The 67,133-nt window shown below is 43.3% G+C and overlaps 1 protein-coding gene and 2 pseudogenes across 2 annotated transcripts; 2 read left to right on the plus strand and 1 right to left on the minus strand.

Moving 5' to 3' along the window:
- Positions 1 to 11,145: 11,145 nt before the first annotated feature.
- LOC115834059 lies at positions 11,146 to 17,148 on the minus strand (annotated as a pseudogene).
- Positions 17,149 to 27,178: 10,030 nt separating this feature from the next.
- On the plus strand, positions 27,179 to 30,073 carry LOC115834061 (protein FRG2-like-2). Of its 2 annotated transcripts, none has more exons than XM_030808845.1 (4): positions 27,179 to 27,403; positions 27,666 to 27,740; positions 27,970 to 28,047; positions 28,371 to 30,073. In XM_030808845.1, the coding sequence occupies exons 1-4, from the start codon at positions 27,226 to 27,228 to the stop codon at positions 28,883 to 28,885; spliced, it is 846 nt and encodes a 281-aa protein (XP_030664705.1). In that variant the 5' UTR covers positions 27,179 to 27,225; the 3' UTR covers positions 28,886 to 30,073. The 2 variants fall into 2 exon arrangements, with proteins under 2 accessions (XP_030664705.1, XP_030664704.1); XM_030808844.1 differs by having other exon boundaries at positions 27,182 to 27,403; positions 27,663 to 27,740; positions 28,371 to 30,071.
- A 1,687-nt stretch (positions 30,074 to 31,760) lies between these two features.
- On the plus strand, positions 31,761 to 33,016 carry LOC115834060 (annotated as a pseudogene).
- Positions 33,017 to 67,133: the final 34,117 nt, after the last annotated feature.

Raw genomic sequence — 67,133 nt, forward strand, 5'->3', positions numbered from 1 at the left:
TTTGCTGTGTGTCTCTTGTTTAAATTATTTTAAACTAAGGAGATAAGAACCAAGGTATTACATCAGCCATCAACATTTCTGGTACCATGACCTGGGGCGAGGTTTGTCTGCTTCATTAATTTGAGTTTCCCTTTACTTACAGTGAATACTATGGCAGTTCCAGACTACCTGGTTAACTAGCGCTTCTTGTTCCAGCGCTGTTTCAGTAAAGTTCTGGGGGAAACGTTTTTAAGTCACCTGTATTCTGTAGAGGGAGAATATATGTCCGCTCTCCTTTTGGCTGCTACTTCTGTGGTATTGATAAATACACTAACCACATGGGTTGCCCTCAACATTTCATATTTGGGCTACTTTGCCGCTTAGTTTCACATCTTTCTGGCCACAGTTCAGACTCAGCTTATCGTTTGCTGTCCCTTCAGCAATACTCGATCGCCACCTAGTGGCTATTGTAATGAATTTTCTGGTCAGGTTTTCTGTTTACAAAATTTTTGTTTTGTTTTGAGCGGCACATTAAGAGAACCCTGTCCCTTCAGGCTTTATGCATTTCCCAGCTCCTTGAATTGTTCTTCAACAGGCTTCTTTGCTGAAAAAAGATGCACAGTCATGTAGATGACCGGTCGTAGGATTGCATCTGAGCATTCCAGGCGTTGTAATTGGACATCACAAATGGCAAACCAGTGAATTAGGGCAAGGCTTGTCAGCCGGACATCTGCTCCCCATCCAGCAGTGGGGGTCATCTCGGTATGGCTGGAGATGTCCACCGCTGGGGAGAGCTAGGATGGTGTATGGCAAATGTCTATGACTCCTAGAGCTCAGTTAATGGGGTTTTGAGGGGATGCGCTGGACACTTGGTGGTTCCACTTGGCCCGTGGGGATGCCCACAGCCTCCTGGACTTCAGTAAATGTTCTGACATTTCAGGATTCTGGCACCGTGGGAGCTGCATCCTCTACTGTCACTGAAACACCCCTGGGATGTTTATCTAAAAATTAGAGCAGCTTTTGGCTAAATGAACTTAGAAAAAAGAAAACCTTATCTTCTTTTTGACACTATTTAGCCTCCCTACAGATTAGCTGAGAAAACATGGCTGGAGAATGAGACTGTGAACTTTAACTCCACCCTACAGCTAGATCTTTTCTGGGAAATCAGGGAAAATGGTCTGAAGTATCCTATGTGCAAGTCTTTCTGGCCTGACAACAAAACCCAGCTCTATGCAGCACCTGTGGGCTACAGCCTGGTAAGCCAGAAAGCCCCTCAGAACCATTAGATGATCATCTCTTATTAAGGGAAGGGACCCCAGACCCCACAACCCAACATCAGCTCCAGACAGGGCCCCTCAGGGCCCCACAATTCTTTTAGAATCCCCACACTATCAGAGTCCTCTGTAGAATCTAAGTTTGTTTCACCTCCTCCTTATGCTCCTTTCTATCGGCCTTTGCCAGGTACAATAGAGACCAGCCCAGCTGCAGTTACTCACAGTGGGACTTCACACCATCCAGGGCCAGGGACATTGCTCCAATTCAGAAAGTCCCAAATGGAGAGAGGACCATCAGAGTGCTTTTTCTACTCTCAACAAATGACCTAATCCAATATAAACAACAACTCTGATGGCCCTCAGGCAACTTCAGTGCATTTACTGAAGGATTCCAGGCTCTAACTTTGACCACCATTCAACTGTACCATCCATAAATGGACTGAATGACTGCTGCCAACTTAGCTGCATAAAATTTTGCTTATTGGCAAAAAATAGAAAATACAACATTTGTTGCTTTCACTATGTTAATGCAAAATACTTTTGCAGCACAAATGTCACCATAAGGTGGAGCCTTGGGAATCCAGTAGAAACTATCTCAGAAAACCTCAATGGGTCTGCGACAAGCAGCAGAGGCCTCAACAGACTTCAACAACGTCGGGACTCCATGGCCACTGCAGTCCGACAAAACCAAAGAGCCTGGGATCTTCTCCCAGCCAGGCAAAGAGGAGCATGTTTATATCTAAAAGAAGAATGATGTTTTTAATCCAAGAAAATATTAATAATATCATCACCCAGGCAGACAAAATTGAATCTCTAGGAAATTCCATGGGAACATGAAAGCAATGTCTATTACCTGTCTTACTCTCTTTAATAGTAACAGTCATTACTATACTCTCAGATTTTACTTTTGCTCCAATTTTGTTTAAAATGTTAACTGATTTCTTGCTGTCTTGCTTACAGCAACTCCATGTTTGCATGATGGCTTTGCAAGGCTTTCAAACTTTGGCTGCCAATATCTTGCCCACTGGTTCCATGAATGACATGGTTTATACCCGGTTAGATCACACAAGCAGAAACTTTAGGGCCCAGGCTAGGCAGAATAACGCCCACTCAGCAGGAAACAGCTGCAGAAAAAATGACCTAGCCCCTCAAACTCCAATATGATTATGACCCTAACATCTCTTAGGGGGAAATTAAGGCAGAATAGATAGTCAAGAAAATGACCATGATCTCGGGATATAGAAACGTGGGGAAAAGAAAGAGAGATCAGGCTGTTACTGTGTCTATGTAGAAAGAGGTAGACATAAGAGACTCCATTTTGCTCTGTATTAAGAAAAATTCTTCTGCTTTGAGATGCTGTTAATCTGTAACCCTAGCCCCAACCCTGCGCTCACAGAGACTTGTGCTGTGTTGACTCAGGGTTTAATGGATTTAGGGCTATGCAGAATTTGCTTTGTTACAAAAGTGCTTGAAGGCAGTATGCTTGTTAAAATTCATCACCACTCTCTAATCTCAAGTACCCAGGGACACAATACACTGTGGAAGACCACAGGGACTTCTGCCGAGGAAAACCAGGTATTGTCCAAGGTTTCTCCCCATGTGATAGTCTGAGATATGGCCTCCTGGGAACGGAAAGACCTGACCGTCCCCCAGCCCGACACCCGTAAAGGGTCTGTGCTGAGGAGGATGAGTAAAAGAGGAAGACCTCTTTGCAGTTGAGATAAGAGGAAGGCATCTGTCTCCTGCTCATCCCTGAGCAATGGAATGTCTCGGTGTAAAACCCAATTGTATGTTCTATATACTGAGATAGGAGAAAACCGCCTTAGGGCTGGAGTTGAGACATGCTGCTGGCAATACTGTTTTTTAGTGCACCGAGATGTTTGTATATGTGCACATCAAGGCACAGCACCTTTTCTAACTTTGTTTATGACACAGAGACATTTGTTCACGTGTTTTCCTGCTGATCCTCTCCCCACTATTACCCTATTGTCCTGCCACATCCCCCTCTCCAAGATGGTAGAGATAATGATCAATAAATACTGAGGGAACTCAGAGACCAGTGCCGGCGTGGTCCTCCGTATGTTGAGCTCCGGTCCCCTGGGCCCACTTTTCTTTCTCTATACTTTGTCTCTGTGTCTCTTTCTTTTCTCAGTCTCTCATTCCACCTGACGAGAAACACCCACAGGTGTGGAGGGCCAGGCCACCCCCCCTTCATTGAAACTGTGGTGACTGTACAGCCAACACAATAAGCCTTAGCATTCGCATTGTAATTAGGCTCATTCAAGCAAAGCTATCTTCATTAAGGACTTTCTGTTCTAGAGAGCATGTGCGTTTTGATTTTACCTGTCCTCAAACTTAACTTTTGCTTATTTTAGTAGCAAAATATACACCCCCCAGCTGGGCACGGTGGCTCACACCTGTACTCCCAGCACTTTGGGGACTGAGAAGAATGGATCACTTGAAACCAGAAGCTCAAGACTAGACTGGCCAAGATAGTGAAACCCCGTCTTGACTAAAAATACAAAAATTAGCCAGGTGTGGTGGTGCATGCCTGTATTCCCAGCTACTCAGGAGGCCGAAGCACGAGAATGAATTGAACTCGGGAGGCAGAGGTTGCAGTGAGCAGAGATTGCACTGCTGCACTCCAGCCTGGGCAACAGAGCGAAACTCTGCCTCAAGCAAACATACAAAAATACACTCCTGGCTAGAGATCTAAGATGCTAATGAGACATGCAAAATATGAATAAGCATGTGCAGCTACTGCACATGTGCACCCAGAAGACCATTCAGAACAGTCTTACTAGCAGCTCCTCTTGCCCCCTCCTTATTAATAATAATGTAAAACTCCCATAAGGGGGTTTCTCCAGCGACAATCCACGCTGTCTCACTCTTATGAGCAGCCCGCCCTGGAATATCTCTCTCACCGTGTACTGTATCCTGCACTTAACTTTCAATTTTTTTTTTCTTTTCCAATAAATTATGCTGTACTTCTTTTCTGTGTGTCTCTTGTGTAAATTATTATAAACTAAGAAGACAAGGATGGAGGTATCACATCAGCTCTCAACACAGCAATAAATCAGCCTCCCTCCTGTGGGCGTAGTCAATGCACAAAAGGAGTCACATCACCTAAGTGCCGGACCCAGAGATATGTCACAATTTATCCTATGCACAAAGTTAAAGTAATAGAGGAGAGTCATATTAAATAGTTTCTGGGCCCAGGGATACGTCACAATGGCTCCCGTGAGCAGAGATCAGGCAGAATAATCACATAACTGGTGTGCTGGACACAGCGATAAGCCACGCTTTCATCTGCGGGCATGACCCAGGCAAGAAAGAAGAGTCACTGCATTTAGGTGCTTGCTGCAGAGGTACGTAACAATCTCTCTTATGGGCAAAGCCCAGGTAAGAGAGGAGAGTCACATTTCCAAGGTATTAACATAGAAATACGTCACAAAAACTTTTTAGGCGGGGCCCATGCTGGATCTTCTTATCTTCCAGATGTTAGTCCAGGGATATGTCAGAATACCCAAAATACACAGGGCTTAATCAAAAAAGGACAGCCACATCACCTAGATGCTGGGTCTAGACATATGTCACATCTCTTTTATGGGGAAATCTCAGGTAAAAAAGCAGGTCACATCAAATAGTTGTTAGGCCCAGAAATATGCCACATTGCCTCCTGCTTGAAGTGTCTAGGCCAAAGACTCACATCACCTTGGTGCTAGGCCCGTGTTCATATATAAACATTCAACCAGAGTTGAAATGGTGGCTCATTTCTAAACCCAGCTTATAGGCAAGGGAAGACTCTCCTGTCCTGACCTAGTTAATTGTAATGATGTTGACTCTCATACCCGGGCTTAAGGCCACAGGCATGATCATGGGTCCCTACCAGCAGGAAGGTCTCAAAGTTGATTGCAACTCTCATTCATACTGTATAGCGCCATTGGGTAGTACACAGAGAGTGCTAACTGGGCCGAGCACACAGGTGAGGTTGTGGCACTCATGCACACCCAGCCAGCAGTAAATATTGTCATCCTCTCACATGAACACAGGTCACTGTTGAGGTTCTGAATCTCATACCTGTAGTCAGTCAAAGGTGGGAAAAACTGACTTATATATAGATACTCATGGGTTGGTGACTCTCAGACCAAGATGCAGCACAACTGTGAAGCTGTGACTTCACTAAAGTGACACAGCCTGCAGAGGAATTGAGGATCTCACGCACAAATCCAGTCTGGTGTTGAGATGGTTACTCGTGGGCTTAGACCTAACATACAAGGGGTGTTGAATGTCACGCCTACAACTGAGACAGTTGTGGGATTGTTGATCTCATTCCCGGACCATCCTGCAGGTTTCATGGTGAAATTTCCCAGTGCCTAGAACCTGAGTGACTTGACGCTGTTGCATGGACCCAGCCCATAGATGGGATATTAACATATTGCTGGATCCAGCACCTTGAGAGTGTAACTATATTCTCCTTCCTTGGCACTGCCCAGGTGAGCATTTTGACATATCGCTAGACCTTGCACCCAGGTGATGTGAGTCTCCTCTTCTGCCTTGGCGCTGCCCACAGGAAACATTTTTCTACATAGCTTGGCCTGGCACCCAGGTTATGTGACTTTCTGGCTTGTGCCCATATGGGACACTGTGGTACATTGCTGGGTCCACTACCCAGGCGATGTAACTCGTCTGCCTGGGCCCTGCCTACAAGCGGCATTGTGACAGATCTCTGTGCTCATTGGCCAGGTAATGTGATTCTCTTTTCCTGTCTGGTCCCTTTACACAGAAGGGATTGTGACATGTTGCTGGGCTTAGCACAAAGTTGATGTGAATCTTCTGCCTGGATCAAGTTCACAGAAGGCGTTGTGACATACCTCTGGGTCCATTATCTATTTGATGTGACTCTCCTCTCTTACCTGAGCATTGCCCATAAGAGAGATTGTGACATACCTTTGGGCCAAGCACCGGGATGATGTGACTCTTCTCCCTGCCTCGGTCGTGCCCACAGAGGGAAGTGTGACTTATAACTGGGCACAGCACACGGGTGAAATGATTATTCTGCCTGGTCCCGACCTACAGGAGTCATTGTCAAATACCTCTGGGCCCATCATCTAGACTATGTGACTCTCTACTTCTTCCTAGGGCCTGCTCACAGTAAGGATTGTGACATATTACTTTGCCCAGTACCTACATGATGTGACTTTTCTCTCATGTCTGCTAGGCCTGGCCCCTAGGTTCTGTAACTTCTCCTTTTTCAAAATCCTACTCACCAAGGGCATTGAAACATCCCTCTGGGCACTTCATTTAGGTAATATTACCCTGTTGCCTGGAGCCTCCCCTCAGGGGGTATTGTGACACATTGCTGGACCCAGTACCTGTGTGATATACTTTCCTTTCTTGCCTGGGCCCTGTATACATTGTGTATTGTAATACATGGCTGGGTTCAATGACTAGGTGATGCAATTCTTATGCATAGGCCCTACCCACAGGGACACTGTGACATTTCTTTAGCTCTGACTCTCCCCTTCAGCCTTAGCCCTGCCAAAAACGGAGGTAGTGACATATAACTGGACCTAGCAACCAGCTAATATGACTCTTCTTTTGCCTGCACCCAGCATATTTTGGGTATTGTGACATATAATTTGTCTGAACACCCGCAGGATGAAAGTCTCCTGCTTGAGTCCAGCCATCAGTCAAAATTGTCATTCTCCCACACGAACACAGCCCATAATTGAGGTTCTGAATCTCACACCCAGAGGCAGTCAAAAGTTGGAAAGTTGGCTCTCATAAGTGAATGTTGTCCACAAGTGGGTTTGTGACTCCCTGATCAAGATCCAAAACACTTGTGAGGCTGTGACTCCATTAAGATAACTCAGTTTTCAAAAGGCATTAAGGATCTCATGGAAAAATCCATTCCACCATTGAGATTGTGACTTATATACATAGACGCAACATACAGGAGGCGTTGACTCTCATACCCAGAACCGGCACTTATGTGGGATTGCTAATCTCACCCAGGGATCTTCCTGAAGGTGTGATTCTGACGTACACCTCTATGTGGGATTGTTAATCTCACCCAGGGACCTTCCTGAAGGTGTGATTCTGACGTACACCTGTATGTGGATTGTTAATCTCACCCAGGGACCTTCCTGCAGGTGTGATTCTGACGTACACCTCTATGTGGGATTGTTAATCTCACCCAGGGACCTTCCTGCAGGTGTGATTCTGACGTACATCTCTATGTACGTTGCAGTGAGCTGAGATAGCACCACTGCACTCCAGCCTGGGTGATAGAGTGAGACCCTCTCTCTCAAAAAAAAGAGGCAATGACCTTGCTTCCTGCCTCTGCCTGAAGTTATGGATCCCTGACCTCTGCTGGCACCTAGCAGTCAAAGTGGATGGGGTCAGGGATCAACTCTCAGCCGAGCACAGGGCCCTTCCCCTCTCCCTACCCCACACAGGTGAAGCTGCTGGTCATGGCTAACCCAGAGCTGCTCTGTGTCCCACAGTTCCCTGATGAACCAGTAATATTTATGGGGTGCAGTGTGATGTTTCACTGCATCATACTACATGGTACAGTGTCATGCAGTGAAACATAACATTGTACTCTGTAAACATATATAACTATCATGTGTTAATTACATGATGTTTCACGGCATCATACTACACGGTACAGTGACATGCAGTGAAACATCACAATGTACTCCACAAACAGGTATAATTATGTTAATTATATGATGTTTCACTGCATCACGTTGTACCATATACACTGTACAGTGATCGAACCAGAGTAATTAGCATATTTAACACTTTAAACATTTATTTCCTTGTGCTAATAAAGTTCAAAATCCTCGCTTCAAGCTATTATGGAATAAACTGTACATTATTATTAGCTATAGTCATCGTGCTGCGTAATAGAACGCCAGGATGTATTCTTCCTAACTGTAACTTTGTACCCAGTGACAAAGCTCTCCCCACTGCCTCATCCTTCTGCCATCACTAACCTCTGGTAACCACCATCCTACCAACTACTTCTATGAGATGGACTTCTTCCGATTTCACATGAGTGAGAGCACGTGGTCTTTTTCTTTCTGTGCCTGGCTTATTCCACTTAACATAATGTCCTCTAGCTCATCCACGTTGACACAAATGACGGAACTTCATTCTGTTTTATGAGTGAACATTATTCCTGTGTGTGTGTGCATGTGTGTGTGTGTGTGTGTGTGTGTATGACATTTTCTTTATTCATTCTGTAGATGGGCACTTATACACTGTTGGTAGGAACGTAAATTAGTGCAATCATTTCCCATTTCTATAGGGAGAACAGTATGGAGGTTTTTCAATAAATTATAAATAGAACTACCACATGATCCAGCAATCTCATTGCTGGGTTTATATCAAGAGGAAACAAAATAAGCATGTCAAAAAAGGTAACTGCACTCTCGTGTTTATTAAGCAGTATTCACAATAACCCAAACCACTATTTCTTCTAAGTATTTCTTAATTTACCATTTTTTCATATATTACACCCTAAACTTTTAAAGGATTCATGTCTGGTTTCCAATTTCTGAAACTTAGGAGTCACTGATTCTTTGACTGTTGCCTTCCTATTTAGAGAGTCCGGTAAAACAATTAAATGCTTTTCATTTCTTCTCAATCTAATCTTCATATATAAATATATTTATATTTTCTATTAATTTGCCTTCCATAATATATATGACTACATTAATTGTGATCAGCATTTCACTTTACTAATCCTCTGTTTTGCTCAGCCTATTTTAATATGTAATTTGTATGTTGTACATTAAATTGTTTTACAACACTTTCAATACTTTTCATTTGCCTCTTTTCCAAAGATAGCTTGACAAGCTCGTAGTTTCTTTCCACATTATTTTGCTTTCTTGTTTTTCCATTATATTGAGTTAAACATTTAAATATAAATTCAATATCTGAGATTTATGTGCCATATAATTTATTCTGATGCTTCACCCCAGTAGCTCATCTCCTTGTGTATAACAGAATTTACAATTTAATCCTCACTTATGGGAGACACCACATTCCAATGCCTGCAGGCAGTTTCTCCTTGTTTATTCCATTTGCCTTGTCAGAAGGGAACAACCCACATGGACCTGACATTCTTGTGATCAGACGCATCTGACTGGAGCCCTGGCCTCTTAGGTTGATTACTTCTCTGGATCATTACCTTTATTTACTTCCAGTCCTGGGAAGTTTTCTTAATTTCCTTTCAATTATATTAGGCATTATGTGAATTCTTGTAACTTCTTGGTGATTTTAATGGTCTGCATTAAGTGTTTAAAGTATATTATTTTTCTGAAAAGGAGAAATATCAATAATTACATATATGAATGAAATATTTTACATAGATTTTTTTTTTTTTTGAGACGGAGTCTCGCTCTCTCACCCAGGCTGGAGTGCAGTGGCGCGATCTCGGCTCACTGCAAGCTCCGCCTCCCGGGTTCACGCCATTCTCCTGCCTCAGCCTCTCCGAGTAGCTGGGACTACAGGCGCCCACCACCACGCCCGGCTAATTTTTTGTATTTTTTTTAGTAGAGATGGGGTTTCACCGTGGTCTCGATCTCCTGACCTCGTGATCCACCCGCCTCAGCCTCCCAAAGTGCTGGGATTACAAGCGTGAGCCACCGCGCACGGCCTACATAGATTTTCTATGGCATCTATCACCATGAGAAATTCCAAGTTTTTTCCTTTGAAACACCCCTCTCATCAATAGATCATATTGTAATAATTTGTAGAATGTGATTACTTTTATGCCATTAGAAAATTAATTATACATTATGTACATATTTTTGAAATACTCCTTTGCAATAAATAGTATACGGCCAGAAGTATTGTTTCCTCTAACATAAAACTAATATGAGTAAAATTATTTACCTGAATTCAGATCTTTTGGCTTCAATGGCCATTCTGTCTCATTAGCACTTCCCTGATCCATAGAAGACATCATTTGTATTTTTTGTTTAATTCATAATTTATTGAAATGAGTAATTTAACGTTATAATGTTTTATGGAAATTTAGGACATTTTCAATAAATATTTTGAGCTTGAGGCCCTGGCTACATATTCCTTTTGTACTCGAAATCAGATTTTTCTGGCACAACTTCATTGCCTGCAATGGTATTTATAAAAAGTATGAATGCCAGCACATGGACTCTTTCAATACTGTACTCATTTGTTGATGTATAAACATTTCATTAGCTATGAAACAAACCAAATACAAATGCTGAATGTATAGTATATATCAACAAATTCAGATTCTTCGCTGAAGAAAACAATAAAAGTTGAATTTTCTGTGACATGTCACCTGTTCATTAGTTCTTTAATATGATTTAGGCTATTCCAAATATAAGAAAATGTATGCATTACTATTCATGTTGTCTCAACATTTTTTATCTAGGTCCTGGAGGGCATAAACAAGAATGTATATTGTCAGATTTATTTTTATAGACTTTAGATGTTTCTTTTGCTGTATTTTCTGTGCATACTAGTATGAATATATGGAGACAAGGACAAATGTACGTTTAAGTGGTTATATGAATTTTGCTCATATGGTTAATTATTTATACGGATGTTGTCAATGACAAGATAAAATAGTAAAGTTTGATAAACGTATCTGTGCCCTGTGAACTTTAGTTCACTTACTGCATAACTTAATTCAGTCACTAATAATTAGTTTAAAAATGTGTTTAAAAGCTGCAAACCACATTTTATTACACATTTCTGAATCAGGAAGGGGTAAATTGTGACACAGCTTTCTTGTGCCACTGACTTTTTTGGGGAGAAACGTTCTGCAATAAAATAAGAGTTTGCAAACTCTATTTATAAAAAAGCTTGAGTTTTCTTCTGTGATTAACCTTCACTCCTCAGTCCCTTTTACCCAAGGAATGGTTCCTAGGTCATCTTTTTGAAGTTTAGTTTCTGAAAAGTTTCCAGCAAACCTCTCCTGTGCTTTGTCCCAGTTGTTGTTGTTGTTGAAAGTTTTCAGGAAACCTCTCCTGTGCTGTGTCCCAGTTGTTGTTGTTGTTGTTGTTCTTGTTTTGGAGAAGGTGAGTCTCTTTAATCGAGGATGGTTTGTCTGTCTCCAATCCTGCATGTGTTTGCCAAAACTGAAGCTGTATTGGAGTTTTTATTCTCCCACCATCCTTCCCCAGGCTTTCTCCTGTTTTCAACACATCTTTTTCTACATCTTCTGACCTTTGTCGCTCTCAGTAATTTCAGAATGAACAGATGCAGAAGCATCATCTCTTTGGAAATTTCCTTCACTTCCAATCTGCTCCCTATGTTTTCCAGCTCTATCTTTATATTTTTGATTCTCCAGTATCTTATCATCTTTGTAGTCTGTATTCTGTAAACCGTATTTTACTCATATATTTTTAAAATCCTTTTCTTCTTTCCAACTCGTTTCCTTCTTAGTTAATGATGGACCAACAAATGATTCATCTTTCTTATCAAGGAAAAGGTGAGCTCTAACCTGCCCTGGTTGACATCCAACACAGCTATTACTACCAGGGTGAATGTAATAAGATAACACAGTGTCTCCAACTTTCACTTTATCTCCATGCTCAGGTTCATAAGAGTCACATTTAGTTTTCAGCTGAACAATCCATTTTCCATTAACAATTGTTCCATTTTGACGGCCTGATCCAAAAGGACATAACTTTGTAAGTCATGGTCAAAATAAATCTCTGCATGAAACTTACACCAACTTCAGGGATTCTAAGAGTATGCTCCCTATCATTTTCCCTTCCATTTGTAGCAGGTTTTACAGCAGTAATGATGACGAGTGATCCTGTCTGTAACACGGGTGATCTAATGACAGTTACTCTCACATATGAGGGCCACACTTTTTCCTCATCTTCCTCCTCAGTATCTTTTGCAGTTGCATTGCCTTTACTGGTAACGCCTTCATCATAACTAGCCTCGGTCTGAGAGTCTGTAATTTCACCTTCTTCTGGTTCACTATGAGTCTCTGTGATTTTCTCATCCTTAAAGTTGAATTGAGACGTTTTCATTTAGAGGAGATTCCATTGTATTTCCACTAACTGGAACAGTGAATTTTGGGGGATTATTTTTGTGATGAATGCCTATTTTGGCTTTTTTTTCACATTTGTGAAATTTTCTTTCCCATTGCAGCTTGTATGTTCAACACTGAAGGCTTTTTGATCCTCTGAATTCAAATCCTTTTCCTCAGTTTTTTTTTTTTTGTAGAAGAATCTGGATCCTTTCTTTTCTCAATTTTTTATTTTTGTCTTGTGCTTTAAGTCTGATAAGGTTGCGAATCTACTCGAGAATGAAACCGATAGCGACCACTTTCCACATCACAGTAGTAATAAATTAAATCATAATATATTTGATTCTCAGAATCTTAATAGAAACCAGTGCTGTGGTTAAAATACCGTCCAGCAGTTTCATCATGACTAAATCCAGTCTGTGATAAAGCCGCTTCTGCTGCAGCTCTCAAACTTCCAGCTAATGACGAACCTTCTAAGGACGTATCTTGTGCTGCTAATGCAGATGCTGGCTCCTGTGAATTTGAGGCAAATGACCCTCTTGTCTACATTCAACATTTGCTGTTTTATCAGTACCAGGGTGAGCATTATTTTCTATTTATAACTGGTCGTTAGAATTCAAAGCAGGAGTTTCAATATCCTGATCTTGCTGATTTGACAGTTCAGTCACTCACTTTATTTGGAATACTAACATCATTAGAGTAGGTCTGATAATAATAATCTGAGATTGACCAAGGAGCATGGTTCTCTGTGAGTATTTCTACATCAGACTTTTATTATCTCCATTTCTCTCACAGCGGAGTACGTTACTGAGATCTTCCAGCTGCGTGCGGAGCTCCTGGGGGTTGCTCATATCGCTCTGAGCAGCCGTCCTATGCGAGGCCATAGCTTCTCCCGTTCCCGCACCTGCCGCCTGCAGCTCGGCGTTCCGGTTCTAGCTTCTCCGCCCTCCTTCTCCGCTGGACCAACTCGGGCTCGGGGAGGGGAGGAGCGGCCACAGCGAAGGCGCTGGCGGCGGGTACGGGCCCGAGGCCATGAGTTCGGGCGCCAGAAGGCTGCGGCCTCGGAGGGGCTGCGCGGGGCCGAAGCGGGGCCGGCGGAGCCACAGCCACGGGGGCGCGCGGGCAGCCACAGGCAGCCTCCCCGGCCTGGACGCCCCGAAACGCGGAGCCTAACGCGGCTGCAGCAAGAGCAAGGGGACGGCGATGGCCCTGCTGGATCTGCGCGGCCTGGAATCCTGGGAACGATTGTACCTTCCCCAGTCACGGGGGCGGCGGGAGGAGCGTCGAAGTCCAGGGGCCAGAAGCGCTCTGGCCGTTCCCTGAGTTGAGCTGGAAACAGTGGCCAAGCGTGTTTTAAATCGAGTTTCCGTGTGGCTTGATATGACCTGCTGGTCACTCTTATTTTTTTTCTGCATTCGTTGAGCTATGATTGACAAATTGGAAAGTGTATATTTTTAGGGTGTACAATAGTGTTTTGAGATGTCAGTAGTCTTTAAATTATCTCAGTTAAGCTAGTTAGCATATCTATCCCCTCACATAGTTAATGCGTTTCTGTGTGTGTGTTGAGAGCACCTGAGATCTACTCTCGCAGCAAATGTCAAGTACACAGTATTGTGAACTATAGTCACTATTCTGTACATTAGGTCCCCAGCAGTTACTCACCTTATAACTGAAGGTGCGCCCCTTCCATGGCTATCTCCCCACTTTCCCCTCTTCCCAGCCCATGGGAACCACGGTTCTACTGTTTCCATGGCTTTTTATTTTTTATTTTAATTTACTTTTTTAGATTTTACATACAAACGAGATCATGCAGTAGTTGCCCTTCTGTATTCGGTTTATTTCACTTAGCATAATGTCTGCAAGATTTATCAATATTGTTGTAGATGAAAGAGTTTCATTTGTATCAAAGCTGAAACTATGTATCTCTCAGTTTATTTATCTGTATCAGAGAAGTGCAGATGCCCTTGATGATCCTGATTTTATGTCCTTTGTCTATATACTCCCAATTGGGATTAGTGGTAGTTCTAGTTTAAAAATTTTAAGGAACCTCCATATTGTTTTTCATAATAGCTGCACCAATTGACATCCTCAGCAACAGTGTACAAGTGTTCTCTTTTTCTACACCCTAGCACTTTTTATCTTTTGACTTTTTGATAACAGGCATCCAAACACCATGGATAAGGTGATATCTCATCGTGATTTTGATTTTAATTACTCTGATAATTAGTGACGTTGAGCATTTTTTTATTTTATTTATTTATTTATTTATTTATTTTTTTAACAGTTTTCTCAAAAATCATTTTATTCATTGTGCAATATTACATCCTAGGATATTCTATAATTTAAGAAAGTAAGTGCAAATTGTAGAATATTTAAACTGCTTCATTTTTTTAAATTTGTGTAGCTTTTATGTTTATTTCTATACACCTGCTGGCCATTTGTATATCTTTGGAAAATTTGCTATTTATATATTTTGCCCAATTATTAATCAAGAAATTGCTTTTAATTCTGCTGTGGGTTCTTTTTTGTATTGATTAGTATGACATGTATTTTGGATGGTAACATATTATCCTACATATGGTTTACAAATATTTTCTCTCATTTCCTATAATGCCTTTATATTTTGTTGTTTCCTTTATTGGGCAGAAAATTTTTACTTTGACATAGTTCCACCTGTTCATTTTTGCTTTTTTTGACGTGTTCTTGGTGTCATATCCAAAACATCATTGCCATGACCAGTGTCAAGGAGGTTTTTCCCCATTTTTTTTTTAGAGGATTCATGATTTCAGTTCTTATGTTTACGTCTTTATTTCATTTCAAATTCATTTTGTGATGATATGAGAGAAAGGTTCACTTTTTTCTGTGCATAGCTAGTTTTTCCTACACCACTCCTTGATGTGTTTATCCTTTCTCCTTTCTGCGGGATCGGTTGACTCTACTTTTGTGAGTTTATTTCTGGGTCCTCTTCTGTTCTATTGGTTTTTATGTAGGTACAATACTATACTATATTGATGACTACAGCTTTGTAATATAGTTTGAAATCAGGAAGTGTGAGGCTTTCAGCTTTTTTGTTCTTCTCAGTATTTGGCTATTTGAGGTCTTTTGTTGTTCCATACTAATTTTAAAATTGTTGTTCTACATTTTTAATAAAATGGCATTAAAATTTTGATAGAAATTTAACTCTATAGATCACTTTGCATAGTATGGATATTTTAACAATATTAATTCTTAGACTCCATGAACACATAATATATTTCCCATTTTGTATTCTTCATTTTTGTTCCTCAACATTTTATAGTTTTCAGTATGCAGATCTTTCATATTCTTTGTTAACTCATTCCTAAGTATTTCATTCTATTTGATAATATTGTAAATGGAACTATCTTTATTCCTGTTTCAGATATTTTGTTACTGTAAAAAAATGCAACTGATGTTCATAGGTTAATATTGTATCCTGAAAACTTACTGACTTGGTTAGTTATAACAGGTTTTTTTTTTTTCTGGTAAAATGGTGGGTATTCTGAATTCTGGTTAAACTTTAAATTGATAGTTACTATTATCATTTCAAAATTATTTAAAATATGACCAGATGGATTCCTGCTTTCATGAATTCAATGGAATTCAAATCTTCCCATTTAAAATAATTTTGTCTGGTTGACCTAGGCCCCGGGGATTGGGGGCACCCCGTGGGAGCCAGGAAATTCTCTTGGGGTGGGAGGGAGAAGGCGTCAGAGAGGGGGCTGAGCTGGGGAAGCAGAGAGGGGCTCCGGGGACAGCCGGGAGGAGAGAGGGTCATGTCGGAGACCCAGTGGGGAGAGAGAATGGGACAGAAAAGGAGGAAGGGTGAGAGTGGACAACAGGACGGCTTTCCGGCGCGGCAGGGAAATTTGCTGAAACTGCGGCCCCCAGGGAACAGCGCGGGCAGGGGGAGAGGGAGTGGAGAGGACCCAGCAGAACCCAAGGTCAGTGTGGAGAAAGGGACATTTCCCGGTTCCTTTGCCTCTGCCCAGGATTCTGCACGCAGGCCCCCCCAGGGGCAGGGCAGGGGAGGAGGTGGCTCCCGGTGGGCTCGGAGAACTAAGGGGCGCACACCCGCTTCGCAGGGCCGGGGTGACAAGGGAAGCCTGAGAGGGCTGCGGATCTCGCTGGCCCCGTGGGTGGGCGCGGGGGGGCGCCGGCGGGGCCGAGCTCAGGGGGCCAGCGCCGGGGCCTGCAGGTGGCCCTGGAGGAATCTGCAAGCACCAGCCCGTGCAGCGGGCCTTCCGGGAGACCAGTGTGGACAGCGCCCTGGACACGCCCTTCTCAGCTGGAACATTTGTGCGGCTGGAATTTAAGCTCCGGCAGACAGAGAAGCGGCCGGGGAAGGACTGGAAGAAACCCAAGTGCAAAGTCCAGCCCGAGGGGAGGAAGCAGAAATGGCTGACCTGCGTCAAACTGGGCTGTGAGGATAAGGTTCTGGGCAGGATGGTTCGCTGCCTCCAGAGATGCAGACTCAGCCTGAGGAGCACCAGGAGACCCGGTGCAGCTGGGCGGAGCGGCCGGTGAGGACCCCACAGCTGCTGCTTCCCTGCACAGTTCTCCTTCTCCAAGGCCCGGCCCCCAGCGGAGCCCAGCACTGAATCTCAGGGCTCCCCCTGGAGCCCTGGCGGGGTAACCAGTGGAAGACCCACCTCCCAGGGAGAGGACCCCACTGTATCCCCAGATAATAAAACTATTCTCTCGTCCCCCCAAAAAATAAATAATTTTGTCTGGTCTTTGAAAATGTGTATCCTCTGTCTGCTGGTCAAAATGCCGCCCATTTATCCATATGCCTAATAAGTCAAACTTTTTAAGGAAGTTATTTAACATTCTTTTTTATTATGAAACAAAACAGTAAATTTGTTAATGGTTTTAATATCATCTAATATGATTGAAAATATGTCAATTTGTCATTGCCAATGAATCTTTGTGTTATTTATTTTACTCTATTACATATTCTGTCCATAAAGGTCTAAGTGGCTTAGAATCTTGCCTAACATATTGTATATGCTAAGTACTAACTACTCTAATTCATCAAATTATCTTTCTATACCATTCTTAAAATACAATATTATTTTTTATTTATTTTTATTAAAATTTTTTTGCCCAATCTAATTATTTATGAAAATTATGGGGTCTATTCAGTTTGTCCTCTTGATAGAAGCCAAAGTTTTTTTTCTCTTTCTTTTTTTTTTTTTTTGAGACCGAGTCTCCCTCTGTTCCCCAGGCTGGAGTGCAGTGACACAATCTCGGCTCACCACAACCTCCGCTTCCCTGGTTCAAGTGATTCTCTTGCCTCAGCCTCCCGGGAGGCTGGGACTACAGGTGTGCTCCACCATGCCCGGCTAATTTTTGTATTTTTAGTAGATACAGGGTTTCACTATATTGGCCAGGCTGGTCTTGAACTCCTGACCACGTGATCTGCCCGCCTCAGCCTCCCAAAATGCTGGGATTATAGGCTTGAGCCACTGCACCAGGCCTTTTTTTTTTAAATCTCTTTATTAATACGTTAGAGAGTACAAATGCAGCTCCCTTTCAGAAGCATGTTGCATAGTGAAGAATTATGGGCTTTTGGTGTGACAATCATCTGAATGTTCTTTATTCTCCCATTAGCTATTTTCTCATTCCTAAATGCTCTCCAACCTCCCATCTTTCTGAGTCTCCAGTGTCTATTTTTCTAGTCTCTATATCCAAGTGTGTGCATAATTGGGTTCCCACTTACGAGTGACAAAATACAGAATTTGATTTTCTGTTTCAGAGTTTTTTCACTTACAATAAAGGCCTCTGGTTTTATTCATGTTGTTGCAAAAGACGTGATTTTATTCTTCTTCATGGCTGAGTAGCATTCCATGGTATATTTGTATAGCACATTTTCTTTATTCAATTATTGATTGATAAATTTAAATTGATTTCATATATTGGCTATTGTGAATAGTGCTGTGATAAAAGTGAGAATGGGTATTTTCTTTATGTAACAAATTATTTTCCTCTGGGTAGATACCAAGTAGTGGGAGTGCTGAATCAAATGGAAGTTCTACTTTTAGTCTATTTTGAAATCTACATACTGTTTTCCATAGAGGTTGTTGAAAGTTACTTTCCCACAAACAATGTATAAGTGTTCTCTTTTCTCTGTATCCTTGCCGATAGCTCATTTTCTGCTTTTTAGTAATAGCCATTCTGCATGGTGTAAGTTGGTATCTCATTGTGGTTTTTAATTGGCATTTCTCTGATCATTGACAACGTTAAGCATCTTTTACATGCTTGTTGACCATTGACCATCATTGACTTTTTTTTTTAATGTTCATGTTCTTTGCTTGCTTTTTAATGAGGTTACTTGTTTTATTTTTGTTGAGCTGTTTGAGTTTCTTGTATATTCTGGACATTAGATCTTTGTCACATGCAAAACTTGTAAACATTTATCTCGTTCCATAGGTTTTCTGTTCACTGTGTTAATTAAAAAGCTCATTTTCAGGAGCTTTTTAGTTTGAGTTCCTTTTGTCTATTTTTGTTATCGTTACATCTGCTTTTGAGATCTTTGTCCAAATCAATCTCCAGAAGAGTTTATCCTAGAGTTTCTTCTAGCATTTTTATAGTTTCAGGTCTTACATTTTAGTCATTTAATCCATATTGAGTTGATTTTTGTATATGGTGGGACATAGGGGTCCCATTCCATACCTCTGCATATGGCAATATAATTTTTCCAGCACAATTTGTTGAATAGGATGTCATTTCTCCAGTGTATGTTTTTGTTGACTTTGTAAAAGATCAGTTGTTTGTAGGTATGTGGCTTTATTTCTAGGTTCTCTATTCTGTATCATTGATTGATGTGTCAATTTATATCAGTACCATGCTGTTTTGGTTACTACAGGCTTCTAGCATAATTTCAAGTCAGATAATGTAATATCTCCAGCTTTACTCTGTTGACTTAGATTTGCTTTGGCTATTCAAGCTCTTTTTGTGGTTCCATGTGAATCTTAGTGTTTTCTTTTTCTAATTTTAAAAAAAATAACATTGGCATTTTGGTAAGAATTGCATTTAATATGTAGATTGCTTTGGGCAGTAGAGCCGTTTTAATGATCGTAGTTCTTCCAATCCATGAGCATGGGATGTTTTTCTCATTTGTGTCATGTACAATTTCTTTCATCAGTGTTTTGTAGTTTTCCTTGTAGGGATCGTTCATCTCTTTGGCTAATTGTATTTCTAAGCATTTTACCTTTTTTGTAGCTATTGCAAAAGGAAGTGACTTTTTAATTCAGTTGTCAGCTTGATCATCATTAATGTATAAAAATGCTACAAATTTTTGTACATTGATTTTTGCATCCTGAAACATTATTAAATTTATTTATCAAATCTAAGAGTTTTTTTGGTGGTCTTTAGAATTTTTGTATATATGATATTATATAATCATCAAAGAGGGACAATTTGACTTTCTAATTATAACCACATAGATGCTCCCACCAAGACCAATAGACAGAGTCTCTGGGGAGGGCACAGGTGATGGTTTTTCTTAAGCTGGCCATGTGATTATGGCTGGAAGTATGGGCTGACAGCCACTTATCTAAGCATTGCCTCTCATGTTTTTCTTTCTTTCTTTCTTTCTTCTTTCTTTCTTTCTTTTCTTTCTTTCTTTCTTTCTTTCTTCTTTCTTTTATCTTTCTTTCTTTCTTTCTTTCTTTCTTTCTTTCTTTCTTTCTTTCTTTCTTTCCTCTTCCTTTTCTTTCGACAGAGTTTTCACTCATTGTCCAGGCAGGAGTGCAGTGGTGCCATCTTGGCCCACTGCAACCTCCACCTTCCAGGTTTGAGTGATTCTGCAGTCTCAGCCACCCGAGTAGCTAGGATTATAGGCACCAGCCACCACACCTGGCTAATTTTTGTATGTTTTAGTAGAGACATGGTTTGGCCATGTTGCCCAGGCTGGTCTTGAACTGCTGACCTCAGGTGATCTGCTGACTTTGGCCTCCCAAAGTGTTAGAATTACAGGCGTGAGTCACCGCGCCCAGCTGCCTCTCAAGTTTCAATGTGCATATGAATTATTTCCAATTCCAGGCTCTCTCTTAGTAATGTGATTCTGCAGGTTTGGAAGGGGTCCATGATTTGGCTTCTTTAAAAAGTCTCCTCTTAATACTGATATTTCTTCTACTACATCCAATATAGTAGTACTCAGCTAGAAAAAGTAGGCACAGCACAGAGCTCCTGACACCCAACACTCTTACCACAACACAAATACTTTTGGCCCAAAGTGTAAGCCACCAATCACCATTTTCAAACATGTCATTTTCTGCTGGCTCTTGACAGTTTAGAAAGCCTAGAGAAGGCATCAATGTTTGAGTAAGTCTGCATTTGGAAAACACGTGCACATGAGTTAATACAATCTTTATTGAGCACATACTATGTGTTCAGAAGTCTGTTATAGAGCACTGTTCAGGAAACATTACATGATGTGAGTTAATCCTCATAGCACCCTGGGAGTTGGATGCTAAGTTTTCTGTAATTTTCAGGATTTAAATGAAGGGCCTAGCATTTCTATTTTTTTCTTCCATTTTAAAAATTATTTACCTGAAAAATGAAATGTGCAGAATAAAAGCTATATAAACAGATGAGCGGGATAGAGAAAAAAGGGTAACTGCTCAGAGAGGTGTTTTATATTTATATTTACCTTCTTGTGCCTTGTGGAGCAGCTACTGAATTTTCAGGAGTGGAAAACAAGTTGCTAGGTGGAGTGTCTCTAGAAGCACTGGCTTCAATGAAAAAGAAATTATAGCCCCCAAATATAGAATTATTTTCTTCCATTTATCTGCTTTTCCATTTTAGGAAATTGTGGGCACCAACTCAGGAGAGGCGGCAGGAGCCCCCACCCGAATATATGGTCTCCTTTAATCAGTTCGGTGAGAGAAGATTCTAGGGTGAGGCCAGATCTGGATGAGGCCTTAGAAGAGGGTGGATCTGGGCAGGGCTGGAACAGAAAGTGGATCCCATGTTTCTGATATTCATGCTTGTGGAGTATCTCCAGTTCTGTCTTTCCTAAGCCTGCCTGACAGAGACTTGACTCTTAGAGCTTGTGTAATTTTAATCTGTTTTAGCCACTTCCCTGTCAATTTTTATAACACAGGATAACAAGAAACTTAAGCAAAACTCTTAGGGTTTTTTAGGACAATTATATGAGAAGCTAAAAACTTATTTTTACCAAGATAAAAGAAATAGACATAATCACAACAATAACAATAATTCTTTTGTCCATGAATAGCCCTTCAGGTGGTGACATGGGAACTCAAGGAACAGCATAAAGGAAGTGGAGCAAATGCAGCCAAGGCCCCCTGTGCAGCTCCCTTCTCCCTTCCAACCACAGGATGCTGGATTCAGCCATTAATCCGTTTCCCTTCTGACCTCAGGATGCTGAATTCAGCCATTAATCCATTTCCCTTCCGAATACAGGATGCTGAATTCAACCATTAATCCATTTCCCTTCTGACTACAGGATTTTGAACTCAGCCATTAATCCATTTCCCTTCCAACCACAGGATGCTGAATTCAGCCATTAATCCATTTCCCTTCCAACCACAGGATGCTGAATTCAGCCATTAATCCATTTCCCTTCAGACCACAGGATGCTGAATTCAGCCATTAATCCGTTTGCTCTAGATGAAAAGTTTCTGGACAGCAGAAACCATGAATTCTTCATCTGTTTTTCTGATGGTCACGTGATGTGGTTTAGATGTCCCCTCCAAATCTCATATTGAATTTTAATCCCCAATGTGGCAGGTGGGGCCTGGGGATGAGGTGGTTGAATCACCGGGTGAGTCCCTCATGGCTCTGTGCCTTCCTTGTGATAGTGAGTACTCGAGAGATCTGGTTGTTTAGAAGTGTGGTACATCCCTCCCCCATCTTTCCTGTTCTACCATGTGAGATGCCTGCTTCTCTTTCACTATGATTGTAACGTTCCCCAGGCCTTCCCAGAAGCAGACGCTGGTGCTGTGCTTCCTGTACAGCCTGCAGAACCATGAGCCAATCAAACTCTTTTCTTATAAATAACCCAGTCTCAGTTTTTTAAAATATCAATTCAAGAATAGCTTAATACATCATATGAAAAGAAAGTAATTGATATATTTACCAGTTTGAGTATTTACTAGTTTGAGTCTCCAGACCTCTGCCTTGCTTCAACTCAAAGAACACGAAGGAAGCAACCCCCATCTACTGCTCCTGATCACGGGAGAATCTTCAGTTCATCTTAAAACATTTCAGTCAAAAGCCCCATGTTGTTTTATGTAGAAGAATGAGGGTGTCTGAAAGAATGGGTCTCTTTATTTATTTTTATTTCTGAGACAGGGTCTCTTTCCCTGTCATTCTGGCTGAGGTGCAGTGGCTCACTGCAGCTTTGACATTCTGTGCTCCAGCGATTCTCCCACCTCAGCCTCCCAAGTAGCTGGGACCACATGTGCACACTACCACAACCAGATAATATTTGTATTTTTGGCAGAGATGAGGTTTTTCTATGTTGAGCACGCTGGTCTTGGACTCCTGAGCTCAAGTGATCCTCCAGCCTCTGCCTTTCAAAGTGCTGGAATTACAGGTGTGAGCCACCACACAGGGCAGATGGGTCTTAAATGATTTTAATGAGGGTACCTGAGCATAGAAGATATGACCTTAAATTTTTCCTAATACAATATTTGACAGTTATATAACTATGACTTTTTTATTCCTGTGATTCATAAGGATATGATAGTAAAAGGCCTTGAAAGCCTTTGGGAAAAAAGTGCTATATTGTGCTTGAAACCACCGTTTACTCTGAAAGCAAGTGCCATTCAGATACATCTGTTGAGAAGATATTTTCTCCTGCTGCATTTTAGCCAAAGAGCTGAGGGTGTTTTGAAGTTGTTTTTTGATTTTTAACAGAACAAGTGTATTTTCTAAGACCCCAAACTCAGGAGTGGCCATGGGGCAAATCACGGCTGTACACATGGAATGCATGGGCATCAAACGCATTTCTCACCCCGAACCAGGGGTTGTTCCCCCTGGGTGCACACGGGAATCACCAGGGAGGCTTTTAAAACTACCTAAACTCAAAAGGCAATAGGTGAATGAATTCAGAATCCTTGCAATGGGACCTGAGCCACAGTGCTGTTTAAAGCTCTCTGGGTGACTATGGGGTACAACCAAGTCCCCAAACTACTGGTTTAAATCAGCCCTTCTGGTGAACTAGTGGCAAATGGGTTCCTGAAATAAATGGAAAGATTTGCTGCTGCTGTGTTGTGGTCTTCTGATCTTACCTGCATTACCTACTTTTCTTTGCTGAACTGACCTCTGCTGCACATTTTATTCCTGAATCAATCCAGTTCTACTCATACCAAATGAATAGTATGCACTAGGCGCCCTTGCATTGCTGAAACTCACTGTGGGGAGAGGACTTTGCTGAATAATAATTGCATCCTAAAAAAACTCAAAATACTGGACTCGAATGATCCTCCTGCCTTGGCCTCCCAAAGAGCTGAGAGTGGAGGCATGATCCACCGTGCTTGACCTATACCCTAAAAAATTAAAACTGTCTTACTTACTAAATTGATGTAAACATGGGAAGACCTAGAAGGTCACCAAAGTGTTAGGACATAAGTAAATACCTTGGAATATTAATATCCATCTGATTATGCCCTGAGCAAACCTGTCCCACTTTAAAACAATACAAAACAGTGCTCTTATTCTGAGATATGAAGTGAAAATTTTGTGCAGATAGGCAATATTTAAATTTTATATATGTATAACATTCATGCAGAAAGATGTATACAAAGAAATCATGTAAAGTTCAATGAATTATTACAAAGTGAACACACATGTGTAACCTGGAAATAGAACCAGCTTCACTGATGCCCTGGCAGCCACTTTCTCTCTCTTTTTTCTCCCCCAAAGTCACTAAGATCTTAAGAGCTAACATTGTAGATCAACTTTGTATTATCACACATGTTTTATTACAGAAAATTTAAAACACACAAAATAAAAGAAACACTACAATAGGCCTGTTACCCAGGCTCAAGAACAACTAATGACATGTCAATTTTGTATTATCTATACTTCAACTCATTTCTTACACAGACTTTATTATTTATTATTATTTTTTCTGATATAAAATATGTGCTCATTGAAGGTAAACTCTTGGCTGAGCACAATGGCTTAAGCCTGTTTAATCCCATCACTTTGGAATGACAAGGCAGGAGGATCATTTGAGGTCAGGAGTTTGAGAGCAGCCTGGGCAGCATAGTGAGACCACATCTTTATTAAAATTTTTCTTAAATTAATCAGGATCAGTGGTGCATGTCTGTAGTTCCAGCTACTTGGGATGTTGACATAGCAGGATCTCTTGATTCTACGAGTTTGAGGCTACAGGGAGTTGTGATTGTGCCACTACACAGCAGCCTGGGTGACAGAGTGCGCCTCTGTCTCAAAAAAAAAAATAAAGGTTCGACCTTGTTAGCTTTTTACACATAAACACACCCATATAAACAATCCCTCTTTTAACAATAGAAGTACCAAATTAAAAATCATTAATGTGAACCCATTTTTAACTCAGACTTTATCTTTTAATAAGTTTCTTTTTTTTTTTTGAGGTAAGATATAGGCAACATAACAAGACCTCACTGGGGCAAGAGAGTGAGACCTCATCTCTACAACAATTTTTTAAAAGTTAGTTGGGCGTAGTGGTGCACACTTGTAGTCACAGCTATTTGGGAAGCTGACTTGGGAGGATCACTGGAGTCTGGGAGGTCAAGGCTGCAGTGAGCTGCGATTGCACCACTGCAGTCCATCCAGAGGGTTAGAGTCAGTATCTGTCAAAAATAGGTACAATTTTAACTGTGCGTGTTTGACACATCAACACATCCATGTAAACAATCCCTCTCTTAAAAATAAAAGTACCCAATTTAACAGTTATTCATATTCATGGGAATTACCTAGAAATTTTTTGTTTGTTTTGGTTTCGATTTTTATTGAAAGGGAACACCTAGAATTGTTATTTAAAATATAGATTTTGATAAAAATAAGCCTGAGTTTTTTTTCTTTTTTTGAGACACAGTTTTGCTCTGTTGCCCAGCTGGAGTGCAGTGGCGTGATCTTGGCTCACCAAAACCTCTGCCTCCTGGATTCAAGCAATCCTCCTGCCTCCTAAGTAGCTGGGATTACAGGCGTGAGCCACCACATTCAGTTAATTTTTTTTTTGAATTTTTAGTACAGATAGGGTTTCCTTATGTTGGCTAGGCTAGCCATGAACTCCTGACCTAAGGTGATCCACCCGCCTTGGCCTCCCAAAGTGCTGGGATTACAGGCATGAGCCACCGTGCCTGTAAGTAGCAGACCCCTCTTCATACCTTTTATAGAGTTATCCAAAAAGCAGTCATTTACACAAAAGCAGACAATTTTCCCAACTTTCTATTGAGTTTATATGTTAATGTTGTTACAAAATTTAATTCAATTTTCTTATAAAATTACCTGACCACATTTTATATGTTACATCATAAAATATCAAAATTTATTTAGATGTAAAATAAATTTTATGATATCATAATGTTATAATATATAACGATATCATATTATGATAAGTTCCATTTACATTCAGACAATTTCACTAGGCAGTGTGTGTCTACCACTATTTTTTTTTTTGGTTCCACTATTTGCACAGGCAGCACAGCTGGGAAAACACAGACTCACCCAACACAGTCTTTTCCCCGTGTCTTTCTCCTCCTCAAGGAATCAGTTCATCAGTCAATCAAGTCATGTGGGACTGGAGGCTGAGTACTCCCTAACATAGAAAGTCTCATTCCTGCATGCTTTCCTCAGCAGAGGGGGAGACAAGAAGGTCCTTTTAGGGGACACTTGCTTGGACATAGACTATGCTAGTTGGAGGGTTCTGACCAGCAGAGACAGACTTCGCCACAGTAGGAAGGGATGAGACAGCTGGTCTGAACCTGGAGCTCCACACACCTTGTCCCTTCTCACTGAGGCAATTTTGAGAGGCTGCCCTGGAATATGGTGCTGTTGAGAAACAATGTGGGCTTTGACGGGATTCAGGTGGTGTCTGCGGTGTGAAGACCGGAGCTGATGTTCAGAATCGAGGCTGTTTTTCTTGTGATCAGTTGGGTTACCTGTTTGAGACCAAGTCCATTTCTATTAGGGAGGCTGAATAAATTCCACAGAACACAATGGCGCTCCCAGGATGACTGAGGAAGGGTGAGAAAGGGGGAAACTTTTTCCACCTAGACTTTTTGCTACCTCAGGAATCAGGAGCTGATTAGGTTAGCACTGGCTCAACCTAATCAATTCAATTTTATTGCATTTGATCTAATTATCTTCCCCATTTTTAAGGTAGGAAGGGTCATTTCATTTGGTATTTATTTTTTCTCTGCATTTTTATTTCATCATGTGTGGATCTAATACAATCAACCATAATTTGACATTTGTTGTTTCCAAGCATTTAAGAAATTATAATATCTATGCATACAATGTTAACACCATGTATAATAAATTCTCTTTCTGTGCAAAATATATAACGTATGTCAATATAGGCATGTTTAATTGTGCATCTTGAAAGGTGAACAAGATCATAAATACTTCCAGGTAGGAACTGGGACAGAAATCGGAAGAAATGATTCCCTGATCTTCTGATCCCTGTGCTCCAGTTTCTTTGTTTTCTTGACACTATGACAGGATCCTGAAAATGTCTCCCTTAACTGTGTCTAGGTCCCCAGTAGAACTACAGCAAGAAAATTCTGATGGAGGCTCTAAGAAGCGGCAGGAATGAGAAAACTGTTCGGCCAATCAGAGTAAGCCACGCCCAGGTGAGGGACGTATAAAAGCCAGGTCTATCAGAATAACCCACACTCTGCCTTTGGACGTGTGAGAGAGTGCACCTTTCACTTGAGCTTCAACATGGGAAAAGGAAATGAAGACCCTGATCTCCACTGCTCCTCCATCCGATGCCCCACTGACCAGCCCCCTTTCCAACCGATCTCCTTTACAGAAAAGGGCTCAGATGAGAAGAAAACATTCAAAGGAAAAGGCAAGACCACCTTCTCCCATTCCAGTGAGAAGCACATACAAAGGCAAGGTAAGGCCTTGGGCTGCTCCTATGGAGGCTGGAAGGAGGGTTGGAATCAGGGACACTGAGCTATGTGTCTTTGGTAGGGTTTTGTTTTGAGATTGGGGATGAGAAATGGCTTAGTGCCCTCAGGGGACTTTGAGAAATGTGTTCACTCGTGACACTGGCTGAAGAGCTTCCATGAAAGACTGATTCACAAACATGCATCAGAGATCGATTATGGGACTCTGCTTAGGGAGAGGTGAGTCATCTTAACTTTCTTTTGCAGCAGGATCAGAGCCCAATCCAAACAAGGAGAATTCTGAGGAAACCAAGCTGAAGGCCGGGAACAGCACTGCTGGATCAGGTAAGATTTGACTCTTTCAAGGTGAGAAGGGCAAGGGCAGCAACACAGGCTCCCCTGGCAAGGAAACTGGGAGTTCCTTGGCAGCCAGGGCCATACAGATCCTGGACACTGGAGAACAGAAGAGAGCTGGGGTTCAGTGGCAACCTCAGCTCCTGTGTGTCCAGGATGGACTAGGAATTTCAGGGTGTTCAGCTGGAGGCACTTTCTCAAACTCTCATTGTGTTCACAGAACCAGAGTCCAGCTCATATCGGGAAAACTGCAGGAAAAGAAAAATCAGTTCCAAAAACAGCTGCCAAGACAGAGCAGGTAGAGTCTTGATGTTTTTTGTTGTTGGTGGTGGTGGTGGTTTTTTTGTTTTTGGTTTGCCCCAAAAGGCAAATAATCAGGAAACTTTTAAACGAGTCTTGAGCGGAAAGGGAGTTACTTATTGACGAGTAAGTTTTTGAGATCTTAGCACTCTGAGAATATCTGGGGACTCACAAGAGGTTCAGCCTCACTTCATTCCAGTGCTGAGATGGTCAGGAAGGAATGGGAGAGACAAGTTGGGTTCACCTGGGTGCACAGGGTGTTCTGGAAATGAGGGTCTGTGGGGACTGCTCTGGTGAGTCTCTCACATGCTTTCTTTGCAGGGAACCGTCCAGAAGAGGAGTGCAGCTTGATGTTGAAAAAGAAATCAAGATCCTCCACTGCTGTGCACAACAGTGAAATCCAGGAGACCTGTGATACCTACCATAGGGGACGTTCCAGGGCTCGCACTCGGCACAGCAAGCGGCACAGTTCTCGGCCCCTAGGAGTCCAAACACCGTCACTTCGAAAAAGCTTGGTGACCTCGGTGCGAGCTATGTCAGAGGCTGTTTATCAAGACCTAGCCCAGGTGTGGACACAGCAGATCCATTCCCCACTGACCTGTGAGCAGCTGACACTGCTCACTCAGCTCCGGGGGCCTCTGTGTGCCCAGGTGCAGACCTTGTATTCCATGGCCACCCAGGCAGCTTATGTCTTCCCTGCAGAGGGCTGGCTTGTCCCAGCCACACTGCCTGGTCCTGGGGATTCAGCCCTGGAGAGAGAAGCCCAGCCCTTCCCTGGGCAGGAGATAACTGAACCTGTCAGTGGATCAGATGAGGCTAAGCTGGGAGCACCTTGACCCTATTCAGCAGAGATGCAGCTCTGGGAATGAGAACAAGGACCTGCTTCTTCTCAGATTCTTCCAGATGACCAGCAGCGACAATTTTAGACACACTGCGTTAATAAATGACAGAACCTGAAGAAGTCATAGGAAAGAAACTTGAGTGGTATACTCAGAATGGTGAGCCCTGCATTTTGCAGACCACTAAGGCTAAGACAAATTTTATATTTATGTTAGTCATTTGATGCCTTTTGGATGTCTGATGACAGTCGTGCATTTCTATATAATCAGAAAAATATTAGAATGTAATCGTGAATTTGCACATTTTAGATTGTAGAAAAGCAAATATAAAATTATATGATCCTTTTTTTTTTTTGAGACAGTCTTGCTATGTTACCCAGGCTGGAGTGCAGTGGCAAAATCTTAGCTCGCTGCAGGCTCTGCTTCCTGGGTTCAAACAATTCTCATGCCTCAGCCTCCCAAGTTCCTGGGACTACAGGAATGTACTGCCATGCCTGGCTAATTTATTTTTTCTTGTATTGTTAGTAGAGAGTTTTGTCACTTTGGCCAGGTTGGCCTCAAACTCAGGTGCTCCGCCAGCCTCCGCCTCCCAACGTGCTGGGATTACAGGCATGGGCCCCCTTACCAAGAAATTGCTTCTCTTTTAATCCAGAAAATGTTGTAGGCTCTCACTCTTCCAGCCTGAACCCATGGAGTACTAATATCCACAAACCATTAATAGCACTCCCTGTGAAAAAATGTCTATACATTTTTACATTTGATATAATTATAGTAAAATTACTATGCAAGCTGTTTACTTTTAATATTTCTACATAAAATTTAAGTCAAGATATATTAAATGGTAAATGATTGTACTTATTTATTGAACTGCTTCATGTTTTATTTCATTTTAAAATCCTAAATTTATATTTTATTGTATTTTATACATTTCAATTGATTGTACTATATTGCAGGATATGGAGATTTCATCGCATACTACAATACAGTGTATTTTGTTATATTTGACGTATATTCTGCTTGTATTTTGTACTGAGATCATACAATCTTTCATTATCTAAGTGTATTAATTACTTGTTTGGTTGCTTTATAATTTCATTTTATGTAATGAAATAAACATTAATGTTGTTTGGAATCTTAAATTTCTTTCATATGGAATTTGTATTTAATAAAGATGTGAAAAAGAGAGTGTCTTATCTTCACTTCTGTGTCATCCTATCCTTGACCTCCCCACCACCCACAGCTCTTGTCATAGTACGGGAATAGTGTTCTATCACTACAGGAAATGGGGCCAATTCAATGGTAATAGACTGATATAAATTGGAGATATAGAGATTTTATTCTCGACCACTGCAATAGAAAAGAATCACAGTAATGTGAGTCACACAATTTTTGGGTTGACACTGCTTATGAGTTACGCTTACACTATGCTGTAGAATAACTCTGAAATAAATTATGTCTATTAAACAAATGCACATACATAAATAACGTGTCTAAATAACAATGTACATATATTAATGAAAATGAATTTTTTTGCTAATAAAATGTTAACACATAGATACACACAATGGGGTCATACAATGTTGAAAAATAGAGATGGGGAGAGGAACAGAGATAGAGAGAAAGGGAGGAATGGAGCGAGAAAAGGACAGATGGACAGAGGGACATTGGAAAGGAGAAAGTGGGGAGAGGGTGAGGAAGGGAGGTAGGGAGGGAGGAGGGAGGAAGGGAAGGACAGAAGGAGAAAGGGAGCAAGAGACAGAGAGAGGAAGGCAGAGAGAAAAGCGGTCTTCTGCCTCTAGGACCAGCAGGACCTTGCACTCTGGGAAAATGTTGGGTGCCCAGTGCAGGCTGAGTGCTGGGCTGACAGCCACGTCAGCCTGCGGGGGCTCACCAGCCCTCCAGATCGCCAGCCTGGGTCACCTCATCCCAGAGCGATTCAGACGAATTCCGCCTCCCAAGGAATGATCCAATTGCCCAGAGAGCAATGAGCAGAGACTCGGGTGATTGTCCGTTTTTCATCCACATGGTTCACAGATGACATAGCCCCATGCTGAGTCTGCAACAGAGCAGTCACACTCAGGCAGAGTGAACCATGTTTCCGTGTTCCACGTTCCTTTGCCCTCTGCAAGGGGGGCCTGTTGCTCACGTGTCTCCGGCCCCCGAAAGCGTGACCATGTTGACTGTTTCCTGAGCTCTGTGGGGACACAGAAACCTCCAGCGAAGCGTGGAAAAGCAGCATCGTGACTTCCCTCCCCTTTCCGGTTTCCAAACAGGCCACAGTGGAGACTCCCCTTGTTGCAGGAAACAGGAATCCGTGGTCAGGCCGTGATGCACCGGACGTTTCTTTTCTCTGTAGTTTCGCTCTCGTTTTCTACATGAAAATGAACGAGATACACCCCTTCGTGTGTGAGACTATGGCAACGGCGACACACACAGGCATTGCCGCCTTCCCGGAGAGGGCCTGGAAAACTCAAGACTGTCATGGAAGTTCAGTTCCGCACTCCACCCTTCAGGGTGGTTTCTGCCTGAAAACTGTGCGAGTCAAGACAGCTGCTTCCAGTTTCCATAGAATTACTGGAGAACCTCAGAGAGCCAGCCCCCGAAGCCCCTCTTTCCCCTCCAATCTGGCCCTACACCCACCCACCCCACAAGGCCCTGGTCCCTGAGGTTTTCGGCTTCAGAGGGCGGGCTACCCCGGGACCTTGGGCCCCAGAGCTCATGCAAGTTAATAACGGGGTGGAGGTGGTAGGTCTTTCTAAGGGCCTCCTGGCTGGACCTGCGCGCAGTGCACAGGCCGGCTGAGGTGCACGGGAGCCCGCCGGCCTCTCTCTGCCCGTGTCCGTCTGTGAAATTCCGGCCGGGGCTCCCCGCGATGGCTCTCCCGACACCTTCGGACAGCACCCTCCCGCGGAAGCCCAAGGACGAGGACGGCGAAGGAGACTCCCTTGGACCCAGAGCCAAAGCGAGGCCCTGCGAGCCCGCTTTCAGCGGAACCCATACCTGGGCATCGCCACCAGAGAAGGGCTGGCCCAGGCCATAGGCATTCCGGAGCCCAGGGTCCAGATTTGGTTTCAGAATGGGAGGTCACGTCAGCTGAGGCAGCACCGGCGGGAATCTCGGCCCTGGCCCTGGAGACGCGGCCCGCAAGAAGACAGGAGAAAGCGGACCGATGTCACCGGATCCCAGACCGCCCTGCCGGTTCGAGCCTTTGAGAAGGATCGCTTTCCAGGCATCGCCACCAGGGAAGAACTGGCCAGAGAGACGGGCCTCCCAGAGTCCAGGATTCACATCTGGTTTCAGAATCGAAGGGACAGGCACCCGGGACAGGGTGGCAGGGCGCCCGCGCACACAGGCGGCCTGTGCACCGCGCCCCCCAGGGGGTGTCACCCTGCTCCCTGGTCGGTCGCCTTCGCCCACACCGGGGCGTGGTGAACGGGGCTCCCCGCACCCCGCATGCCCTGCGCGCCTGGGACTCTCCCACAGGGTGCTTTCTTGAGCCAGGGAGCAAGGGCCGTGCCCCTGCTCCAGCCCAGCCAGGCCGCGCCGGCAGAAGGGATCTCCCAACCTGCCCCGGCAGGCGGGGATTTTGCCTACGCCGCCCTGGCTCCTCCGGAAGGGGCGCTCTCCCACCCTCAGACTCCTCGGTGGCCTCCGCACCTGAGCAAATGCCGGGAGGACCGGGACCAGCAGCGCGACGGCCTGCCGGGCCCTTGCGCGGTGGGACAGCCAGGGCCCGCTCAAACCGGGCCACAGGGCCAAGGTGTGCTTGCGCCAGCCACGTCCCAGGGCAGTCCGTGGTGGGGCTGGAGCCCCAGGTCGCCGGGGCGGCGTGGGAACCCGAAGACGGGGCACCTTCACCTCCGAAGCTCGCGACCCCGGAGGCCTCCGCGTCAAGCACAGATGCAAGCCATCCAGGCGCCCTCCCAAGCGCTCCAGGAGCCGGGGCGCTCGTCTGCACTCACCTCCAGGCTGTTAGATGAGTTCCTGTCGACCCCAGAGTTTCAGCAAAAGTCACAACCTTTCCTAGATCCGGCGCCACTGGAGGAGCTGAAGGACGTGCAAGAGGCCGCTCCGCTGCAACCACTCCTCAGACAGGAAGGACACCGGGCTCTGCTGGAGGAGCTTTAGGACGCGGGGTTGGGGCAGGGTGGGGGCAGGGCGGCGGCCTCTCTTTCGCGGTGAACCTCTGACTCGGTATGGAGAGACGTGTCTTCCCTTCCAGCTGACCTGTCTAGGATCCCTGAGTTCCAGGTCCAGCGAGAGACTCCACACAGAGGAGGGCTGTCATTCTTTCCTGAGCATCCCGGGGATCCCAGGGCCTGCCCAGGTGCCGGGAGGTGGGCTGTCTACTGCTCACGTGCGGGTTTGCGGGTAGCAGGCTAGGTTTTCTAACCAGCCCAGGCGGAGCTCTCATCCCTTTTTCCCCGCGTTCTTCAGTCGGGTTGGCAGAGACCGCAGTCCGCGAAACACCGGGCCCGGGCAGAAGCCAGGCCAGTTCTCCTTTCCGTGGCTCGACTCCTCTGCCTCTTCGCTCACCATCACTTGCCAATCCGTGTCCCGCCAGCCTCCTCGCCAGCACCATGGAGCGCCTTGCAACTAAATGTAGACCCGAGACCTCGCGCAAACCGAGGTGCTGCCCTTTCCAGGCAAGAGGGAAGGCAGGCAGAGATGAGGACAGGAATGGAGACAGAGTGGGACGGAAGGACGGAGCTAGGAAAAGATGGATGGACTGAGTGACCCTGGAAGGGAGAGAAAGAGGGAGGGAGGCAGAAAGGGAGGAAAAAAACGGGGGAGGGAGGGAAGAACAGAGGGAAGGATGGACCGAGGGACAAAAGGAGCAAGAAACAGATAAAGGAAGGCAGAGAGAAAAACGGTCTTCTGCCTCCAGAACCAACAGGACCCAGCACTCCGGGAAAATGCTGGGTCCCCAGTGTGGGCTAAGTGCTGGGCCCACAGCCCCGTTGGCCGGCGGGGCGCTCAGCGGCCCTCCGGATCGCCAGCCTGGGTTACTTCATCCCGGAGCGATTCAGACGAATTCCGTTTCGGAAGGAATGAGTGAATTCCCCAGAGAGCCATGAGCCGAGACTCACGTGGTTGTCTGTTTTTCATCCACATGGTTCACAGATGACATATCCCCACGTTGAGCCTGCAACAGAGCGCGAGGCGGATAGTCACATCCACACAGAGTCACACTCAGGCCAACAAAGCGTGATTCTGGATTCCACGTTTCTTTGCCCTCTGCAGAGGTGCCTGTTGCTCAAGTCTCTGCCCCATCCCCCGAAAGCGTGACCATGTTGACTGTTTGTTTCCCGAGCTCTGTGGGGCCCCAGAAACTTCCAGGGATGCGTGGAAGACCAGCTTCGTGTCAGTGCTCTCCTTTCCAGTTTCAAACGGCTATATTGGAGACTCCCCATTTTGCAGGAAACAGGAATCCATCGTCAGGCCGTGATGCACTGGAAGTTTCTTTTCTCTGTGGTTTCGCTCTCGTTGTCTACATGAAAATGAACGAGATACACACCTGAGTGTGTGAGACTATAACGGCAACTGTGACACTCAGGCGCTGGCAATAGAGTTGGCAGCCTGATCCCAGGACAAAGGTACTGAGGGACAGCCAGACACACCCCACCACAATCACTAGCAAACCCATTCCCAAACACACAGACACACACGGGCGCACGCGCGGGAACACAAGCACACACACAGACACACAAAGACACAGACAGCTTGAAGAAGAGCAAGGGACAGAGGGATGGAAAGATAGAAACGGAAGGAGAGAGAGAAACAGAGACAGAGAGAGAGACAGAGAGGGACCAGGGAAATTGCGAGAGACAGAGAGAGAAGAGAGAGAGAGAGAGAGCACGCGAGAGCGCGAGCAAGGTGGAGAGGGAAGTAGAGAAAGGGAGAGGGTGAGGGAGCTAGAGAGGGAGAGCTACAGAGCCTTGTAGAGGGAGGCTCTGCTCTGGTAGACAAGGGCCCCTTTGGCCAGGGTAGGGTGGAGGGCGCCTGGGCCGGGCTAGAACAGGGGGGGCAGGGCCGCCCACGCGGAAAAACCAGGGGAGCCCTGAGACGTGTTTTTACTTGGATTGGTTGGTTGCTTTGGGGGTGCGTTTCGTAGCGTCATTCCTTTGCTGGCTCCTCCCTGTCCTCTTGGTGCTGTGGGCTCTGAAATTTGTCGAGTGCGCCGTCCCTGTGGCAGGAGCAGTGGCGCCGAGCGTGCCCACGGGCCGCGGCTTGGGTTTCTCTCGTGTTCAGAGTGGTATGGCCCCGTAGACAATGGCAGTGGCGCCTGGCTGGTCCAAGAGCCCGGTCCAGCTATGCCCGCCTGATTCCAGGTGTCACCACCAACCCGAGGCCGCGAGGCTGGGATCAGGCACCCCAGAGCTGCTTGCCCGCGGCCGGGCTGCTCTCCCCCTCTATAGGCCCAAGCACCACCAGTCACCGCGCTGCGCTTTCTGCCGGCCTCCCTGAGCGTCCCGCTGTCGCCGGCGGCCAGACCATGCGCGGGACCGCAGAGGCGCCAGAGGCCTCCATCCCCTGCCAGGGATCTGGACTCTCCAGGAGGCCTCCCTTTAGCTGACACTACAGGCCTTCCCCTGGCTCTCGAGCTCCGGAGCTTCCAACACTTGGGGCCTACTCAGGACGGGCTGTGCTCCCAGGCATCAGGGCCCAGGGCTCATGGTCCTGGGATCCCCTCTGGTCCTCCACCTTGCCGCGGAATATTTATTTTGGATTCCTCCCCGCCCCTCCTGCAAGGCCCCCTCTTGCCCCACACACCCAGAGAAGTCAGGGCTGCTCAGGGGCGAACAGCCGGCCCAGCCCCGCAGGCCCTTTTTCTCACAACGCCTACACCATTGTCGCTTGTCCCGAGGAAGACCCGGCCCGTGGCCAATGGGGCAGGAAGGGACTGCTTTGTCCCTGGCTGGCACTACAGCCCCGGAAGCCTGATCCTGGGAAAGAGGGGTTGACGGACACCCAGACACACCCCACCACCAGCATGAGCAAACCCACCACCCCCACAAAAATATACACACGGGCGCGCGCACGCGAGCTGGCGCACACGCACACGGACACGCATGGACACACACACAAAGACAGCTTGAAGGACAGCAAGGGAGAGAGGGATGGAGAGATAGAAACAAAGGGTGAGACAGAGACAGAGATAGAGACAGAGAGGGTGGGGAGAGGAGAGAAGGTGACAGAAGAGCCAGAGGTGGAGGGGGAAGAAGAGAAAGAGAGAGGGTGAGGGAGCTGGAGAGCGAGTGCGATAGAGCCTTGGAGAGGGAGAGTCTGCTCTGGTAGACAGGGCCCCTTTCAGCAGGCCGGGGTGGGGTGGAGGGTGCCTGGGCTGGGCCAGAACAGGGGGGCAGGGCCGTCCAAGCCAGAGGACTAACTGAGCCCTGAGACGTGTTTACTCTTGGATTGATTGGTAACTTTAGGGGTGCGTTTCGTAGGGTCCTTCTTTTGTTTGCTCCTTTCTGTCTTTTTGATGCGGTAGGCTCCGAGATTTGTAGAGTGAGCCTGTCCATCTGGCGGAAGCCATAACGCCGAGCGTGCTCACAGGGCACAAGACCTGGGTCTCTCTCGTGTCCCCGAGACTGGATTTTACAAGAAGTCGGTGGCAATGAAAATCCAAGTGCACAGGGACGGTTTTCCTGGTGGCTGACGAAGGCAATGTCCTTCCCCGGTGGAAAGCAGCCCATGGAAAAGTTGGAGTAGAGTCAGGGGCAGTTGGGAAGCATGGCGACAAATGGGGGAAAGAGGGAGGGAGCGGGGAGCCAAAAGCCTTCAGCACCCAGTATTCCCAGGGGGTCTCGCATCCCAAGTACTAGCAAGGCCCACCTCTGCTTAGCTTCCAAGATCAGTCAAGATCCCATGCGCTCAGGGTGGTGTGGCCATAAAGGCCGGCAGTGGCGCCTGGCTGCCACAAGAGCCTGTCCCAGTCATGCCTGCTCGACTGCAGGAGTCACCGCCACCTCGGGGCCACGGGCCTCAGATCCGGGACCCCAGAGCCGCTCCCCCACGGCCGGGCTGCTCTTCCCAAGGCCCCAGCACCGCCGGCCGCCGCGCTGCGCCTTCCGCCGGCCTCCCAGAGCCACCCCCATCGCCTGTGGCCAGACCACGCGCCGCCCTGCTGCAGCGCGGGAGAGCCACAGGCCTCAGTTCCCTGCCCAAGCTCCAGGCACACCAGGCGGCCTCCCTTTTCGCAGACGCTCCAGGCCTTCCCGGGCTCGGGAGCTCCCAAGCTTCCAACACATAGGGCCCGCTCAGGACGGGGTGTGCTCTGAGGCATCAGGGCCCAGGGCCAGCCGTTCTGGGATCCCCTCTGGTCCTCCGCCTTGCCGCGGAAAAATTGTTTTGGATCCCTCGCCGCCCCTCCTGCAAGGCCCCCTCTTGCCCCACACACCCAGAGCCGTCAGGGCTACCCAGGGGCAAACAGCTGGCCCAGCACCGTGGGCCCTTTTTCTCACAAGGCCCACACCATTGTCGCTTGTCCCAACGAGTACCCGCCCCATTGGCCAAGGCCCTGCTTTGCCCCGCGCTGGCACTAGAGCCCCAGCAGCCTGATCCCGGGAGAGAGGGGCTGATGGGACACCCAGACACACCCCACCACCACCACGAGCAAACCCACCCCAACACACACAGATACACACGGGAGCATGCGCGTGGGCACACACACATGGATACACACGGAGACACACATGGGCACACACACACGGACACACAAAGACACAGACACAGACAAAGATAGCCTGAAGTAAGGGAGGAGACCACCCCTCATATTGTCTTATGCCCAATTTCTGCGTACTGAGACCATCACAGCAACTGTGACACCCATGCGCTGGCAATAGAGTCGGCAGCCTGATCCCAGGACAAAGGTACTGACGGACATCCAGACACACCCCACCACAATCACGAGCAAACCCATTCCCAAACAGACACACATGGGCGCTCCCCTTTTAGTAAAAACTAAAAGGCAGAAATGAAATCCACAGGCAGACAGCCCGGTGCCACACCCTGTGCCTGGTAGTTAAAGATCTACCCCTGACCTAATCGGTTATGTTATCTATAGATTACAGACGTTGTATAGAAAAGCACTGTGAAAATCCCTGTCCTGTTTTGTTCTGATCTAATTACCGCTGCATGCAGCTCCCAGTCAGTACCCTCTGCTTCCTCAATGGATCACGACCCTCTCACGCAGACCCCCTTAGAGTTGTAAGCCCTTAAGAGGGACAGGAATTACTCAGTCGGGGAGCTCGGTTTTTGGAGATGTGAGTCTACCCATGATCCCAGCTGAATAAAGCCCTTCTTACTACAACTCCTTGTCTGAGAGGTTTCGTCTGCGGCTCCTCCTGCTACAGAACGAGAGCAAGGGAGAGAAGAATGGAGAGATAGAACCAGAGGGAGAGAGAGAGACAGACAGTGGGGGATGAGAGAGAGAGAGAGAGAGAAAGAGGGAAAGAGCGCGACAGAAGAGCGCGAGGTGGAGGGGGAAGTAGAGAAAGGGAGAGGGTGAGGGAGTTGTAGAGCGAGAGCGATAGAGCCTTGGAGAGGGAGGCTCTGCTCAGGTAGACAGGGCCCCTTTGAGCAGGCCGGGGTGGGGTGGAGGGTGCTTAGGCCGGGCTAGAACAGGGGGTCAGGGTCCCCCATGCGGGAAAACCAGCAGAGCCCTGAGACGTGTTTTATTTTCTTGGATTGGTTGGTTGCTTTGGGGGTGCATTTCATAAGGTCCTTCCTTTGTTTGCTTCTTTCTGTCTTCTTGTGCGGTGGGCCCCCAGATTTGTAGAGTGCGCCCATCCTCTGGGGAGAGCCGTGGCTCTAAGCCTGTCCATGGAGCCACGCCTGGGTCTCTCTCGTGTCCTCGGGACTGGAGTTTACACGAAGTCGGTGGCAAAGTGCACAGGGACGGATTTCCTCGTGGCTGGCGAAGGCAATGTCCTTCCCCCGGATAAAGCAGCCCACGGGTTCTGGAGCGGAGGTCTTGGCTGGCGTCTGTCGGACCCCCTGCCCCTGGCCGCCCCTTCCCCCGGCTTGGACGGTTGCGGCGGCGCTGGATGAATGATTGAATTGCCTGGGCGTCCCGGGAGCATGAAAGACACCCGGGACCTCAGGGAACTCGCGCCTGCGCCCTCGGGGTTGGTCCCGTCCGCCTGGGTTGAGGCCGGGCTCCTGGTGGGGCTGCGGCGAGTCGGAAGAGGTGGGATGCTGCTGCCTTGTGGTGCTGCAGTGGCGGATCTTCAGGGGGAGGCCCTGGGCTTGGGCTGGAGGGCAGGGGTGGACAAGGTGGATGGAGGCGGGGAGGTTGGGAAGCACGGAGACAAAAGGGGGAAAGCGGGAGGGAGCGGGAAGCCAAAAGCCTATGGTACCCGCTATTCCCAGGCGGAATCCATCCAAGTACTAACCAGGCCCGACCCTGCCTAGCTTCACGAGATCAGAGGAGATGGGACGCGTTCAGGGTGGTGTGGCCTAGCCGCCCACACCTCTGCCTGGCTGCCCCAAGAGCCCGGCCCAGCCACGCCCGCCCGACTCCAGGCGTCACCACCACCCCGGGCAGTGGGGCTCGGATCCGGGACCCCCAGAGCAGCTCGCCCGTGCCCCTGGGCAGCTGTCTCCCTCTACACCCGAGCACTGCCCGCCTCCCAGAGCGTCCCGCCATCCGGCGGCCAGGCCTCGCGCAGGACCAACTTGGCACAGCCCTGCTCTTGCTGGGGGGCGCTGGAGGCCTCAGTCCCCTGCCCAGGCTTCCGGCTCTCGAGGCGGCCTCCCTTCCGCCCAGGCTCCAGGCCTTCCCTGGCTCCAGAGCTCCGAGCTTCCACCACATCGGCCAGCTCAGGACGGGTGTGCTCATCCTTTCACTTTTTAACTTTTTGTTGTTTCTATTATATTTTATTGTGCTATGTCTTGAAATGTTGTAGTTATTACTTTTGATTGGATATTATTTAGTATTCCTACTTTGAATAAGAGTAGTTTGCACACCACACAGCTACAGTGTTATAATATTCTGTTTTGTTTTGTATCCTAGTAGCAGTGAGGGTTTTTTTACCTTCAGGTGATCATTTATTGCTCGTTAATGTCCGTTTCTTCCTGACTGAAGTACTCTCTAGCATTCCTTTAGGATAGACATGGTATTCATAAAATACTTCAGCTTTTGTTTGTCTGAAAAAGTCAGTATTTCTTCTTTTTATTTGAAGAACATTTTCACTGTATATGCTATTCTAAGGTAAAAGTTTTTTTTCCTTTAGTACTTTAAATATTTATTGCTTCTCTCTCCTGGCTGGTAGGGTTTCCACTGTAAAGTCTGCTGCCAGAGGTGTTGGAGCTCTCCGGTATGTTATTTGTTTCTTTTCTCTTTCTTCCTTTAGAACTTTTCTTTATCTTTGACTTTTGGAAGATCTATTGAATGCTTCGAAGTAGTCTTTTTTGGGTTAAGTCTGCTTAATGTCCTATAACATTTTTGTAGTTGGATATGGATATCTTTCTCTAGGTTTGGAAAGTTTTCTGTTATTATCCCTTCGAATAAATTTTTCTACCCCTGCCTCTTTCTCTACATCTTCTTTAAAAATAATAACTCTTAGATCTGTCTTTGTGAGGCTATTTTTCTAGATCCTGTAGGCATTTTTTTAATTATTTTTCTTTTGTCTCTTCTATGTATTTTCAAATAGCCTGTCTTCAAGCTCACTATTTCTTCTGCTTGATCCATTCTGCTATTAAATGGCTCTAATGCATTCTTCAGCATGCCAATTGCATTTTTCAGCTCCAGAATTTCTGCTTAACTTGCTGTAACTATTTCAATCTCTTTGTTGAGTTTAGCTGATAAAATTTGGAATTTCTTTACTTTGTTATCTTAAATTTCTTTCAGTTTTTTTTTTTTCCTAATACAGCTATGTTGAATTTGTGTCTGAAAGGTCACATATCTCTTTTTCTCCAGGATTTGTCCCCAGTGCCTTATTTAGTTCACTTGATGAGGTCATGTTTTCCTGATGGTGTTGATGCTAGTAGATGTTCTTCAGTGTCTGGACATTAAAATCTTGGGCATGCAGCACCATATGAGAGGTTTAAGAAATAAAATTAAAAAGAGAAAAGGTGAATATTTATTGTAGTCTTCACTGTCTGGGCTTATTTGTAGCTATCTTTCTTGGGAAGACTTTTCACATATTTGAAAAGACTTGGGTGTTGTGATCTAAGCCATATCTGCTTTATGGGTACCTTGTACCCAATAATGCTGTAATTCTTCTAGACTCAGAGAAGTCCCACCTTGACAGCCTTCAACAAGATCCAGGAGAATTTTCTGGATTACTAGCCAGAGACTCTTGTTCTCTACCGTTATTTTCTCTCAAAGATACAGAGTCTTTCTCTCTGTTATAAGCCAACTAAAGCTGGGAGACAAAAGACACAAGCACCCTGGCCACCACCGCTATGACTGCCCTGGATCAGACCTGAAGCTAGCACAGCACCGGGTCTTGCTCAAGTCCTGCTACCTGCACTTTCTGACAACTGCCTATTGCCTATGTTCACTCAAGGCCTTTGGTCTCTACAATTAGCAGGTGGCAAAGCCAGCCAGCCCTGTGTTCTTTCCTTTAGGGCAGTGAGTGCCCTCAGCCCCTGGCTGGGTCCAGAAGTGCCATTCAGAAGTCATGGAGTAGAGTAAAAAATTTTAGAAGTCCACTTGACATTCAATTGCATTGCAGCTGATCTGGCACTCAAACCACAAGACATAATCCTTCCTATTCCTACCTTCCTTTCCTAAAGGCAGAGTAGCCACCACCACCTCAGGCCAGAGTGAGTACTGCCAGGCTACCACCAATGTTCCCTTAAGGCCCAAAGCCTCTCGTCAGCTTGCGGTGGATGCTGCCTGGCCTGGAACTTGCCGTTTTCAGGGCAATGGGCGCCCTACTGGCCCAGGGCAGCTTCATAAATGCCAATCAAGAATCAAGTCCTAGAATCAGGGATTCCAAAAGCTCGCTTGGTGCTCTACCCACCTCTGGCCTTGCTGGTACCTAAGGGGCAAGACAAAGTCCCCTTTAATTTTCACTCTACTTTTCCCAAGAAGAAGGAGTTTTGCCTTTTAGCCACCACAGCTGGTAATGTGCTGAGTTCACCTAAATCTAGCAAGTCTATGAGGATCATCCGAGGCCCTTGATGTAGTACTGGTTATGGCTTCTGGTTATTCAGAGCCCAAAGGCTTTCAAGTTTGCAGGCGATAAATCCTGCCAGCACATGGTTCTTTTCTTCAAGGCGGCAGGTTTCCTTCTGGCCCAGGGTGTGTCTAGGAATGTCTAGGAGCCAGAGACTGGAAAGGAGGCCGCAGGATTCTGACCAGTGCACTATCTTGCTGTGGCTGAGCTGGTGTCCAGGATGAAAGACAAAGTACTCCCTATTCTTTTCCCTCCTCTCCTCAAGCAGAAGAATGGGGTCCCTTTTGGAGCCATGAGCTGTGCAGTCTGGTGTTAGGGGAGTGATAATGACAGAACTGCTTTGGCTGCCCCAGCTGGTGTCTCAGTATATTGCATGCCCTCCCCACCCCAGTCCTCTGTCCCTGGGCCCAGTTCAGCCCTAGGCCTCACTTAAGAGTTGCAGTCCTGATGACCTATGCTGCCTTTCAAGTTTTCTTAGACACACAGAGTGCAGGAGCCCTTAGTTGCCAGGTTTCCAAACACTCAAGTTCCAACCACTGGAATCTGATTCTCCTCTGGCTAGGGCTGGTTTAATTGATCCCTCTGTGGATGGGCATTAACTGCATTTGGTCTGGTTTTCCTTTCTGCTCTAACAGGACAGCACTGAGTTCATTGCCTCACAATTGCTGTGTTCTCCGTCCAGCAGAACCCAGAGTTGATCTCTGCACCATGCCATCACTGCTGGGGATGAGGAAACGGTGATTTCAGGACTGTTTTTTCTCCCTCTTCAGTGCCTCTTTCAGTGATATGAGGTTAAAACCAGGTACTCTGAGTACTCACCTGATTTTTGGTTCTTATGAATGTATTTTCCATGTGGATATTAATAGTTGTTCATCTGGTGTCCTTGCAGGAGGGACAATCAGTGGAGCCTTCTTTCTGCCATCTTGCTTTACTCTCACACCCAAGAATCAGAATGCAGAACTTTTAATAAGAAAAGTTTTCAGAACTCAGGAAGGACAAGGAAGACATTCTGGTTCCCCATGCTTAACATTGGACTGTTTCTTCAATTTAGGTGCATAGCACTGACTAATCAGGGATTATCATAGATAATTTGACTTGGACTATGCAGTTCATTCATATTCTTTATCTAGACAATTTAAGTACTGGCTGATTTGGCATGAAAATCTGGCAAAGTATTTTCTTGGTATTCAATTGATTTTTATTCTGCTTGGGTTATCAGTTTTATAAACCAGTCAGTCTCTTCATTAAAGTTCTGGGAATTCTTACCCAGTTCAAATAATAGAATTCTAAAGTTCTCAAAACCCTGTATTCAAGAGTGCTTCTCAGGCCTTCTCCATCCTTTCATGAACCTCCTTAAAGATACAATCTTCCAGGATTCTGCAAGATTGTAAAGTTTCTCAGAAACTGCCTCAGAATTAAGCAATTTACTGTGGAAATGACTTTAAACTATCATAGTCGGACATAATTGGCAAGATGATTTTATTATTTACAGGCGAGAGCCACCACGCCCAGCCTCTAAAGTTAATTTAATAAAACTTTATAAATAAATTTATCAAATGTTGTCATCTGTTAATCCCAGATTTTTGTGAACCTATGCTTTGCATTTTCCCCCAACTTTCTATATTTATCTATTTTTATCTAGTTTTTTTACTTCTTCAATTTGAAATTTTTAAGTAACTTCAATCCAAAAAAAATTAAAACACATTTTTATGTCTTTGTGAGTTTTATCATCAAAAGCATATGTTCACAAGCCTGTAATCCCAGCAGTTTGGGAGGCCGAGGCAGGCGCATCACTTGAGGTCAGGGGTTCGAGATCAGCCTGGCCAACATGGTGAAACTCCGTCTCTACTAAAGATACAAAAATTAGTCGGGTGTGTTTGCGAGCACCTGTAATCCCAGCTACTTGGGAGCTGAGGCAGGTGAATCGCTTGAATCGGGGAGGCAGAGGTTGCAGTGAGCTGAGATCATGCCACTGCATGCCAGCCTGGGCAACAGAACAGGACTCATTCTCAAAAAAGAAAAAAAAAACATATCTTGCTTTTCATACACTCTGTATGCAGAATTGTTTCTCTCATATCTAGTAATTAAGTCTTAGGAGCCCCAATTTACAGTGAAAACCCTAAAAAGTGATTTTCAACTGTCTCGTATCAGTATTTTTAGATAAAAACCATTTTATAACTTTTAAGAAATATCGTTCTTCAAATTACTGTTTATTAACAGAATCAAAGATATTTAGGTTTTCTATACCATATACAAGTAACATGTCATGGTATATACACCTAAACTAATTTTTAATGGTTAATATTTCACTATTTTAGCTTACAAATGACTCAAGATATTTTATGGTTATGTATTACTTAATTTAACGTGGCTTTAAGATTTTAAATTAATGAACAGAATTTTGAAACTATGACACAGGTAGCATCCCTAATGTCTTCCCTCAGTAATTCTAGGTCCCAAGTAGCCACATGGCACTGAGGAAAACTATGAAGATCAAGGCCTTCCTGAATCCATTAGGACTAAAGACAGAGCTGTGAAGGCTGTAACTGGAGGATCCAATCCCGCCTAAAAGAGCCAGGAGGCAAAACAGGAAAAGCACAGAAAGAAGGGGCCGACTGCTTGATTCTGGCTTGTAGCTGCTGGTCTAGGCACTGAGGACGTGTCTCCACACTTCTTCATGTCACCTATCAAGACCCATGAATCTAGAAACTCTCAACAAGAGACATAAGCTCACAGTTAAATCAAGCATCTAATTATTTTTAATGGATAATTGTAAAGCTATTTCTATTTAACTAACGATTTAAGAACGAGCTTTATTTGCAAAATATTATCACATACATGTAACACATATAGACATACAAACACATAGGAGCAGATCTTACAGCTTTCATAAAGGATTTAAAACAAGTTTTATTTTAGGTTCGGGGGTACAGGGGAAGGTTTGTTACATAGATAAACTCATACCACAGGGGCTTGTTATACAGATTATTTCATAACACAAGTATTAAGCCCAGTACCGCATAGTTATCTTTTCTGTTCCTCTCCCTTCTCCCACCTTCCCCACTCAAGTAGACCCCAGTGTCTGTTGTCTGTTGTTTCCTTCTTTGTGTTCATAAGTTCTCATTATTTAGCTCCCACTTACAAGTGAGAACACGTAGCTGCATAGTATTCCGTGGTGCATATGTGTGTTCTGTGTGGGAAACATGTGAGGAAAGAAAAGAAACACACAATACATTTAAAGGTAAACAGACTTTATCCCAAGTATATGGCAATATAGATATAATAAGCAAATGATACAATAAATAAATTTTAATGGGAAGGGGAGAAGGGAAAATGTATATACATACATATATATATATATATATTTACACTCACCAGATTATGGGGGATGCATCACCAGACTGGGAAGCAACAGCCTGGGATTCAGAATTGCCCACTAGTCCGTGCACAAATGAGGAGAGGTCCCATGAAGCTTCGGCACGGTCTGGGAACCAAGCTCTTTTTGTAACAAGTTGTTTGTCATGAGGCCCAGGCATGAGGGCCCTTCACAACTGAGCTCAAGGAACACAAAAAGGTCAACTTGTTTTTGCAATTGCCTGTTGTTTCTCAACAACTGTTTTTCAATAACTGTTGTTTTTCAATAACTGTTTCTCCGAAGCAGCACTGGATGAATGCCTCAAGGGGCTCACACAACTCGTTCCAGGACTTAGTGACCATTGTTTGTGTCTCTGTTCAATTGAGTTCAAATTTAAGATTTAACTTTTCCTCCACAATGTGCCATATTATCTGCATCCAATCTGTCATCGCTGGGCATTTAGGTTGATTCCATGTCTTTACTATTGTGAATAGTGCTGCAATAAACATTTACGTGCTTGTGTCTTTATGACAGAACAACTTATATACCTCTGGGTATACACCCAGTAGTGAGACTGCTGGGTCAAGTGATAGTTCTGCTTTTATCTCTTTCGAGGAAAGCACTGTTGTGCTTTCCACAATGGTGGGGCAAATGTACACTCCCACCAACAGTGTATGTGTTCTCTTTTTCCACAACCTTGCCAGCATCTGCTATTTTTTGACTTTTTCATAATAGCCATTCTGACTGGTGTGAGATGGTGTCTCACTGTGCCTTTGATTTGCATTTCTCTAATGATCAGTGATATTGAGCTTTGTATTCTATGGTCGTTGGTCACATGTATGTATTCTTTTGAAAAGCATTCATGTCCTTTGCCCACTTTTTAAACATTTTTTTATTTCCATAGGTTTTAGGACACCGGGGGCATTTGGTTACATTAGTAAGTTATTTATTGATTTGTAAGATTTTGGTGCATCCGTCACCTCATCTGCATACACTGAACCCAATTTGTAGCCTTTTATGCCTCACCACCTTCTCCCCTTTCTCCCTGAGTCCCCAAAGTCCATTGTGTCATTCTTATGCTTTTGCATCCTTATAGCTTATCTCCAAATTATAATTGAGAATATATGATGTTTGGTTTTCCATTCCTGAGTTACTTCACTTAGAATAATAGTCTTCAATCCCATCCAGGTTGCTGCAACTGCCATTAATTCATTCCTTTTTATGGCTGAGTGGTATTCCATCATACATGTATACCACAGTTTCTTCATCCACTCTTTGATTGATCGGCACTTGGATTGGTTCTACATTTTTGCAATTGCAAATTGTGCTGCTATAAATATGTGTGTGCAAGTATCTTTTTTGTATAATTACTTTTTTCCCTCTGGGTACATAGCCAATAGTGGGATTCGTGGATCAAATGGTACTTCTACTTTTAGTTCTTTAAGGAATCTCCATACTATTGTCCATAGTGATTGTACTAGCTTACATTCCCACCAGCAGTGTAGAAGTGTTCCCTTTTCACCACATTCACACCAACATCTATTTTTTTTTATTATGATCATTATTGTGGGAGTTGGGTGGCATTGCATTGTGGTTGTAATTTGCATTTCCCTGATCATTAGTGATGCTGAGCATTTTTTCATAGTTTGTTGGCCATTTGTATATCTTCTGAGAATTGTCTATGACCATACCACCAAAAGCAATCTACAAATTCAATGCAATTGCCATCAGAATACCGTCATCATTCTTCACAGAACTAGAAAAAACAATCCTAAAATTCATATGGAACCAAAAAGGAGCCCGCATAGCCAAAGCAATATTAAACAAAAAGAACAAATCAGAAGGCATCACATTACCTGATTTCAAACTATATCATAAGACCATAGTCACAAAAACAGCATGGTTCTTGTATAAAAACAGGCACATAGACAAATGGAACATAATGGAGAACCAAGAAATTAACCCAAATATTTACAGCCAACTGATCTTTGACAAAGCAAACAAAAACAAAGTGGGGAAAGAACACCCTACCCAACAAATGGTACTAGGATAATTGGTGAGCCACAAGTAGGAGAATGAAATTGGATCTTTATCTCTCACCTTATACAAAAATCAACTCAAGATGGATCAAGAACTTAAATCTAGGACCTGAAAGTATAAAAATTCTAGATGACGACATCAAAAAAACCCTTCTGGACATTGGCTTAGGCAAAGATTTCATGACCAAGAACCCAACAGCAAATGCAAGAAAAACAAAGATAAACAGGTGGGATTTAATTAAACTAAAGAGTTTTTCTCGTCAAAAGGAACAGTCAGCAGAGTAAACAGACAATCCACAGAATGGGAGAAAATCTTCACAATCTGTATATCTGACAAAGAACTAATATCCAGAATATACAATGAGCTCAAACAAATTAGCAAGAAAAAAACAAACAATCCCATCAAAAAGTAGGCTAAGGACGTGAATAGACAATTCTTTGGCCACTTTTTAATAGGGTTGTTTGTTTTTCTCTTGTAAATTTAAGTTCCTCATATTGAATATTAGATCTTTATCTGAGACATAGTTTGTAAATACTTTTTCTCATTCTATAGGTTGTCTGTTCACTCTATTTTTTTTATTAGTATATATCTTTTTTTTTAAATTATACTTTAGGTTTTAGGGTACATGTGCACAATGTGCAGGTTTGTTACATATGTATCCATGTTCCATGTTGATTTCCTGCACCCATTAACTCGTCATTTAGCATTAGGTGTATCTCCTAATGCTGTCCCTCCCCCCTCCCCCCACCCCACAACAGTCCCCGGAGTGTGATGTTCCCCTTCCTGTGTCCATGAGTTCTCATTGTTCAATTCCCACCTATGAGTGAGAACATGCAGTGTTTGGTTTTTTGTCCTTGCGATAGTTTACTGAGAATGATGTTTTCCAGTTTCATCCATGTCCCTACAAAGGACACGAACTCATCATTTTTTATGGCTGCATAGTATTCCATGGTGTATATGTGCCACATTTTCTTAATCCAGTCTATCATTGTTGGACATTTGGGTTGGTTCCAACTCTTTGCTATTGTGAATAGTGCCGCAACATCACGCTACCTGACTTCAAACTATACTACAAGGCTACAGTAACCAAAACAGCATGGTACTGGTACCACAACAGAGATATAGACCAATGGAACAGAACAGAGCCCTCAGAAATGATGCTGCATAACTACAACTATCTGATCTTTGACAAACCTGACAAAAACAAGAAATGGGGAAATGATTCCCTATTTAATAAATGGTGCTGGGAAAACTGGCTAGCCATATGTAGAAAGCTGAAACTGGATCCCTTCCTTACACGTTATACAAAAATTAATTCAAGATGGATTAAAGACTTAAATGTTAGACCTAAAGCCATTAAAATCCTACAAGAAAACCTAGGCAATACCATTCAGGACATAGGCATGGGCAAGGACTTCATGTCTAAAACACCAAAAGCAATGTTCACTCTATTGATAATTTCTTTTGCTGAGCAGAAGCTTTTAAGTTTAATTAGATCCCACTTGTCAATAGTTGCATTTGCTGTAATTGTTTTTGGTGTCTTTATCATGAAATCTTTGCCTGTCTCTATGTCCAGGATGGTATTGCCTAGGTTGTCTTCCAGGGCTTTTATAGTTTGGGGTTTTACATTTAAGTATTTAATCCATCTTGGGTTGTTTTTTTGTGTGGTATAAGGAAGAAGTCCAACTTCAATCTTCTGCATATGGCTAGCCAGTTATTCCAGCACCATTTATTGAATAGGGAATCTTTTCTCCATTGCTTGTTTTTGCCAGCTTTGTCAAAGGTTAGATAGTTGTAGGTATGTGGTCATATTTCTGGGCTCTCTATTCTGTTCCATTGGTGTATGTGTCTGTTTTTATACCAGTACCATGTTGTTTTGGTTACTGTAGTGCTGTAGTATAGTTTGAAGTAAAGTAATGTGATGCCTCAAGCTTTGTGGATTGCCTTGGCTACTTAGGTTCTTTCTTGGTTCTATACGAATTTTTAAATATCCTTTTCTACTTCTGTGAAGCATGTCATTGGTAGTTTAACATAGCTTTGGGCAGTACAACAATTTAAATGATATTACTTCTTTCTCTCCATTAATATGGAATGATTTTTCATTTGTTTGTGTTTTTTTTGACTTCTTTGAGCAGTGTTTTGTAATTTTCATTATAGATATTTTTCACCACCCTGGTTAGCTGTATTCCTATGTATTTTTTTTCTTTTTGTGGAAATTGTGAATAAAATTGCCTCTCTGATTTGGCTCTTAGTTTGGCTCTTCTTGGTGTATAGGAATGCTAGGAAATTTTGTACATTGACTTTGTATCCTGAAACTGTGTGGAAGTTGTTTATCAGCTTAAGGAGCTTTTGGGTCACAACTATAGGGTTTAGATAGAGAATTATGTTGTCTGCAAACAGAGGTAGTTGGACTTCTCTTTCTATTTAAATACATTTTATTTCTTTCTCTTGTCTGATTGCTCTAGCAAGGACTTCTAATACTGTGCTGAATAGGAGTGGTGAGAGAGGGCATCTTTGTCTTGTGCCGGTTTTCAAGGAGAATGCTTCCAGACTTTGCCCATTTAGTATAATGTTGGCTGTGAGTTTGTCATGGGTGGCCTTTATTATTTTGATGTATGTTCCTTCAATACCTCATTTATTGAGACTTTTTAACATGAAGCATTGCTGAATTTTACTGAAGGCTTTTCTGCATCTATTGAGACAATCACATGGCTCTTGTCCTTAGTTTTGTCTATGTTATGAATCACATTTTGTTGATTTGCCCATGATGGACCAACCTTCCATTCCAGGGAAGAAGCCTACTTCACTGTGTTGAATTAGCCTTTTGATGTGTTGCTGGATTAGGTTTGCAAGGATGTTGTTGTAGATTATTGAAAGGATGTTCATCAAGGATACTGGCCTGAAGCTTTCTTTTTTTGTGTGTCACTGCCAGGCTTTGGTATCAGGTGATGCTGGCCTCGTAGAACAAGTTGGGGAGGAGTCCCTCCTCCTCTATTTCTTGAAATAGTTTTAGTAGGAAGGGTACTCGCTCTTCTTCGTATATCTGTTAAAATTTGACTATTAATCTATCAGGTACTGGGCTTTTTTTTGTTGTTGTTGTTGGTAGGCTATTTACTACTGATTCAATTTTTTGGAGCTCATTATTGGTCTGTTTAGGGACTCAGTTTCTTCTTGGTTCAGTCTTGAGATGGTGTATGTGGCCAGGAATTTATCCATCTCTTCTAGGGTTTCTAGTTTGTGTGTGTAGATGTGTTCATAGTAGTTGCTGGTTGTTATTTTTATTTCTCTGTGGTCAGTGGTAACATTCCCTTCATCATTTCTAATTTTGTTTATTTGAATCTTCTCTCTTTTCTTCTTTATTCATCTAGCTAGTGCGCTATCTATCTTATTCACTTTTTCAAAAAACTTTAAGTGATTTTTTGAACAGATTTTCATGTCTCTATTTCTTTCAATTCTGCTCTAATTTTAGTTATTTCTTGTCTTCTATAAGCTTTGTGGTTGAATTCTTCTTGCTTCTCTAATTCTTTCAGTTGTGATGTTAGATTGTTAATTTGAGATCTTTCTAACTTTTTGATGTGGGCATTATTTCTTATGCCCTACCCTAACTTTTCTTCTTCTAGAAAACTCAGAACTATGCTTTCTAAACCAATTCAAACTTTCTCAGTGAATCAACCTGGTCTCTCTGAGGGAAAGTTAGCAACTTTCCATTACACATGGTCCTCTTTCTCTCTAAGAATATCTAATGTAAAAATGCAAGTGTTTCACATCCCTCCTGAGTATGCAAGGAATTCCTTTTGGCTGAGACCAAGACTTAAAACCTCGTTCTTTCAACATTAATGAAGATCTATTTAGAAAGCCTCCATTTTTTCATAGCAGCATGATTTACAATCCTTTGGGTATACACCCAGTAATGGGATGGCTGGGTCAAATGGTATTTCTAGTTCTAGATCCTCTAGGAATCACCACACTGTCTTCCACAATGGTTGAACTAGTTTACAGTCCCACCAACAATGTAAAACTGTTCCTATTTCTCCACATCCTCTCCTGCACCTGTTTTTTCCTGAGTTTTTAATGATTGCTGTTCTAACTTGTGTGAGATGGTATCTCATTGTGGTTTTGATATGCATTTCTTTGATGGCCATTGATGATGAGCAGTTTTTCATGTGTCTGTTGGCTGCATAAATGTTTTCTTTTGAGAACTGTCTGTTCATATCCTTCACCCACTGGGTTTGTTTGTTTTGTTCTTGTAAATTTGCTTGAGTTCTTTGCAGAAATAGCTGTACTTATACCAGACAAAAATAGATTTCAACAAAAAACTATAGAAAGAGATTAAAAAGGTCATTACATAATAATAAAGAGATCAATTCATCAAGAGGATATAATAATTGAAAATATATATGCACCCAACAATAAAGCACCTAGATAAATGAAGCAAATATTATAAGAGCTAAAGAAAGAGACCTCAATACAATAATGGCTGGACACTTCAACACCCCACTTTAGTCACTGGATAGACCTTCCAGACAGAAAATCAACAAAGAAACATCAGACAATCTGCACTATAGAACAAATGAACCTAATAGATATTTACAGAAAATTTCATGCAACAGCTGCAGAATAAACATTCTTCTCCTCAGCACATGGGTTATTCTCAAGGATAGACCATATGTTAAGTAACAAGTCTAAAAACATTCCAAAAAATTAAAGTAGCATCAAGCATTTTCTCTGACTACAGGAAATAAAACTAGAAATCAATTAAAAAAGGAATTTCAGAAACTATACAAACACATGGACATTAAACAATATGCTCCTGAATGATTAGTAAGTTGATAAAAAAAATTAAGAAAACGGAAAAATTTCTTGAAACAAATGAAAATGGAAACATAGCATAGCAAAACCTATGGAATATGGTAAAAGAGGTACTATTATAAAAGGAAAATTTATAACTGTAAGTGCCTACATAAAAAACAGAAAAGCTTCAAATAAATAACCTAACAATACATCTTAATTAACTAGAATAAAAAGGCCAAACCAAACCCAAAATTAGAAGAAAAGAAATAATAAAGATTACAGTGGAAGTAAATAAAGTTAAAATGAAGAAAACAATGCAAAAGATTAATGAAACAAAAAGTTGATTTTTTGAAAAGTAAAACAACTGACAAATATTTAGACAGGCTAACTAAAAAACAGAGAAGATACAAGTTAGTAAAATCAGAGGTGTAAAAGGAGACATTATAAGTAACGCTTCAGAAAATCAAAAGATCATTAGTGGCTACTATCAGCAATTGTATGCCAACAAATTAGAAAACCTAGAGGAAATTAATTCTTAGACACACACAGCTTGCCAAGATGGAACTAGGAAAAAATCTAAAACCCAAACAGACCAATAACAATTAACAAAGTTAAAGCCTTAATAAAAATGTCAGTAAGACCAGATTGAAAAATAGAGAAGGAAAGGACATTTTCAAACTCATTCTTTGAGGCTAGTATTACCCTGATATCAAAACCAGACAAAGGCACATTAAAAAAGCAAACTACAGGCCCATATCTGAGAATACTGGGGCAAAAATTTGAAAAACACCTAGCAAACTCAATTAAACAATATATAAATGGGTAATTCATAATGACCAAGTGGGATTTATCCCCAGGGATGCAAGGATGGTTCAACATTCAAATCAATCAATGTGATACATCACATAAACAGAATGAAGGGGTCGAGCACAGTGGCCCACACCTGTAATCCCAGCACTTTGGGAAGCCGAGTGGACAGATCACCTGAGTTCAGGTGTTTGAAACCAGTCTGGCCAACATGGCAAAATCCCTTCTCTACTAAAAATACAAAAATTAACCAGGCAGGGTGGTGGGCACCTGTAATCCCAGCTACTCGGGAGGCTGAAGCAGGAGAATCACTTGAACTCAGGAGGCAGAGGTTGCAGTGAGCTGAGATCACACCATTGCACTCTAGCCTGGGTGACAGAGGGAGAATTCATCTCAAAAAAAAAAAGACAAAATCCATATAATCATTTCAATTATGCTAAAAAATTATTTAATAAAATTTAATATTCTTTAATTACAAAAAGTCTTTGAAAACTGGGTATGGAATGAACATGCCTCAACATAATAAAAGTCATATATGACAGACCCACAGCTAGTATCATACTAAGTGGGGAAAATCTAAAAGCCTTTCCTCTAAAATCTGGAAGATGACAAGAATGTCCACTTTTACCACTGTTATTCAACATAATTCTGAAAGTCCTATCTGGAACAATCAGACAAGAGAAAGCAATAAAATGCATACCCATTGGAAAAAAAGTCAAATTATCTTTTTTGGCCAATGATATAATCTTATATTTGAAAAAACATAAAGACTTCTCTGATAGGGTTTGAATGTGTGTCCCCTCCCAAATCTCATATTTAAATGTAATTCTCAATGTTGGAGATGGGCCTGGTGAAAAGTGATTTAACCGTCGGGGTGGATTACTCAAAAATGCTTAGCACCATCCCATTTGGTACTATCCTCTTAATAGTGAGTGAGTTCCTATAAGATCTGGTTATTTAAAAGTGTGTACCAACTCGCCCCTCTGTTTTTTGCTCCAGCTTTTTGCCGTTTGATGTGTAAGATTCTGCTTCAACTTCTGCCATGACTGTAAACTTCCAGAGGCCTCCCCAGAAGCATATGCCAGTGCTATGTCTTCTCTGCAGCCTGTAGAACCATGAGCTGAGCCACTTAAACCTCCTTTTTTAAAAATAAATTATCCAGTCCCACTCTTACAGTGATGCAAAAATAGCTTAATACAGAAAATTGGCACCAAGGAGTGAAAAATTGTTATAAGAATACTTGAAAATGTGAAATCAGCTTTGTAATTGGGTAAACAGGCAGAGGTTGGAAGAGTTTGTAGGATTCAGAGGAAGACAGAAAAATGAGAGAAAGTTGAGATTTTCTTAAGAGCCTGGTTGAATGGCTGTGACCAAAATGCTGATAGTGATCCGGACAGTGAAGGCCAGGCTGAGGAGGTCTCAGATAAAATTAGAAACTTATTAGGACCAAAACAAAGGTCATGCGTGTTGTCTTAGCAAAGTGGTTGGCTGAATTTCTGTCATGCCCTAGGGATATATAAAACTTTGATTTTGGAATTGATGATTTAGGGTTTCTGTTGGAAAAATGTCTAAGCAGCAAAGCATTTGAGATGTTGTCTGGCTGCTTCTAACAACTTATGCTCACATGATCCAGCAAAAAAAAAAAATATAAGTTGTAACTTATACTTACAAGGGAAGCATAGTGTAAAAGCTTGAAAACTTTGCAGCCTAGTCATGTGGCTAAAAAATAAAAAGATTTTATGAGAGAGGAACTCAAGCAGGCTATGGAGCAACGACTTGTTAGAGATATTTGTATGACCTAAAAAAAAGCAAGTGTTGATAGCCAAGACAATGGGAAAGAGGAATTGAAGGCATTTTAGAAATCTGAAAGGCAGCCCCCCATCACAGGCCCTGAGGCTTAAAAGAAGAGAATAGTTTCTGGGATCAGGCCCAGGACCTGCTGCCTTGGGTAACTTTGGAACATGGCTCCCTGCATCCTGACCACTTCTTCAGCTCCAGGTGTAGGTCAAATTGACACAGTTACAAGTCCAGTCACTGCTTCAGAGGGTGCAAGCCATAAGCCTTGGTAGCTTCCATGTGGTGTTAGGCCCATGGGTGCACAAAATGCAAGAGTTTAGACTTGGGAGCCTCCACCTTTGTTTCAAAGGATGTGTGAGCAAGCCAGGGTGTGCAGGCAGAAGCATGCTGCAGGGGTGGAGCCCTCATGGAGAACCTCTACTAAAACAATGGAGAAAAGAAATGTGGGGTGACAGTCCCCATGCAGGCTCCCCACTGGGGCATGGCCTAGTAGATCTGTGAGGAGAGGGTCACTGTCATCCAGACCCCAGAATGGTAGATCTAGCTACAGCTTGCACCTTGCACCTGGAAAAGCCAGAGACACACAATACCAGCCAGAGGCACACAATGCCAGCCCATGAGAGCAGCTATGGGGTTTGAACCATGCAAAGTCACAAGGTTGAACCTTCCCAAGGCATTAGTGTGCCCTGGAAATGGGACACAGGGTCAAAAATAATTATTTTGGAGCCTTACAATTCAATAACTGCCCTTCTGGGTTTCAGACTTTCGTGGGTCCTGTGGCCCCTTTCTTTTGGTTGATTTCTTCCTTTTAGAATAGGAGTATTTACCCAATGCCTCTGCCCCACTTGTATCTTGGAAGTACCTAACTTGTTTTTTTTTTTATTTTACAGGCTTATAGGAGGAATAAACTAGCTTTGTCTTAGATGAGACTTTTGACTTTTGAGTTAAGGTTGAAATGAGTCAAGACTTTGGGAATTATTGGGAAGTCATGATTTTATTTTGAAATATGAGAAGGATATGAGATTTCGAATGGCCAGAGGCAAAATGATATAGTTTGGGTGTGTGTTCCCACCAGAATCTTATATTGAAATGTAACCCTCAATGTTGGAAGTGGGCCTAGTGGGGAGGTGATTGAATCATAAGGGCAGGATTTCCATGAAGAGTTTAGAACATTTCCTTTGGTGCCATTCCCACAATAGTAAGTTTTCATGAGAGCTGGCTATCTATAAGTGTGTAGCACTTACCCTCTGCCCTCGCACTTACCATGTGATATGCAAGCACTGGATTCATTTTTCACCTTGTCAGTTGTCAGAGGCTTCCCTAGAAGCAGAAGCCAGTGTTATGCTTTCTGTACAGCCTGTAGAACCATGAACCAATTAAATCTATTTTCTTTATAAATTAACCAGTCACTGATTATCTTTTATAGCAATGTGAGAGTGGCCTAATACATCCACCAAAAAACTATTAGAAGTAATAATTTGAGTGAATTTGCAGAAAACAAAATCAACATATACAAATCAGTAGGATTTCTATATGCCAACAGTCAACAAACTGAAAAAGAATTCAAAAATGTAAAACTATTTGCAATAAACACAAATAAAACAGAATGTGTGGGAACTTACCAAAGAAATAAAAGTTCTCAACAGTTAAAACTGTAAAACACTGATAAAAGAAATGAAAGAGGACCCAAAAATTGGAAAGATATTTTTATGTTCACAGATTGGAAGAATCAGTATTTTTCTAAAATCCATACAATCCAAAGAAATATATACGTTTCATGCCATCTCTATCAAAGTAACAGGTGAGGGGCAGTGGCTCATGCCTGTAATCCCAGCACTTTGGGAGGCCGAGGTGGGTGGATCATGAGGTCAGGAGTTCAAGACAAGCCTGGCCAAATTGGTGAAACCCCATCTCTACTAAAAATACAAAAAATTAGCCAGGCGTGGTGGTGGGTGCCTTCCCAGCTACTCAGGAGGCTGAGGCAGATAACTTCTTGAACCCAGGAGGCAGAGGTGGCAGTGAGCCGAGATCACATCACTGCACTCCAGTCTAGGTGACAGAGCGAGACACCATCAAAAAAAAAAAAAAAAGACATTCCTCACAGAAATAGAAAAAAAAATTCTGAAATTTATATGGAATGGTCACAAAACACCATAATAGTCAAAGCTATGCTGACTATATAAAACAAAACTGGAGGAATTCCATTACCTGGTTTTAAATTATACTACTAATTTATAGTAATTAAAACAGCATGACACTAGCATAAAAACAGACATAAAGACAAATGAAACGAAATAAAGACCTTAGAAACCAACTCATACAGCTAAACTAAACTTATTTTCAACAAAAGTGCCAAGAACATACAATAAAAAATTAGACAGTTTTTGTAATAAATAGGGCTGGGAAAACTGGCAAGCCATAGGCAGAAGAATAAAACTAGAACCCTATTTCTTGCCACATAAAAAATCAAATTAAAATGAATTAAAGACTTAAACCTAACATCTCAAACTATCACACTTTTACAATAAAACATTGGGGAAACTCTTTAGGGCATTGGTTTGGGCAAAAATTTCTTAAATAATGTCCTATAAGCACAGACAACCAAAACAAACATGGGCAAATGGGATTACAGCAAGTCAGAAAGCCTTTTTAAAGTGAAGGAAACAATAAACAAAGTGAAGAGAAAATCCACAGAATGGGAGAAAATATTTGTAAATTATCCATCTGAAAAGCAATTAATAGCTACATGATATGATTAGGCTTTGTGTCCCCACCCAAATCTCATACTGAATTGTAATCCCCAGGTTTTGAGGGAGAGACCTGGTAGAAGGTGACTGGATCATGGGGGTGGTTTCCCCCATGCTGTTCTTCTGATAATGCGTGAGTTCTCATGAGATCTGATGGTTTTATAAGTGACTCTTCACCCTTTGCTTCACATACATGCTGTCTCACCTGCTGTCACGTAAGAGGTGCCTGCTTCCCCATCTGCCATGATTGTAAGTTTTCTGAGGCCTGCCAAGCCATGTGGAACTGTGAGTCAATTAAACCCATTTCCTTTATAAATTACCCAGTCTTGCCAGGTGCGGTGGTTCATGCCTGTAATCTCAGCATTTTGGGAGGCTGAAGCGGGTGGATCACGAGGTCAGGAGTTCCTGACAGGCCTGGCCAAGATGGTGAAACCCCGTCTCTACTAAAAATACAAAAATTAGCCAGGCATGGTGGCAGGTGCCTGTAATCCCAGCTACTCAGGAGGCTGAGGCAGGGAATTGCTTGAACCAGGAGGCAGAGGTTGCAGTGAGCCAAGATTGCACCACTGTACTTCAGCCTGGGCAACAGATCAAGACTTCATCTCATTAAATAAATAGATAACCCAGTCTTGAGTATTTTTTATAGCAGTGCTGAAACAGACTAATACACTACAGTATATTGAGTTGAAAAATTCTATAAAAAATATAATAATCCAATTAAAGGGTGGACAAAATATTTAAATAGACATTTATGAAAAGAAGACATGCAATGTCAAACAGGCAAATGAAAAGGTGCTCCACATTACTGATCATCATAGAAATGCAAATCAAACCCAAAATGAGATATTTCACCCCAGTTAAGGTGGCTTTTATCCAGAAGTCAGTCAAAAACCAATGCTGGTGAGTATGTGGGGTGAAGGGAACTCTTGTACACTGTTGTTGGGAGCACAGTTAAGGACAGTTTGGATGTTCCTGATATAACTAAAAATAGAGCTACTATATGGTCCAGCAATCCCACTGCTCAGTATATGCCTACAAGAAATAAAATTGGTAAATCAAAGACATATTGGCACTCTCATATTTGCTACAGCAGGGTTTATAATAGCCAAGATTTAGAAGGAACTTAAATGTCCCTCGACAGCTGACTGGATAGAGAAAATGTGGTACATATACACAATGGAGTACTATTCAGCTCTAAGAAAGAATGAGAGCCTGCCATTTGCAATAACATAAATGGAACTGAAAGTCTTTATATTAAGTGACATAAGTCAGGCACAGAAAGACAAATGTCACATGTTCTCACTTATTTGTGGGTGCTAAAATTCAAAACAATTGGTGTCATAGAGATAGAGTATATGGATGGTTACCAGAGGTTGGGAAGAGCAGGGAGGGAACAGGGGGATAGTGGGGATGCTGAATGGGTAAAAAAATGTTAGAAAGAATGAATAAGACAGTATTTGATAGCACAACAGGGTGATTATAGTAAAAAATAATTTAATTACACATTTTAAAATACTGAAAGAGTATAATTGGATTGTTTATAACACACGCTGTAAATGCTTGAGGGGATGGATACCCAGTTTTTTATTATGTATTACTCATTGCATGCCTGTATCAAAGTATGTCACGTACCCCCATAAATATATACACCATGTACCCACAAAAATAAATTTAAAATGGAAATTGAAATTAAAATTAAAACCAAAGGGAGGAGAGTATAATGAGGCATGTGTGACCCATGGCTTGAACTAGATTTTCAGGTTAACTTTGGAATGTCCTTATCCAAGAAGAGAGGTCCATTTAGTCAATAGGGGTTTAGAAATTTATTTTTAGTTGATAAGTGGAAAAAAGAAGGATTTTTAATCCTGAGCCATAGCTCTCAGTCAATCAATCCCTGCAGGGAACCCTGTTATTTACTCTGGAGATAAACACCAGTTTTCTTTTCCACTGAATAACACCACATTTCAAATGAGGGGAAACATCTTGAAACTAAAAGGTACAGCCTTATTAAATTTGATTTGGTTTCCATTATAATTAATTTAATCACACGTGTTCTAGAGTTTGTCCTCAGTCTTCTCCTAGTTTAGGCCCATGAGCTGTTGAAATTGCTCAGCTCCCTGCTCAACAGTAGGAAATCAGAATTATTTAAAAACCTCATTGTGGCCAGGAGTGGTGGCTCATGCCTGTAATCACAGCAATTTGGGAGGCCAAGGTGGGCAGATCACTTGTTGTCAGGGGTTTCAGACCAGCCTGGCCAACAGAGTGAAACCCCATTTCTACTAAAGATACAAATATTAGCTGGGTGTGGTGATTCATGCCTGTAATCCCAGCTACTTGGGAGGCTGAGGCAGGAGAATTGCTTGAACCCGGGAGATGCAGGTTTCAGTGAGCCAAGACGGTGCACTGCACTCCAGCCTGGGCAACAGAGACTCTGTCTCAAAATAATAATAATAATAATAATAATAAATAAATAAAAAATAAAAGTCTCACTGTGTTTCAAACAAAATTTCTTTTGAATATCAACTGTATCAACTTGCATATTAACTATAATCATTTTGTTTACTTTATATCCAATCTTGAGAAATCTTTGAGGACTAATTTCACTCTTTTCTGCCATTTTGATAAACATACCAAATGCCATCAAACAAAATGCACAAAATTCCTGAGAAATACATTTTCTCCTCGAGGAGTAGGCTTGCTGTGTTAGAGGAACTCATGGTTACCAAGCTTCTGGTTTAATAAATATGACTAGAAAATTCTATCTTAATATAAGTAGCTTGGTACTCCCAAGTCATCTAGAAAGTTAATGCTCATGGTCTGAAAATAGCCACAATTTTTAGCTGGCCACACATTACAATTGCAGAATATTTGTGGTCACAAGACACCTTCCACCAAGCCTGAAAAATGTATAAGTGTCCTAGGAGTGCAGCATTTTTTTGTAAGGATAATATTAATGAGCTAGCTTAGGTCAATGGGTTAATGGTCATTGTTAAAATCAATAGCCCTGACTTTAGTGAGTACATCTGTACCTTCCAAGTTTAATTATAACTCTTTCTCTTTATAGTTACTTATAAGTAGAGGCACTAACAAAAGACAATGCATTCCTGCTCTTGTTTTCTGAGGATGTCCAACTCTGTAATGGAGTCATTTCTAATAAACTTGCTTCTTTCACTGTGCTCCCTGACTCACCTCAAATTTTTTCCTGCACAAGACCTAAGAACCCTATATTGTGGTCTGTATCAGACCCTCTTTTCCAGCAACATCTTTCAGCAACAACATAAGCAGACACCAAAACAAGACCCCCGCTCAAGGAAAACAATCCACACAGAATCAATCAGCTGACACCCGGCAAGTGGGCTGTCTTTTAGAGTCGTGAGGCCATTCTGGTGGGCAAGAATGATTATCCACTATTACTTAAGTGAGAGGCCCCAGGGCGTAATGTTAGGGTGAGAGACTCAGCCCCAAAAGTTAGAGGCCCAGAGGCATCATACTCAGATTAGAGGCCAAGCCCACTGGGTTAGAGGCCCTGGGGAATATTGAGAGGAATGGATTTGGCTAAGCCAGGTGTTTGCCACTTTCTCTTTTTGGACTCTCCACCTTGTGCTCTCTGTCCCTCACCTGAGTGCTCTACATCTTGTCACCTTTCTGCTCACCAGCCTCTATTTTGTAGTAGCCTGGAGGCTGCCCCAGGAAAAAGGCTCCAAACAGTTTAGCTTTTACTTTCCTCAGCGATCCTCTGACTTTTAGCTGATTGCTTGTTTAATTTGCCACTGGTCCAAGTGACACTGAAAAAAAGAATTGTCTTGGAACCCAGTATTTTTGTACCTTAATTATCAGAAACGATCAGCAGCAACCTCACCATCATTATGACTAGAAGTTGAAATGTGGTATTTAAGAGCTCTACATGATAAGATCAGATATGCCTGTTTAGTGACAGCCTCTTTTATGACAACCCTCTGCAAACAATTAGCCCCAAGATGGATAAACTGAGACTTTTTCTTAACAGTTTTCTCTCATTTCTTAACCATAAGGTCATCTTTGATGAGCTGGTATAGGGCAGCTCGACCCTACTTTCTAAACCCAGCATGTCACTTTTTTCCTGAGAGGCTTTTGTCAGTTTTCTCACAGCAATATGAAAACGGACTAATACGTTACAATATACAAGTCACAGCCTTCCCATTTCCCTTGTTTGATCTGACTCCTATTTTGCAACTTAATTTGTTTTACAGAAGAGAAACTAAGTGGGAGGAAATACATTATATACAGGCTTTTTTGATGCTTGGTCAGGATAAAAAATTAAAATGGGCTTCTTTATGTTTGATGGAGGAAAAGACAAAATAGGGATGGCACATAATTGATTACCCTTTTAATGCAAGTGCCTTTTAATATTAGGCTTTTCTTAGCTGGGTCTGAACTCCCCCTGCCAGGCCAAGCACCCCATAAGAACAGAGTCAGAATCCTTCCAGTTCTGGTGAGGTGTGCAACATGTTATTAACTTCTTCTAGTTTTCCAGGGTTATCTAGTGTCTCGTCGTCATCTTATCCCTGCCCTTTGAGCCCTGTCTTACATACATACCCCACTCTCGAAATACCCGAGCTTCACCAGAACAACATGCAGTGGGGCCTCTTATCAGCTGGCAAAGTTGAATGTTTGCCCTATCTGGGAAATGACAGATGATAATAGGGACACTATATTGAAGGGTGGCCTACCTTTCCACACCTGTGGGCGTTTCTCATCAGGTGGAACGAGAGACTTGTGAAAAGAGACACAGAGACAAAGTATAGAGAAAAAGTGGGCCCAGGGGACTGGCACTCAGCATATGGAGGACCCGCGCCGGCACCAGTCTCTGAGTTTCCTTAGTATTTATTGATCATTATCGGGCGTTTCTCGGAGAGGAGGATGCGGCAGGACAATAGGGTAATAGTGGAGAGAGGGTCAGCAGGAAAACATGTGAACAAATGTCTCTGCATCATAAACAAGGTAAAGAAAAAAAGTGCTGCGCTTTTGATGAGCAGATACAGAAACATCTCAGTGCCTTAAAGAGCAGTACTGCCTCGGGCATGTCTCACCTCCAGCCCTAAGGCAGTTTTCTCCTATCTCAGTAGATGGAATATACAATAGGGTTTTACACTGAGACATTCCATTGCCCAGGGATGAGCAGGAGACAGATGGTTTCATCTTATCTCAACTGCAAAGAGGCCTTCCTCTTTTACTAATCCTCCTCAGCACAGACCGTTTATGGGTGTCAGGCTGGGGACGGTCAGGTCTTTCCCTTCCCATGAGGCCGTATCTCAGACTATCACATGGGGAGAAACCTTGGACAATACCTGGCTTTCCTTGGCAGAGGTCACTGTGGCCTTCCGCAGTGTTTTGTGTCCCTGGATACTTGAGAGTAGGGAGTGGTGATGACTTTTAACAAACATGCTGCCTTCAAGCATTTGTTTAACGAAGCACATCCTGCATATCCCTAAATCCATTAAACCTCGAATTGACACAGCACATGTTTCTGTGAGCACAGGGTTGGGGCTAGGGTTGCAGATTAACAGCATCTCAAGGCAGAAGAAATTTTCTTAGTACAGAAAAAAAATGGAGTGTCTTATGTCTACTTCTTTCTATATAGACACTAACAGTCTGGTCTCTTTCTTTTCCTCACACTATATAGGTATATGTACCCTTTTCTATGCCTGAATTAGCCATATGCAAGGAAAAACTAAAACAGTTTTCAGTGGTTCCAGGAAAATTCATAGACAAATTTCAGAGGCTAACCTTGATGTATGATCTGACCAGGCAGGATTTGCATATATTTATGTTTACCTGCTGCATGGTAGAAAAGCAGCACATTATGGGAGTAGCTAGAGCACATGCTAATAGGATGGCAGCCTGCAACCAGGGGCATGACACCTATCAAGTAGGAGGCACAGCAGTGCCTGACTAGGACGCAAAGAACTAGAATCTAGAAAAGACAAATGAATTAAGAAGAAAGTGGGATATAGAGAGAAAAAATTATGATCATTTGACTCCTTGAAGGAATAAAAAAAAGTGTGATGAGGCTTTTTAATTTTTATAAAGTCTGGAAAATTACTCAGGGAAAAGATGAAAACCTGGCCTTATTACAAGGGTGGATAATTTAGACCTTGAGGAAATACACTAACACTGACCCTGACTCCAAGAAGGGACAGGCATTTCTAAGGGTATATTTTATAGCCCGGTCTGCTTCTGATATCCATAGGAAGCTGCCAAAAGCAGACTTAGGATTCCGGACTCCCATGGATCAGATTTTAGACTTGGATTTTGCAGTTTTCCATCACAGGAATAGGGCAGAGAAAACATAAAATAAAACAAATCTTCCAAGAGGCCCAGCTTCTAGATGCAGCCTTGTGCTCTCCACCACTTCAGAGGCAGCCCCTTAGCCCCTGGCCCTCACAGAGGAAGTGAGAAGGTGAAAATCCCAGTCTGTGCCTCTGGGCCACTGTGCCTTGGATATAAATCAATGTGCCTTCTGTAAGAAGGTCGGCCACTGCCGAAGGAAATGCACTGTGCTTCCAAGTGAGCCATCATCAGAGCCCAGCAGACTCAAAAGTGGGAGAGCCTGATACTTCCTGCCTCAGGTTCCATTGGACTATTAGCTATCGAGAGATGGAGGAGGCTCAGGTGACTCTTGAAGTAGCAGGTAGGACTATTAACTTCGTATTAGGCATGGGAGCAGATTACTCTGTCCTGATTCAGTACAATGGGCTCCTGTCTTCTCATGATGGCCAAGCCCGAAAACCCTCCTTTTCATATCTTCTAAGTTGTCCTCCAGGGCCTCTAGGTTTCTCGTCTGCCTTTTTAGTACCGTCTGGCTGCCTGACCTCTTACTGGGGAGAGGTTTATTGACTCAGGAGACAAAGTCATGGTCACCTTCACAGATCATAAAGCATACAAAGTGTTACTTTTGTTCCTGAACCCTCGGGGTAAAAAAGAAGTTAAGAATGAGCTGTCACATTTACCCCCTGAGGTGTTGTCTCAAGTAAATCTTGAGGTTTGAGCCACACAGGCTCTGGGAAATGCACTAAACACCTCCCCCATTCAAATCCAACTTCAGGCTAGTGCTCCTCTGCCTCAGAAGAGGCAATACATTTTAAGGCAAGAAGCATCAGGGGAAATTCAACTCCTTATTGCCAAATTCTTGCCGTATGAGTTATGAAGGCCATGAGAGTCTCCTTACAATACTCGCATGTTACCAGATAAAAAGCCTAATGGCAAGTAGAGATTTGCCAGAACCCTTAGAGCATTAAGAAATGCAGTTGTCTCCATACACCTCATTTTCCCCAATACTTATCAAGTCCCAGGGGATGCAAGCTGGTTTACATTCTTAAATCCAAAAGATGCACTTTTCTGGATCTCAATGCATCCAGATTCATAATATGTTTGCCTTTGAATGGCCTGATCCGGATATGCATTCACCCTCAAAACTAACCTGGACAGTCATCTCTGAAGGGTCCTGCGATAGCCCCCACTTATTTGAAAATGCCCTAGCTAAGGACTTAAGAAATCTACAATTGGAAAGGGACACAATTATTCATTATGTAGGTGACTTGCTCATTGCTAGCCCAACTAAAGAAGATTCATAATAATGCTGTTAAGTTAGTAAATTTCCTGGGAACTTGCAGATATAGGGCATCACCACAGGGCTCAGATTTTAACTGAAAGACTTAAATATTTGGAATCTATCTTAACCTCTGGAAGTGATCAACATCCCTAGAACATAAAAAAGTTATTTTAGTCATCCAGGGGTCCCAGTCCAACAAATGACTGTGAGTTTTTTAGGAGATGGCTGGTACTGCTGCTTATGGGTGCCCAGATTTGGGCATGTATGGAAGCCTTTATATGATACGCTAAAGGGAAATATTTAGAGCTCCTAGAATGTAATCAGAACTGCAAGCAAACCTTCAATACTCTCAAGGAGAAATTGGGCTCTGCTGCAGCCATGGGAGTCCCCAAGTTGGATGAACCAGTTTTTCTTTATGTGGCCAAAAAGCAAGGCAAAGGCCTTGGGTAACCTTGTTCCAAAACTGGGGGACATTCCAAGGCCAGTAGCCTAATTTTCTAAGCAGATAGACCAGGTGGCCTCAGGGTGGCCTTGATGTCTTAGAGCTATTGCCGCTACCACTTTTCTAGTGGGCAAAGCTGATAAACTAACTTTAGAACAGCACCTACAGGTTTTTGACCCCACACCAAGGGAAGGTGATTCTAGAAGCTAAAGGGCAGCAGTGAATAATAGGATAACATTTATGAAAGTATCAAACCTTATTGCTAGACACTCCAGACATAACCCTCAAAGACTGCCAAACCATAAACCCAGCTACTTATCTGCCAGAGTCCACAGGTGCTTCTAGCCTTTCTGGCATACAGGTTGTATTAGTCTGTTCTCCACGCTGCTAATAAAGATATATCTGAGGCTGGGTAATTTATAAAGAAAAGAGGTTTAATTGACTTACAGTTCCACATCGTTGGGAGGCCTCACACTCATGGCAGAAGGCAAATGAGGAGCAAAGTCACATCTCTTACGTGGAAGCAGGCAAAAGAGCTTGTGTAGGGAAACTCCCCTTTATAAAACCATCCGCGGTAATCCCAGCACTTTGGGAGGCCAAGGCAGTGGATGAACTGAGGGGAGGAGATCGAGGCCAGCCTGGCCAACATGGGGAAACCCCATCTATACTAAAAGTACAAAAATTAGACAGGCATGGTGGTAGATGCCTGTGATCCCAGCTACTCAGGAGGCTGAGACAGGAGAATCGCTTGAAACCAGGAATCAGAGGTTGCAGTGAGCCAAATCATGATAATGCACTCCAGCCTGAGCAACGGAGCAAGACTATCTCTCAAAAATAAATAAATACATAAACTATCAGATCTCATGAGGCTTATTCACTGTCACAAGACCAGCATGGAAAGGACCCATCCCCTGATTCAATTACCTCCCACTGGGTCCCTCCCATGATATATAGGAAATTATGGGAGCTACAATTCAAGATAAGATTTGACTGGGGACAAAGCCAAAGCTGTCACAGGTTATGAAACAAATTGATTCTAGCAGGCCAGACTTAGGAGAGATGAGCCCCTTGCACCCCCAAGGAAGAGTGGTTAACAGATGCAAGTTGTTTATGCATCGGAAAATAGGACGGCTAGATATGCTGTTAGTAGTCAGCACAAGGAATCAAGGCACAAGGCCTTGCTGGCCTCGACCTCAGCTCAAAAAGCTGAGTTAATAACTTACTCAGCCCCTGCAGTTGGGAAAGGATTTAAAAGTTAACATTTATGCTGATTCCAAGTATGATTTTTTAGTGCTTCATGCTTATGCTGCAATTGGAATGTGTAGGACTCCTGACCCCCAAGGCTTTTCCATACAACATCATTCAGATTTTAGCTTTAGTTAGAATTGCTGCTTTGGCTACCAAAAAGTGACTATAATTAATTGCAGAAGGACATCAAAAGAGAGACTGACCTTGTAAAAGGAAATTGCCCTTGTAGATGTCAGAGCCAAGGACCCTGCACTAAAAGGGCCAACAAAGCTTATGGGCGTGGCTGGTCAGCAA

The sequence above is a fragment of the Nomascus leucogenys genome, unplaced genomic scaffold (genome assembly GCF_006542625.1).
Source record: "Nomascus leucogenys isolate Asia unplaced genomic scaffold, Asia_NLE_v1 000948F_67060_qpd_obj, whole genome shotgun sequence".
NCBI lineage: Eukaryota > Metazoa > Chordata > Mammalia > Primates > Hylobatidae > Nomascus > Nomascus leucogenys.

Bases quoted from the DNA above. Each gene is read 5' to 3' on its own strand.
- LOC115834061 (XM_030808844.1), top strand. From the start codon at position 27,226: ATGGGAAAAGGAAATGAAGACCCTGATCTCCACTGCTCCTCCATCCGA. The intron at 27,404-27,662 runs GTAAGGCCTTGG...TTTCTTTTGCAG, and splicing joins GAAGCACATACAAAGGCAAG to CAGGATCAGAGCCCAATCCA. The intron at 27,741-27,969 runs GTAAGATTTGAC...TTGTGTTCACAG, and splicing joins GAACAGCACTGCTGGATCAG to AACCAGAGTCCAGCTCATAT.